This window comes from Macaca nemestrina, chromosome 18, assembly GCF_043159975.1.
Source record: "Macaca nemestrina isolate mMacNem1 chromosome 18, mMacNem.hap1, whole genome shotgun sequence".
In the NCBI taxonomy this organism is placed as follows: domain Eukaryota; kingdom Metazoa; phylum Chordata; class Mammalia; order Primates; family Cercopithecidae; genus Macaca; species Macaca nemestrina.
The window spans coordinates 9,894,228-9,960,970 of NC_092142.1; the positions used below are offsets into that span (position 1 = coordinate 9,894,228).

Here is a 66,743-nt window from a genome sequence, read left to right on the forward strand (position 1 = left end):
GACCTAGAGATATTTGTTACCTTTCCTGACCCAGGAGTAGCCTCTCTGCTGTCCTGACCTGTGTTTGTAGAGAAAATTGGGCAAAGCCTAGGGTAACTGCCTCTACTTTCTAGCTGTCTAGCTCACCTACTTTCTATTTCTGCTTCCTGAGAGAAGTCAGTGAAGATGGTGACAAAGGTGAGTGAAAACATAGAGAAGTTTCTCTGAGGAAATCCAGGATTCACTGGGGGTCTTTTGAAACTATCCCGTTACTAACCCATTTCTTCCTCTTATCTCAAAATGGAGGGAAAGATATAAACCGCATTAATTGGTATGGACCTGGTTGCATTTGAGGTGGGAAGAGATCATTTTTCATGTGTAGCTCTTGGGTAAAAACCTGGCTTGGAATTCCTGCCAACTTGGAGCTATATGGGCAAAATTACTGAGAAACAAAAGGGGATGGTCCATAATTAATCATTGTGTAAGGGCTGGAAAGGTTAACTTTGCCTGATATTCTTTAATTCTATTCCCACATTTTGATGCACCAATGACTTCTTTAACAAGTGTTAATTCAATTTTATGTGCCAGGCATTATACTTAGGGCTTTGTGAGTGTAATCCCAATTAATCTGAATGCCAGATGAAGTAGGTACCCTCATTAACTTCATTTTGCAGGTGAGGAGACTGAACCTTACCCAAGGTCACCCAGACACTAAGGTGCAGAGCCGAGACTTGATCCCAGTTCTGACTAACTCCAGTGACTAAGCTCTTAACTGGCTGTCTAAGGGCTGATTTTGGCCCTTAAATGTGTTTGCTGACCTCTACAGTGTTTTTATAAAGTTGGTCAGGTGCAGTGGCTCATGCCTGTAATCCTCTCACTTTGGGAGCGAGGTGGGAGGGTCACTTGAGCCCAGGATGTCCTTGAGCCACTGCACCTGGCCAACTTTTTAAAACACTGTAGAGGTCAACATAGCAAGACCCTGTCTCTATAATAAATAAATAAATAAACAATCCAATAATTATTTATTAGGTGAGCATGGTGGTGCACGTCTGTGGTCTCAGTTATTTGGGAGGTTGAGGTAGGAGGATCGCTCTAGTTGGGGAAGTTGAGGCTGTGGTGAACTGTGATCTCACCACTGCACTTCAGCCCAACAGACAGAGTGAGACCCTGTCTCAAAAAAAAAAAAAAAAAAAAAAAAAAAAAAGGAAAGAAAAGAAAACAAAAATTATTTGCCAATAGTTGAAAAAGTGAAGATTTACAGAAATCTCATCTTCTAACTCACCCTGTAAAATAAGACTATCTGGTAACACTGCACACCTATCTGGCAACAATCAGTTGGCACTGAGAAGTAGCTGCTCTTTTCAGATAGTGCTGTCACTTATCCAGGTAACCTGCTTGGCCAATGTAGGTACCTGAGATTTTGGTCTTTGGTTAAAACCACCCTAGCATGTGAGTGGGGTGCGAGAAGAAAGAACAATACTTGCATGTGTTATGAACATTATTTCCTTTCAATCCTCTACCCTTGGGCAACATGACCCAATCAGTGTCCTTGAACTTGACCAACTCCTCCTTGAGCCAGAAGGATGGGAGACTTCACTGCCCATCACTGTGGCTTGAAATGCATAGCAGTGGCAGGAACCAGAACCTCATTAGAAGCCAGCATAAACGCTCAGGCATTCTCTTCAAAGCTATTATTAGTTTTTTAAGAGCCCGTAGATTCAGAATTCCTACAGGTATTGTTAAACCAGATGTCAGTTCCAGGTCAACCCCTCTGACTATTACAGTCATAATTCTGATACCCAGAGGGAGCAAAATCAGGTAAAAAGTCACCCCCTGCCCCTTGCAGAATCTGATTTAACAAGGCTTATTTATGTCTCAGCATACCACAGGTTACAATAGAATCATCTTTCCCATACATAAATAATGCATAAATTTGTGTTTAGTCATTGTGCCTGCTTTTCAGTCCTTGGAAAAGAAGAAGGACAAAGGATTCAGCCTTACACAGAGAATTAGAGGATACTATCTCTACCCTTCTTGCAATAAACATAGGAACTGGCTGACTCTTACAGAGAAGGCCCAGGGGAATGTTTTTACATAGTGTCACAGGTTCAATCTGCTTGAAAGTAACAGGTCACAAACTCTCTGCTGAATAATGATGATGATGATGATGATGATGATGATGATGATGATGATGATAAGTTAGCACTTTTATTTAGAGCACCCATTATGTACTATGTTGGTTTTCATCATCCTAATCTTTGTAACAGCTCCTTTCAGTTGGTCTTATTATTTACATTTTGCAGGTGAGGAAACAGACTTTCAGAGGATACACGTTCGAGGTCACAAGCTAGAAAAAGTCATAGCTGGCATCTCAATGTAGTTTTATTGGCTTCCAAAGCCTTTTACCCTGCCACATATGTAACTTCTTTAGCAATTTAAATTAAGCCATTTGGGTTGCCCAAGAGTACAATTTGGAAGAGACTCATCTACCCCATTTCCTAATTATCCAATGAAAATCTATGTGTCTAGGAGACTTCAAGCATTCATCATTGTAAAGGCTTGAACAACTTCAAGAAGCACAAGTTTAAGAATTCATTTAGAATGAACATGGTGTATTAAGGAGCTAGGGAGTGATATTGGGCCACTTCCATCTTCCCAAGATCATCCCTGACAACTCACAAGCCCCTCTCCTCAATGTTCCTTTAATAAGGCAAAGCACAGAGAACATATTCTGCAAATTGCTAAATGGTTAGTGGCTGCTTTGTACTAAGCAATGTTAACCTTTCATTCAGAGGAACTCAATTAGCAAGAGTCAACTAGTGGTTAATAATAATAATACAATAGAACGATCACTGAATGAAAGGCTTTTATTTTTATTCACAGCAATCATTTGTTAAACATGAAGAGACTTTTCCTTATGTTTAATTGAAGAGGGAAGGGACGCTCTGAAGATCTCTCTGAGGCTTTAATGACGCGATGATAAGGAAGAGGCATGGGGGAAGGTATCTTCTGAAATCTTTTCTTTGAGGTTTAGGATGGAAACATATGCTAAGTAAATCCTCCTTTCTCTCTTTTTTCTTCTCCTTGTGTATTTCTCCATCAGCAAACCTCATGAACTCTCCCCAGGTTTGGGGCCTGACCACACATTAAGGCTCTTGGCTCCTAAACACTCAAAGAACATCAGAGATCTGAGTAGCAAGATCTATAGAGAGGGGACAAAAGACCACAGGGCTTCTAGCAGTCCCAAACGAGTCAGAAACTGAGTTCAGAGTGGGCAGAGAGGTGCAGACCTCACGCATGTGATGTGCCTTCTGACCTCAGACCTTGTGGAGGAAAAGAACTCTTGTTTCCTGACCACTTACTCTATTCTGTGCACTGTGCTGGGACACTTACACTTTAGACACTTACTTGATTTGACTTACCACATGACCCCATCCGGCAAGGTGTTATCCTCTACAATTTACAGATAAGAAAACTAAGATTTATTTGTCCCCAATGCCATACTAATAAGTGAAGCTCAATTAAAATTTAGGTCTTTTTTCTATGAGTCAGTTCTCTTGATCTCTTCAAAGCATACCTTTGACTAGGGGCTATGCCCTGTTCTAAGAAAAAATTCTGATTCTCTACAGAGGCATGAAGAAGGAAGAAAAGGATGCAGGAAAGAATTTAAGGGGCAAGGTGGATGTGATAAAGGAACGAGAAGATCCTGAGAAAAGATGAAAAAGAGAACAGTGACTGATCCACGTCATGAAGCATCAGTTTCTAAACTTTGCTACACGCAGGCTTAATGCTAAGCATCATTCAATACATTTCCTCATTTTGTCCTTGTGACACATGAGAAAATGGAAACTCAAGAAACTTAAATGGCCCAGATCACACAGCTAACTAAGTGGCAGAGGTGGGAAGTGGACCCAGATATTCCATCTCCAAAGCCCAGAACCTTCTCATTGCATCATGTATTCTTCTCTGAGAGAAAGAAATCTGGTTCTTCCATTTGAGGTCTTTCCAGCGGAGTTCCAGGAATAGTCACTTCAAGACTCAGGAACAATCCACATCTTTATTCATTCATGAAACACTTAACATGACAGCCCCAGATGTTGGCAAGGACACGCAGAACTTTTCTGCATTATTGGTAAGGATGCAAAATGGTGCAAACACTTTGGAAACATTTCAGGTCATTTCTTATAAAACGAAACACACACTGCCATATGATCCAGTCATTCCATTCCTAGGTATTTCTCCAAAAGAAACAAAAACATATGCTTAAGAAAAGACTTGTACAGAAATATTCACAGCAGTTTTATCTATAATTTTCATAAATTAGAACCTAGGTGTCTGTCCATACGATAATGTATAAGTAAACTGTGGTACATCCATACAATGCAATGCTACTTAGCAGTGAAAAGAATAAACTGTTGATTCATGGAAAAAGCATGAAAGTGTTTCAAAAACATTCTGCAAAATAAGCCTTACGTAAAAAAGTATACAGTGCATAATTCTATTTTCATGAAGTTCAAGAATGGACAAAATGAACCTAGAGTATAAAAATTCAGAGTAGCGTCTTGTTGGAAATTGCTTGAGCAAGAGCCTGAGAGAACATTCTGGAGAGTACTAATGTTTTGTATATTGATAGGTGTTTGAGTCACACAGGTGAATGCCTTTGTCAAAACCCAGTGTATTAGTTTGCTAAGGTTGCCATAACAAAATGTTCCAGACTGGGTGGCTTAAACAATGTGAATTTATTTTCATAAAATTCTGGGGGCTAAAAGTCAGTGATCAAGATATGGACAGGGTTGGTTCCTTCTTAGGACTCTGAAGGCAGGATCTGTTCCAGTTCTCTCTCCTTGGCTTGCAGGGGGAGGTCTTTTCCCTGTGTTTCCTTGCTCTGTGTGTGTATGTCCTAACCACTTCTTCTTTTAAGGGCACCAGTCATACTGGATTAACGTTCTTCCTAATAAACTCATTTAACCTGAATGACCTTTTTAAAGACCCTATATCAAAATACAGTCACATTCTGCAGTACTGGGGTTAAGACTTCAGCATATAAATTTTAGTGGGGATGCAATTCAATTCACAATATCCAGTAAATGGGCTCTTAAGATTTATACATTAAGCTGTAGGTAAATTTGCATCAACAGAAAAAAGTGCAAAACAATATTGAACAGAAGTTAATGATATGCACACTGAAATACCTAGGGGAAAGTGTATTGATGTTTGCAGTTTACTTTAAAATGCTTTGGAAAATGAAGTGGATTAATAGATGGGTGTGTGTATATATATATATATATATAATTTTATTATATATGTATAAAATAAAGCAAATATAATAACATTTAAATGGTAGAATGTAGGTGGTGAGTATATGAACTTTCCCTGAAAAATTCTTTCAACTTTGCTATGTTTCAAATCTTTTATAATAAAATGTTGGCAAAAATACTAATAGAGCATCTATGGTGTGCCAGGCGTGGAGCCAGGTGATAGGGTTTGAATGGTGAAGAAGTCAGACAAGGCCCCCACGTTCATGAAGCTTGCATTTTGTAATACTTAATTAGCAGCTGTGGTTTCCCAGGATGCATCCAGTGGGCACATTCATTTATGAGTTAATCAGACCTAACCTGACCTCTGTCCCTACCACGCAATTCACATTTAGCTGCTCAATGAACATGGGCCCATTGGCTTTCTGCCTCCACTCAGACGATAAATTCTATAGCAGCCCCTAGTTGTGCAAAGACAAATCACCCCAGGTCCAAGTGGTAAACCACAGAAATAACAGCAATTTATATATACCCCAGGAGTCCCTGGTGACAACTCCTACACTATTTATGATGTGTAGTGACGAAAGTTAAAAGCAAGGATGGCAATGGCAGCTTTATTTTATTACCATCTGCACACCACAAAAGAAACCCAAATGGAAATGCTTATTGGAAAGCCACTTAGGAAATCCTCATGACACAAAATTTATCATGAAAAAAAAAAAAAAAAAAAAAAAGGCAATTCACACAGAGCTGCAGTAATATTTTTAATACTGGCTGAATGCTTCCGAATTGGAACAAAGAGAGACTTTTCAATCTTCTCAAATAACTTCTAAGTTTATGGTCAAAGGACTCCAGTCACAATAATAGCAAATAAACAATTCCTTTGCAGTGTTTATATTTAGAGAGTTTGGGACACGTGGATTGACACAGAAAATAATCTTTGCACATTACCCATGAGTTTTTCTATGGTGTCATAGCCTATAGGTTTGAATTTTGGTTTTCAAGAGGCAAACATAGGCAAGTTACTTTGCCTCTTTAAATCTCAGTTTCTTTATCTGTAAAATGGAGATAAAGTACTCATTCAGAAAGTCGTAAAAGTTTGAAACAAATTGGAAAATATTTAATACCTCCTTAGATTCTAGTCTCAATTTTATTTTTATTATTTATTTATTGAGACGGAGTCTTGCTTTGTTGCCCAGGCTGGAGTGCATTGGTGTGATCTCAGCTCACTCCGAATCCTGGATTCAAGCAATTCTCCTGCCTCAGCCTCCCGAGTAGCTGGGATTACAGGCACCCACTACCATACCTGGCTAATTTTTTTTTTTTTTAATTTAAATTTTTAGTAGAGACAGGGTTTCACCATGTTGGCCAGGCTGGTCTTGAACTCCTGTCCTCAAGCAATCCACCCACCTCGGCCTCCTAAAGTGCTGGGATTACAGATGTGAGCCACCGCACCCGGCCAAGTCTCAATTTTAGTATTTAGTCTGGTTCATAGTTAGCGTTCAGAAAATGATACTGATGATGATGTTGATGATAACGGCAACGTTACTGGATGATATTGGAGAATGGAGAAGGGCAGAAGGGCATGCAGTGGACAAATGTTGCCAAAAGCAAACCAGGAGGAAGATATTTTGTCTCTCAAAGAACTAAAGGGCATGAAATCAACTAAGATACTTTGGACATGGGAACTGTTCAAAGACTTGAGTTTAGGTTGAGGAGAACCATCAGAAGGAGATAATCTAATAGCCAGGGTGAAATGGTTTCTCCTTAATCAATTGTCAGTCTGGCTTATCCGTTGAGTGTCCCTATCAAATAGTAATGCCTGCCATGAGTCAGACCACAGGCACAGCAATATATACGTTGTGACTCTATGGATTCTAGTGAAGGGATCCCAGGCTTTTCATACCTATGATACTCCCAAAGTTTAATATTATTCAGATGAGTCTGTCTCATTAGTTTTGAGAATAAGAACCATCTGTTTCTGTTTTATCTCTCGTTCCTCTAGCATATTGGTAATTATTTGGTGTTCAGTGGATTTTTTATATATATACATGCAGTATCCATCCTACTTACAGAAGTGAATATTTGTTAAATCAAACTTAAAATATCTTTCTGCTACTGATTAATTAGTATATAACATTATACTCTGTTTGGAGTGCTGTATGTTAAAAACATCACTGGAAAACTTTTGTCCCTATGCAACTCTCTTTTAAAAAGGTGCATGATGGAAAATAAATGACTTACACTTAAAAAACCTACTTTGAGCTTATCACTTGCTCTATAGATGTAGATTTTTGTAAAATCCTGGTTAAAGTTGTTCCAGGTATGACTTAATGACTGGGTTTGTGATTCTCCTTCCAAAACTGTTTATTTGCTTCTCAAAAAACCAGTCTTTGTTCTAGGCTAAGCCTGGTTCAAGATGGAAATTCTCCACTAGGAACTTATATGCAATAATGCTACAATCTGCCCCAACTTTTTCCCCTCAATTATTGTGGCAATTTATGTTGCAAGAAAAAAGGGAAATATTTAGGTTTCGTCTAGGGGACTTACCTTTGCCCCTTACCATTCTAAGATTTACAACATTACCAATGCTGAGGCAAGACCTTTCTAAACAACTCTAGCTATTGCCCAGTGAATGATGAGGTTTCCCAGTGTGACTAGTAGGAACAGGCACTGCTTCTGATCCTATGTGAGTCTCAGGCAGTGTTTCTTCTAATCCTTTTGGATGTTCTTTCCATGGGCGTGGGTAGTTTCCTCACATCCAGGTGCTGCCTCAGTGTTCTGCTCAATACACCAGGGGAGCCTCTGCAGGTCTCTCTCCTCTATATCCTGCAAACTCTGTTTACTTTGGATTTCCTGGCCTTACACCTCCATCTCCTTAACTCCAAGAGTCCATGGAGTTGAGGAAGCTCTTCCTGGCTTCCCTCTCCTTGGGCTGCTCCTGGAAATTCTGTCAAGGCAGTAAGAATCATAGGATTTAACTCATTTGTTTCTCACCTCATAGGGGTCACTGTCCTCCATTGTCTGCAGTCTATTGGCTTTAAAACCATTACTTTGGCCGGGCGCGGTGGCTCACGCCTGTAATCCCAATACTTTGGGAGGCAGAGGTGGGCAGATCATGAGGTCAAGAGTTCAAGACCACCCTGGACGACATAGTGAAACTCTGTCTGTACTAAAAATACAAAAAAATTAGCCAGGTGTGGTGGCGAGTGCCTGTAATCCCAGCTACTCGGGAGGCTGAGGCAGGAGAATCATTTGAACCTGGGAGGTGGAGGTTGCAGTGAGCCGAGATCGTGCCATTGCGCTTCAGCCTGGGCAACAGAGCAAGACTCCATCTCAAAAACAAAAACAAAACAAAACAACAACAACAACAACAACAACAAAACCATTCCTTCTTGTATCTTTTTGTGTCTTCATAGTTATTTCAGGTGCAAGGGCAAATCAGATCTGTTTCTCCAGCTTAACCAGAAGCAGACTCCAGATGTAGAGTATAGCATATGAATCTTTACTAAATGATAAATCCCGGCACATCAAGGGGTCAGTAAATATTTGTTGATTTGGTTCAGTTTTCAGTCTTATTTAAACAACCTACTTTGTGGATCTTTTCAGAAATGATCACAGAAGCAGAATCTGTCAACTTAAAAGCCAGAAGCGAGCATCAAGGTCAACTTGTCCTGCTCTCTGAGGATCACATAGGCAGAGACTGTGATGCCAGAACCTACCTTCTGTGACAAAAGTCTTTTTAAAAACACATAGAGGCATCTGGTTTAAAGCAGTTGCTTCTGCATTCTTACCTTTACTGTCTTCATCTCTTGGATGGGGGAAAAGGGATGTAGAAGCCTATAGTCTAAGCGGGGCGTTAAAAATACTAGGTTAAAATCCTAGCTTTGCTACTGAATAGCTGTGTGACCTTAGGCAACTTACTTAGCCTCTCTGAATCTCTGTAAAATAGAGGGAAAAAATCCTTCTCTGGAAGAGTGGTTAAATACTTGAAAGAGGCGATGTAACTGCCTTATGCCTAGACCATCATAGGTGCTTAACAAACAGTAGCTTATTTCTGGCATTATAATTAGATGAGGGGAAGGCCCCTCCTAGCACAGACCCTGGAGGATTCTATGACTCAGGGAGTGGGCAGATTGCATCCATGGTCCCTGCCCTCATTTGTAGCTACCTGAATGGCCTGTCTCAGCAATAAAAACAGCCAAGCGAGCACAGGCAGAGAAACATCATCTCCTCCTCCTCTGGAGGTCAGGAATCCAGGCGCAGCCCCAGCAGCAGGTAATGCCCTAAAGCCAGGTAAGGATGCTCTCTCATCACTAACCTTCATAGCCACATCCGCAAGCTGGGGAGCTTTAATAAGCTCAGTGGGAACACATCGCTCTGCCCCTGAGTCAGCTGTCCCAGGCCTGGGGGTGCGGGCGGGGGTGGGGGGTGGTGTTGGTGGCCTTGTTGGAACTTTCCTCTGACTTCAGGGAAGTGAGCCCTTTTAGCAATGTCTTTTGCTCAGGACAAGGCCAGATAGGTACAACCATGAGAGGCACGGCAGCTACGACTTACCGAGTTTTTACTTTGTGCATTTCCACCTCCAGCTGCCGCACTCGTTACTTTAGTAAGCACTGTAGATCCAATTCATCCGTGGCTACTCTGGGATGAGCCAAATTATGTTATTCTCTCACTTTAAAATCCTCTAAAAACTATCCTTTACACTTGGAATGAAACACAAAGTTCTTACCATGTCCTAAAATTCCTACATGATCTGACCCTGCTTTAAGCTGATTTTCTCTCCCCTTTTTCCTGCTTTCTGTGTTTCAGCAACACTGTCCTTCTCTTTCTTGAACACATATATCCTTTCCTGCTCTAGGACCTCTGTACTTGCTGTTTCCCTGATGCTTCCTGACCCTTCCTGGGATATTCTTTTATGTGATTTTTGTATGTTTGTCTTGATCTCATCCTTCAGGTCTTGTTCAAGTGTTAATTGCTTCAAAAGACCTCCCCTGACCATTAAAGCCACTGGTTGATTTGACAGATGCTGTCTTCTTAGCACCATTATTATTTTCATTTTTATAAATGACAAAATTGAGGCTTGGAAAAGTGACATAACCTGCCTAAGGACCCACAGCTAGTAAGTGGTAGAGTTGCAGTGGAATAGAAGGGCAGGTAACTGAGCTGTTGTTTTACATGAGGCTTGCTTACTTATCAAGGGACTCTTCTTTTGGGGAGTCATTTTAGGTTCAAATTGATTCATATTGCATCTCTTTCTCTGAGGCATACTCAGACCATGTTTGAGTAGGGGTGTAAGCAAACTTCCCCAACCAGAATGCTAGCCTTCCTCTTTTCCTGTGGGCCAGCACCTCTATCATTTATCTTATTACAACTGGAAACAGCTTATGCTGTGGAGAGACCAAAATTGCCAACACTAAACTTGTCTACTTTCCAAAGCAGTTTGTGAAATAAAATGGATAACATTTTTTCCCCCTCAGGCCAATTCAGTATAGTGGTAAGAATAGGTCTCAACACCAGGCGCAAACAATATTTCTCTGTCGGTGTGGGATCTACAGTTGTAGAACCCCCATTCATCTACACCCTTGCCCAAGCCCAAGCACTTCTTATCCACTTCTTTCCCTTTCTTGCTGCTGAGATATGTCCCTGGTTGAGACCATCAATGCCAGATGTTTCAGGACAAAGTAGCCGTGAAACGCTTTTTCTCTTTTTACTGAATTCCCTGGGGGCTCCTGGGCTTTTTCCATGGGAGGCCAGAGAAAGAGCATTGGATTGGAATCAGATAAAATCAGTTTCAAAGCTCAGAGCTCCTACTCATCAGGTAAAGGACTTTGGGTATATTAATTGTCCATTTATGAGCCTCAGCTTTCTCATATGTAAATTACTGGCCTTACTGAGTAGTTAAGAAAATTAAAAAAGATAATACATTTGAGATTGCTTGGTATACATCATACTGAACGGGAGTGTAGAATGATCATCAAAGGCACACAGGTTCCATTTTTACTAGTTAAGTTGGTTGACCAGGGAAAAGGTACTTATTTTCTTAGCATGCTGGTTAAGCTCATCGGCAAAATCAGGATAGTAACAGAATCTTTAACACTAAATTTTTATATAAATTACATAAATTAGTTTATGGAGAGTTCTCTTTAGCCATGGTTGGAATACAGTAAGTGTTCAACCAATATTATTATTACAATTGATATTGACTTTCTTCAAAAATGTCAGCAAATGGAACTTTTGGTTATTGTGCACTCTTTCCATCTTTCTAGGATTTTAAGCTCTGTCCACCTTGCTGGAGTGGAAGGAGATTTGAGTGATGGAGACTCATTTCTCTTCAGCAACCCTGGACCACTTCTCTTAGGAGCTCTCTTCTGTTAGGATGAGTATAGGCCCTAAAGTGGCCTGCCCCACAGACCCTCTGGACATGTCCTGACATAATCAGATACCAGAAGCAGCATTTAGTAGGAGCTTTTGACCCACAATGCTACTGCTCAAAGTAACTTGGAATGAGAGGAAGTGGGTTCTTTATGAAGAGGATCGTCTTTCTCCCAAATCAAAATGCCAGAAATCATACCACTTCCAGCCTTGACAAAGCAGCTGGCTTTGGGTTAGCCTCTTTGCTTTAAAAAAGTATAAAACTAAACAAAAATTTACGATTTATGCTGCTAGTCACTGGATAGTAAGCAGCCCAAGATTGTGATCCTGGAGTGTGGGAAACTCATGACGTAAGACACACCAGTGTGGTATTGGCTGGGACAATCTTCGGGTCATGGTGCAGAGAGTTGGAGCCTGGGTAGGAAGTAGCAGTGCTACTGATCTGATGAGACAGAGATCAGAGATCAGGACTGCTGAAGTGGTTGGAAGCTATAAGGCAGGGCACTGGAAAGGAGGGAGCTGAACAGAGATCTCAGGAAGTCTCTGTAGGGATTCTCAGGGATTCCTTGGCTGAGGGATGCACATGTGCAAAGCAAAATTATGCAAGACTTACCAGTGAGTCGCTGCCATGGGCTGAGAGAAGAGAATACTGCAGGTTAATGAGTACTAGGAGATGTGAGAGTGTGGCCCACCCACAGTTGAGAAATCTTGTTAACATGTTGGTTGTCCAGATGAGAAACCAGAAAAAATGCTCCTACCATGTGGGAACATATCATAGAGTAAGGTCTTCTCTAGATCTTCTCTAACAAAGCTTAAAATCAAGCCCTGCCAAAATCTGCAGAGACATCAACATTCGGAGTTTGAGGGGCTTAGGAAAAACCTTGGGGATTCTATAGATCTACTTTAACAAAGCATAATGCCAAGGCTACACATGTTAAAGATGATTACTCCATAACCGATCTTCCTTAGAGAATAAAAATCAACATTTTTTAGAGTAAAAGAACCCAAACTCTGAGGAAATTGAGACAGAAGGGAACATCTTCTATTTGATAAGGAGCACCTATAAAAGACATACCGTTAACATACTGTTTAGTGAATGCTTTTGCCCCCAACCCCCACAATATTAGGAACAAAGCAAGAATATCTTACCACTATTAAATTTTTTGCTAGATGGGGGAAATAGTGCAGCAAGGCATGAAAAGTAAGAACAAAGGTATGGAAATGTGAAAGGCATAGTAAAATTTTTCTCTATTTTCAGATGACATGATTGTCTACATAGAAAATTCTACATAAAATTCTAGAATTAATACATGAAATTAGCAAAGTCAAAAAATTCAAGGTCAATATAAAAATCACTTGTATTTAAATTTGTTGATCATAAGGAACTAAAAAATAAAATTTAAAATATCATTTAGAAGATCAAAAATAAAATATTTAGGAATAAATTTAATGAAAGATATGCAAAAGTTTAATATTAAAACCAATAAACATTGCTAAGAGAAATTGAAAAGGAGAAAGAGGGGAGATTGAGAGAGATACCATGTTCATGGATTGGCATATTCAATATGATTGTGGTAGGTAGACCTCTCATATGGCTCCCGATGATCAGCATCTCCTGGTATTTATACCTTGTGTAATCCTCTCCCTTTAGTATGAGTTGAGTCTAGTGAGTTGCCTCTAATGAACAGAATATGGCAAAGATGATAGAATGATTCTTCTGAGATTAAGTTCTAGAAGACTGACTTCTATCTTCTTCTAACTCCCTCTTGCTTACTTTGATTAGGCCAGCTGCCATGCTGTAAGCTTCCTTATGGAAGGATCCATATAGCAAGGATTTGAGGGTAGCCTCCAGCTAACAATCAATAAGGGTGAGACTGTCAGTTCAACAATCTGTGAGGAACCAAATTCTGCCAATAACCACTGAGTGAGCTTGGAAATGGATCCAGTCAAACCCTCAGATGACCACAGTCTTGGCCCTGTTTACATCTTTGAGTGAGACCCTGAGCTGGAAGACCTAGCTAAGTCATGCCCATGTTACTGACCCATAGATAATGTTTTGACACTAAATGTTGTTATTATGAATTTGGAGAATTTTTTTTAATGTAGCAGTAGATAACTAATAACATTGTTATTGTATTGTTCTCTCCAAATTTACCTATAGTCATCATAATCCCAATCAAAACCCAAGCAGGCTTTGTAGAGTACAAAAGATCTAGAATAACCAAAACCATTTGAAAAAGAAGAGAGAAATTAGAGAAACTGCACTACTCAATTTCAAAGCTACAGTATCAAGACAGTGTAGTATCGGTGTAAAGACAGAGTCTAGAAATAACCCACACATATGATCAACTCATTTTAGACAAAGATACTAACATAACTCACTTGGAGAAATGGGGTGTTTTTTCAACAAATGGTGATAGAAAAAGAAGATATTTAGAGAGGAAAATGTGAGCCTCAGTCTCTGCTTTACACTATACACAAAATTTCATTTACAATGTATCACAGACCTAAATATAAATGCTTAAATCTATAAGAAGAAAACATAGGAGAAAAATCTTATGATTAGGACTTATGACTTAAGACTTATGACTTATGTCTTATGACTTAAGACTTACAACATAAGACTTATGTCTTATGACTTAAGATGTCCAAAATTAAAAAGAATGACTATGTCAAGTGTTGCTGAGGATATGAAATGAGAGGAACTTTCTAATGGGAGTGTAAAATGGTACAACCACTTTGGAAAACAGTATGTCAGTTAAAACGTTAAATACACACTCAGAAGACTCAGCAATTCTGCTCTTGGCTATTTATCCAAGGTGAAATAAAAATGTACATTCACAAACAGACTTGTACCTGAATGTTCACTGAAGCTTTATTTCTAATAGTCAAAAACTGGAAAAAAATCCAAATGTCTATCAACAAGTGAGTGAAAAACAATTTTGGAATAGTACTGTACAGTTACAATGAACATCCTACTGTTACATGCAAGAACCATGTTTGGATCTCAAAAACAGCCTGGGTTAAAGAAGTCTTACATTGAAGAGTAAATACTGTATGATTTCACTTTAAGAAGTTCTCGAATCAGCAAAAATTATCTATGGCAATAGAAATACCATCAATACTTGCCTAGGGTGGAGAGTTGAGGATTTATTTCAAAGGGGCACATGGTAACTTCTGGGGTGATGGAAAATTTCAGTGTCTTTTTTCTTTTCTTTTCTTCCTTTTTTTTTTTTTGAGACAGAGTCTCACTCTGTCACCGAGGCTGGAGTGCAGTGGTGCGATCTTGTTTCACTGCAGCCCACACCTCCAGGGTTCAAGAGATTCTCCTGCCTCAGCCTCCTGAGTAGCTGGGATTACAGGTACACACCACCGTGCCTGGCTAATTTTTGTATTTGTAGTTGGCCAGGCTGGTCTTGAATGCCTGACCTCAAGTGATCCGCCCGCCTCTGCCTTCCAAAGTGCTGGGATTAGAGGTGTGAGTCTTGACACCTGACCCATTTTCAGTATCTCGATCAGGGTGGTGGTGACTGTTGGAGAAATACCATAGAATTCAAAACAAAATCCCCTCTCAACTCAGAAAGGTAGAAGAGAAGACAGACAATTTCATTACTGAATAAGCATTAATCCAGAATGTGATGTACATCACAGGCAATCTGCCACACAATTGCAAAGATAGAAAGAAATCTCACCCTTTTATACAGTCAAGCAGATACAACACACTACCTGCAGATTCTCAAGATAAACAATAAATAGTCCTCAAGTCAGAGAATTTGACAGCAACATTTGTCATACATAGTTCACCCTAGATTCACTTAGTAATTGGGATGGCCATCTGTGCTTGCTAATTGGCTTTATCCTAAGGAAAAATAGACTTCTCACATCTTTATGACAGGAGGCAGTTTTGTAACTTGCAGTGAGGTGCCCACTCCAGCTTGGATTAGACTCCTATTCTCCCACAGGAATTGGGAGACAGAGGCGCCATCTTTCTTGATGATTACATTTCTAAGAGAGGGTACCCGGGTCCCTGAGAAAGCTGTTTCTGGTTCCTAAAGCTGGCAAGAGGCTTAGTTCACTTTTAAAAAGATTTACATACATTTTAAAGAGACAGAGAAAGAGCCTACAATTAGAGGTTTCCTAAAGTAAATGCTCTAAGAAAAGGGAAGGAGAAGTCTCTTTCCTTATTTTTGAACAGGGAAAGTTAGGCCTCTTATTTTTAATTTGTCTTTGCCACTACATGATATAAGTGTATATCTTTGTCCAAATTATTAAACTGTACACTGAAAATGTGTGCATCTTAGTGTACGACAATATACCTAAATAAAGGTGATTTAAAATATGTCGTGAGTCCTCTGGAACACTTCTGCAGACAAAAAATAACAAGTGTTGGTGAGGATATGGAGAAAAGGGAATCCTTGCACACTATTGGTGGGAATGTAAATTAGCACAGCCATTATGGAAAACAGTATAGAGGTTCCTCAAAAAGTTAAAAATAGAACTACCGTGTGAGCCAACAATCCTACTACTGCATACATATCCAAAGGAAGTAAAATCACCATGTCAAAGAGACATCTGCACACCCATGTTTATTAGAGTACTATTCACAATAGCCAAGATACGGAACTCACCTAACCTCACAATAGCCAAGATATGGAACTCACCTAACCTCACAATAGCCAAGATACGGAACTCACCTAACCTCACAATAGCCAAGATATGGAACTCACCTAACCTCACAATAGCCAAGAAACGGAACTCACCTAACCTCACAATAGCCAAGATATGGAACTCACCTAACCTCACAATAGCCAAGATACGGAACTCACCTAACCTCACAATAGCCAAGATATGGAAGTGTCCATCAAAGGATGAATGGAGAAAGAAAATGCAGTATATATACCCAGCAGAAAAACTGTTCAGCCACAAAAAGGAATAAAATTCTACCATTTGTGACAGCATGGATGAACCTGGAGGACATTATATGAAGTGAAATAAACCAGGCATTGAAAGACAAATACTGCATGATCTCACCTATATGTGAAATCTAAAAAAGTTGATCTCACAGAAATATGGAGTGTAGTGGTAGAGGGGTGGGGAGAATGGGGGACGTTGGTCAAAGGATACATAATTACAATTAAGAGGAATAAATTTCAAGAGATCTATTGTGCAGTAAGGTGACTGTAGTTAATGATGTTATGCCGTATTCTTGAAAAATGTAGAGTGGGTATTATGTGCTCTTCCCACAAACATAATAAGCACGTGAAGAAATGCATTCGCTAACTATTGGGTTGGTGCAAAAGTAATTGTGTTTTTTGCCATTACTTTCAATGGCAAGATGTATATATACTTTAAGACAGCATGTTATACATAATAAAACATACAATGTTATCTATCAATTAAAAAAAATAGGCTGGGCATGGTGGCTCACATCTGTAATCCCAACACTTTGGGAGGCCAGGTGGGGAGATCCCCTGAGGTCAGGAGTTCGAGACCAGCCTGGCCAACATGGTGAAACCCTGTCTCTACTAAACGTACAAAAATTAGCCGGGTGTGGTGGCGGGTGCCTGTAATCCCAGCTACTCAGGAGGCTGAGGTGGGAGAATCGCTTGAACCCGGGAGGCGGAATTTGCAGTGAGCCAAAATCATTCTATTGTACTCCAGCCTGGGCAACAAGAGTGAAACTCCATCTCAAAAAAAAAAAAAAAAAAAAAAAGAACAGGGGAGAGAAAAGCAGGGAAGCGGCCTTTTGGCAATGGTCAAACTGTAATTTCAGGAAGTAAACTTGGGCTCTCATGCTGTGGTTTCTGTGGGAAACAGCTCTGCCAGTCTCCCATTAGGAAAAGAAATTATCCCTACGTAATGTTAAATGTGTGTCAAATGACCATGTCACTCTCACAGACAAGAAACCCAAAGCTCAGAGAGTTTTAGGGATTTGTCTGCGTTCTCATGGCAGGGAAGTGGACTGAGTCCACATGCAATTCCTGATCTGTCTGAACTTCCCTCTTTTTACTATACTCTACAGTTTCTTTTGAAGCTGTATTTTAAAATTACTTTTTCTTTTAAGAGTCAAAGTGGGCCAGGAGTGGTGGCTCACACCTGTAATCCCAACACTTTTCGGAGGCCAAGGCGGGTGGATCACCTGAGGTTGGGAGCTGGAGACCATCCTGACCAACATGGAGAAACCTAAAAACCTCTACTAAAAATACAAAATTAGCCGGGCATGGTGGCGCATGCCTGTAATCCCAGCTACTCAGGAGGCTGAGGCAGGAGAATTACTTGAACCCGGGAGGCGGAGGTTGCGGTGAGCCAAGATCACGCCACTGCACTCCAGGCTGGGCAACAAGAGTGAAACTCCATCTCAAAAAAAAAAAAAAAAAGAAAAAAAAAAGAGAGTCAAACTGATGAAGGTCTTGATCCTCTGGGAAACATGTATGTGGAAAACATCTCGACAGTGATGGTCTCGTCACGACAATCTCTGAAAGGTGGGCTGGAACAGTATCAGAATTCCCACTTAAACCCCAGCTGATGGCTTTGGAAAAGTCACTTCATTCACCCAGTCTACAAATTCCTTATCTGTAAAATGAGACTGCCGGTATCTATTTCAAGATTTGGAAATAGTAAATGGAAACGCAGGTCAATTATTAGGCACAGAGCAGGCTTTGCATAGGTAAAAGTTATTGCTGGTTATCATTAACTCTACAGTCATTAGCAGAATCTCTTAACCAATGTGCTGGGCTCAGGGAACCCCAGGACCATGAGTCAATGGGGAGAACAACCAAGGACACCTGGGTCTCACTAGCCGGTTCTGAATTGTAAGATGTCTCAGTTCTTATTTTCCCTTGGTTACCAGATGGCGACCCCTAAGATGAGGCATCTATACAAATCGATTGTGATGCTCTTGTGTTACTTTTGTAAGACTCTGATCATTTCTGGCCCTGTAGACACCGCCACAATCTGTCTAACTGAACTCTTTAGAAAAAGGGTGATTTGTACCCGTCTTTACCATCTGGATCAGAGGCATCCAGGAGTTAACCTGGCATTGTCTCAGGAGAAGCAGGGATGATTTATAAAGACAGAGACGACATAACCATCTCCATGACCCAACATGTCTCACACCTCTGTTCATTTGTCAAACAAATTAATCTGGATATGTCATTTAAACACAACAGCTACACTCACTCAAAGAGCTGAGGCTGGGCAAGATGGAAGATGTGTCCATTCTCCAAGCTGGGAGAGGAAAGCTTTGCCAAGCCTCATTCCATCCTAGCTTTTTTTCAGCCCTTGATTGCTTGATGATAAAAGATGCTCATTTTCTTGTAACCCCTTAAAATTTGGAAGGATAGGGTGGTGATGCCCCTTCTTAAAAAAATCATGGATGATAGTAAAAATAAGAAAAATCCTCTGCGCTTCCTTTTAATTACCCATTGATTCATGCTAAGTCTGTCTCAGATGGGTCAAAGAGAATCCTTGCACTATGGTATGGTTGAAAACTGAATATGACTTGTCAATATTTTATTTGGTCTATGTAGTGGGGGTTTTAATTTTGCCCTTGTTCATTTTTTCTTACTTAAAAAATAGAGAAAAGTACCAAAAATAATCAACTCCATATATATATATGTTTCTTTTTTTTTTTTTTCAAGACAGGGTCTGGCTCTGTCACCTAGGATGGAGTGCAGTGGTATAGTCTCAGTTCATTGCAACCTCCGCCGCCTGGGCTCAAGCAATTTTTCCACCTCAGCCTCCCTAGTTGCTGGAACTACAGGTGCACGCTACTCTACGCAGCTGTTATTGTTTGTTTGTTCTGGCAGAGACAGGGTTTTACCATGCTGTCCAGGCTGATCTCAAACTCCTGGGCTAAAGTGATTCACCAGTCTCAATCTCCAAAGTGCTGGGATTAAAGACATGAGCCACTATGCTCAGCCTCGACTCCTACTGTTTTCATGATACTGATATTTTTTTAAATGGAGTGTAAATGTTTATTTACCAGTATTTTAAAAGGTGAGTTTTTTTGCATAAAAATATGGATTTCTGGATTGAAAAATTGGAAAAGCCTGAGAAAACTGGGTTTGCATGTGGTAACATTTACCTGGAAATGACTTAACCGTTCCCCATTCAATAGAGTAGAAGCCTTCCAGTTTGCCACAGTCCCCAGCATTCCCTTTTGCTTCTTTTATTATTTTTGTTTTGAGACGGAGTCTCACTCTGTCGCCCAGGCTGGAGTGCAATGGTGCCATCTTGGCTCACAGCAACCTCGGCCTCCCTGGTTTAAGTGATTCTTCCACGTCAGCCTCCCGAGTACCTGGGATTACAGGCACCGGCCATCATGCCCGGCTATTACTATTATTATTTTTGTTTGTATTTTTTGTAGAGACAGGGTTTCACCATGTTGGCCAGGCTGGTCTCGAACTCCTGACTTCAGGTGATCCGCCGGCCTTGGCCTCCGAAAGTGCTGGGATTACAAGTGTGAGACACTGCTCCTGGCCTCCCTTTTGCTTCTTACAGACAGCTTGGTTATCTATTTGACCCTTGTAGATGGGTGGGTTTCTGATTTTTTTTTTTTTACTGTGGTTTTCTTTCCCGTTTTCTTCCTCCCTGATGGTTCCCTTGGTTTCTTAATTTCCCTGCTCTTTCTAGTACCCCACTTCTTCTTCCTCTCAACTTTTGGCCAGAATGTCAGTTTTTAAGTCCCTGACCTGGCTCAGCTTTGAGGTAGTAGGAGCCAGATCCTTCAGGTGTTGTGCTAGGAAGGAAAGGATGCAGGAGCGTATTTTTTAAGTTAAGCTTGAAGAAACAACTTTCAGACAAAGCTTTCTCTTTGGCCGTCTTTTAGCATAATTTCAGTTTATCATAACTTTAAATAAGTATGGCTTTTCTTCATCTTTCCCAGCCTGACTCTCTTATGTCAGAACAGCAGGGGGCACAACATTATTTCCTGGGAATAGAATGAGGTGGAGACAATCCCCATCAGGCCACTTCAGAAAACATGAAAAATATTACAAAGCAGAAAAAATAATTTTTAAACTGAGAGTTAGCCACTCTAGTATATTTCCTCCAGTGTTTTAAAATTTATTTTATCTGCATAGTTAAGACTGAAACAATATAATTTTGCATTTTCATTATTTTGCTTGTCATTATTGAATAAGTATTTTCTTATGACATTAAAAATGCTCATAAACATAACTTTAATGACTGCACAAGTCCATCATAGTAACGTACCCTCATTTGTTTAACCAGTGCCATACTAGGAGACAGTTGGGCTGTTTCCTGTTCCCTGTGTTGTAAATAACATTGTACATGAAACATTGTGTTTCAGAGTATTTCCATGTGATATTTTCTAAAAGGAGGATTTCTGCATTGAAGAGTTGGACATTTTTAATGTTCTTGATATATTTGCCAAGTTGAAACTCACATTTTGGTATTTGTGGATAGTATCTCTATTGCACAGATATTGTGAAATGTTGATGCAATGCACCCAAAGGACTGGGTGACCCAAAGTGATGGGGAGGGAGGGTGAGCATTGGGATGATGGATGAGAGATGTTTTGAGCCTTCTTGAGTGGAAAGTTGACATGGTTTGGCTGTGTCCCCACCCAAATCTCATTCTGAATTATAGTTCCCATAATCCCATGTGTCATGGGACTGACCAGTGAGAAGTAATTGAACCATGAGGATGGTTACTTTCATGCTGTTCTTGTGACAGTGAGGGAGTTCTCGTGAGATCTGATGGTTTTATAAAGGGCTTTCCCCACTTTTTGCTGGGCACTTCTCCTTGCTGCCGCCATGTGAAGAAGGACGTGTTTGCTTCCCCTTCCACCATGACTGTAAGTTTCCAGAGGCCTCCTCTGCCATGCTGAGTGGTGAGTCAAACTTCCTTCCTTTATAATTTACCCAGTCTCAGGTATGTCTTTATTAGCAGTGTGAGAACGGACTAATACGAAAGTACACCCAGATTCTGAGGTTTCCCACAGCAGTGTATTTTAATCCCAGTTGAACGATTTTTCTGAAATTGGCTTCTCAGTTTCCACCACCACAGAGGTTTAGCCAAACCAGGCATGTCAGCTCACTTTTACAGTCATTCTGTTTTTCTACCTGAATCATCTTTTTAAAATTTTTTCTTTTTCTGGCTGGGCGCGTTGGCTCAAGCCTATAATCCCAGCACTTTGGGAGGCCAAGGCGGGTGGATCACGAGGTCAGGAGATCGAGACCATCTTGGCTAACACAGTGAAACCCCATCTCTACTAAAAATATAAAAAATTATCTGGGCGTGGTGGTGGGTGCCTGTAGTCCCAGCTACTCGGAAGGCTGAGGCAGCAGAATGGTGTGAACCTGGGAGGCGGAGCTTGCAGCGAGCCGAGATGGCACTGCACTCCAGCCTGGGCAACAGAACAAGACCCTGTCTCCAAAAAAAAATTTTTTTTTCTCCTCTCTCTCTTTTTTTTTAAATATAGATGGAGTCTCACTATATTGCCCAGGCTGGTCTTGAACTCCGGCGCTTAAGTGATCCTCCTGCCTTGGCCTTCCAAAATGATGGGATTACAGGTGTGGGCCAACATGCCCAGCCTTTAATTATATTTTTATCAATAAATAATAATTGCATATTGATGGAGTACAGTGTGATGCTTTGACACGTGTGTATATTGTAGATGAGGAAATTTGGCTAATTGACATATCTATTGCCTCACATACTTACCATTTCTTTGTGGTGAAAACATTTGAAATTCACTCTTATAGCAATTTTGGAATAAACAACACACTGCTATTAACTAGAGGCACCTTGCTGTGCAATAGATCTCCAGAATTTATTCCTCCTGTCTAACTGAAATGGTTTACCCTTTACCCAGGTTTCTTTTCTCACTCCAGCGCTCCTGCTAGCACATTCTTATGCATAATGTAGGGAGATGACGAATAAACAAATATTTAGATTATATAATCTCTTTGTTTTTTTGAAATGATGTCTCACTCTGTCACCCAGGCGGGAGTGCAGTGGTGCGACCTCAGCTCACTGCAGCCTCCTCTTCCTGGGTTCAAGCGATTCTCCTGCCTCAGCCTCCAGAGTAGCTGGGACTGCAGGCATGTAACCACAATGCCTGGCTAATTTTTGCATTTTTCAGTAGAGACAGGATTTTACCATGTTGGCCAGGCTGGTCTCGAATTGCTGACCTCAAGTGATCTGCCCACCTTGACCTTTCAAAGTGCTGGAATTACAGGTGTGAAGCACCACGCCCGACCTAGATTATATAATGATGACGGCTGATGATGTTATGGAAGAAAAATCAAAGTGTGAGGATGAAGAAGACCGAGGGTAGTGTTTCATTAGAGTACTTATGGGAGGCTTCTCAGAGGAGGTGGCATTTGAACACAGACTTGAGTGAAGCGAGGAAGCAAACCTTGTGGACATTTGCTGCAGTGTGTTCCGGGCTGAGGCATAGCAGCACAGAGGTGCTGAGACAGGAGTGGGGTTGGTGGGTTCCAGAAATGTCCGGGAGGCAAGATGGCTGGAGTGGAGTGAGTAATTCAAGGCAATGTCGGAAAAGTGGACAGGACCCAGATCAGTTAGGGCCATGTTAGGGTTCACTTAGGGTTGGACGTGGTGAGGACTTAATCTACATGTGGGGAGGGAAAGGCAGGGGGCTCTGAGCAGTGGGGGGATGTGATTCGAATTTTCTTTTATTAGCAGCATGTTAGCCGCTGAATGGATGGGGAGAAAGGGGGCGGGGAGCAGAGCAGAAACACAGAGCCCAGAAGGAGGTTGTCACAGTGGTCCAGGTAAAAGATGACAATGGCTTATATTACACTATTATGGTGGCAACAGTAAGAAATGATTAGGTTGAGTTATGTGGTTGTTGTTTTGTGCGAATATGTTTGAGTGCATGAGTGTATATATGTGTGCATATATGTGTGTGAGAGAGAGTTTTATGGCATGATTTGCTGCTGCTGCTGCTGCTTCTGCTGCTAGTGAGGGTGTGTGTATGTGTGAAAGAGAGAGAGAAATGTGGCTCAACTCGGAATTATGTCATAGGAAAAAGTAGGAATGTAGCAACGGTTCAGCCAGGGCTAGGTCAGTCTAGGTAGATTTGATGTTAATGAATCCAGACAAATGAAAAAAGTCATCAAACAGCATCTTCCCCAAAATGCAATATAAATTCACCAAATGGATAAGCTGATGCTACTTCTGTTTCTACTCAACACGAGGACAATTACAGCTAAACACCTTGGAGAAAGTTATCCAGTCTACAAGTTTGCTAATTCCATTTCTAAAATAGCTCTAAAGTCTTTGCCTGCTCACGGCGGGGATAATTAAAACTAATGAAGTGAATTCAGGGGTGCGCATCAGAGCCTGAGCAGAGAGAATCTGATGGTGATTACAGACAGGCTGCTGCTTCTTTGAAGGTAATCGTTGAGCGATCCTTCTTCATTTGTATTCATGAAGATAAGGAGCCATTTTCGGGAGGCTGGTAAACATTTCAGAGGAACCATCCACATGTCACATTTTACAATTTAGAATTCTTCATTACAATTTGGGAGTTCTAGGGTTTTACTTACTGTTTACAAATGACTAAGCATGAGACATTATATGTCTTCTATTCTTATTCTGAATAATAAATTTAAGAGGTGAAAAGCTAGAGATAGGAGGGACAGAAAGGAGGGTAGAAAGAACACACTCGTTGATGTATTTATAGTATATAAATATTTATTGAGTACCTATTATGTACGAGACCCTGTTGGGTTCCAGATTGTGTTCAAGATACGGAAGATACATAAACAAAATAGACAAGGGCTCTCTTCCCACGACACTTACAGTTTAGTTGGGAGAAGCAAAAACAGAAAAAATATTGGTTGTTGATAATTCTTGCTACGCAAGAATAAAAACAGAAGAAGAGTCAGAGGGAGACTGAGTGGTCAAGTTGTCTCAAAGTTTGTGATTTTTAAGTTGAGATCCAATGATTAGAAGGAAACCGATACCTAAAAATCAAAAAGAGAATATTTGAGGCTAAGTACTTGATGGTGAAAAGGAACAGAAGGAGACCACATGGGCTGATGCAGAGTGCATAAGATCTGTTTTCAAAAGCTCACTTTGATATTGCATGGAGTGCACTGTGGAGGGGCAAGAGGGAGACAGGAAGACCCCTAAGGAGGCTCCAGCAGTTGTCCAGTTGAGACAGGGTGATGCCTTGGGCCAGGAGAGCGGTGGAGGAGGTGGAGAGCTGTGAATAGAGTCAGTCACTGGTTTGACTGGGATTGCTGAGTTTTGCTAATGAGGAAAAGAGGAATCAAGATAGCTTGAGAGCTTTTGGTTAACTGGTTGAGAGATGATGGTGCCGTGTACCAGGATGGAGAGGAGCTGGGGGAGAAGCAGCATGGGAGGGGTGGTTAGATTTCCTGAGTCTGGGTTTGGATGTCTTAACACTGAGATGCCATTTAGATATTGAAGTGGAGAAATGGAATGAATTTAATTAGAAGTTGAATCAGACATTCAAGTGGAGAAGCTGAAACACAGATTCATGATGACACAGAGGAATAGAGACTAAGGGAGCAGAGAGGAAGAAGAGTAACAGAGCAGAGATGCTATGGTCTCTTCTTGCAGCCCTGGGAACTCTTCTTGTCTTCACGTCATAGGACCCAGGATAGAGGCTCAAGCTGTCCCCTCAAATTCTCTGTCCTTATGATTCTCAAAAATGTGAGTTTCTTCCTACTGAACTCTAGTTCAAACCCTGGCTGTGGCATCATACAGACCTCAGTTCAAATGGCAGGATTGCCACTTACTGAACGTAAAATCTTGGACAACTCATACAATGTATCTGAGCCTTCTTTTCTTGATCTTTAAAATTAGAATAATACGACTGGCCTTGTGGATTAAAGAGATAGTAACAGCGAGCCTTTGTGGAGCATTTATTGCATTATACATCTTATTTCGTTTTCTCCTGAATACAGTCTTAAGAGGTAAGGAGTATGATTGTTCCCATTCTACAGATGAAAAAATTGAGGCTCAGAGAGGCTACATGACTGGTTCAAAACACCACATCTACAAGCCAGAAGCGAGATAGTGACTTCTCCAAGTTTACATCACTCCTAAGTGCCCACGATGGTATTCAAACTGGGGCAGTTTGGCTTCAGAGCCTGGACTCCATTCCTTCTTTTTTACCATAGAACTTGACACATAGTAAGTGCCCCAGAAAACAAGAGCTGCTTGCCTTTCATTGCTTTTGTTCTTATTACCACGTCATATTTTAATACCTATTTACCAGTTTGCTTCCACACTAGGCTCTCAAATTCCTCAAGGGGAGGGACTGTGACTTAGCCACAGCTGTGTCACCCTTGCCTGGCATGAAATGTGGTACTCAGCAGGTGTGCAGTAGATGTTGCTTAAGTAGAAAGCACAATTGCAGGACAGGTAGCCAGAATTCCTTTATCTGCAATGCTTCCAATGAATTCCTTTATTGTAATCCTTCCAATAAAGTATACTTCCTCTGTGTTTGAAAGAAGATACTCTCTTTTCCCAAATGGAAGAAGCTTTACCAGTCCACAGGAGATGAGGTAGATGATGGAAGAAATATCTCAGCAAGTTCTTTCACCCTTGAGCTTCACCCTCAGCAAAGAGAGTGTCTCATCAAAACAGGAATTAAAGCAATAAGTTGTATCTGGCATCAGCCAAGTGCCCACACAAAGGCTAAACATAGCATAAGGGAAAGAAAAGACTCCATGAGGCAGAACAGGAAACTTCTTCTAATTCATTCTGTTTCCAGCATGTGAGACAGTCAGTGTGTCGTGGGCAAGACAATTAAATTGAAATATGGCCCAGCTAAACACAAGCGCTGTTCACATGGGAAGGTCAAGAAATCCAACGGCAAACTTTTTGGGGAGGTAGGCGGAATGAGGTCCTTAAGGCGAGTTCTAATTATCTAGGCTGTGTCAATTTCAGAGCTGGGGGCTGGCCTAAAAAACCCCCAAGTCCCCAGGCTCCAGTGAGATGGTTATTTAATAATAAGAGAAATAAATCAGGTGGGGTTTATTATAGCTTTGCAGTCAGTCTGTGCCTCTGAGACTGCACATCATTTCATATGAAAATGATGAAGTGTGTCAGTCTGCACCCTATGTCATGGAATGTGAATGTCCATGAGGATTGTGCTGGTTGTGGTGGTCTCAGGGAAGAAGTATGGTGATGCTATGGCAGTCCCCCTTTTCCACATCTCCTGAGTTCCCTCGAGCACTGCAGCAAGGAGGTTACTCTTGATACTTAGGGATGTGGAAGCACAGAGCTGCTGGAGATACGGTGTAAAACTTGGAAGGCTCACCTGGGTGCGGTGGCTCATTCCCGTAATCACAGCACTTTGGGAGGCTGAGGTGGGTGGATCAGTTGAGGTCAGGAGTTGGAGACCAGTCTGGTCAACATGGTGAAACCCTGTCTCTACTAAAAATACAAAAATTAGCTGGATGTGGTGGGAGGGCACTTGTCATCCTAGCTACTTGGGAGGCCAAGGCATGAGAATAGCTTGAACCGGGAGGCAGAGGTTGCAGTGAGCTAACATTGTGCCACTGCACTTAACCTGCGTGACAGAGTGAGACTCTGTCTGGAAAACAAACAAACTTGGAAGACTCACCACATTCTGAAAGCATCATCTGTTGGTATAAATCTCCTAACTCGTGAGTGAGCATCTCACCTCTCCTCCATCTACTGACCCCCTGCAGGGATTGGCTTTGGGAGGGAGAGAGAGAGTGGGAACACTCTCACATGATCTCGGAGTGGATCCCAAGTCCATTGACCCAGATTCTAAATTTCCCCCATTCCTGCCCCGTTCCTCTCTCTACTTCACCCCATCAACACCACTGACTTAAAAACTATTTTGTGCTGTTGTAGCACTACAGAATTTCCATGGAATTTAAAATCTGGTTCAAGTTCTCACCCAGCACAGGAATCTTCCTGCTGTAACACCCCCTTGAAGGGGGGTATTGTTCTTCTTCTTGACTACTTCTGAAACAGGATTCCCAACCAGAGATGATTTTGCCCCTCAGGAGACACGTGGTGATATCTGGAGACATTTTTGTTTGTCATGGCCCAGGGAGAGTTGCTACTGGCATCTGGTAGGTTGAGACCAGGGATGCTGCTAAATACCCCACAATGCACAGGGTGACCCCTCACAGCAAGGAATTATCTAGCCCCAAGTGTCGATATACTAAAGTTGAGAAGTGCTGCGTTAGAGGTAGTAAATTCATTACCTATTCCCAGCACAGCAAGCCATCCTTTATTTTCAGACAATTCTAGTCAGTATAAGAAAGGCAGATGTTTAAGACACAGGTGTCTTTGGTACAAACTTATATGGAGAAAGTTGAGATTACAAAATTCTGGGTATTGCCAATGAGACTGAAGAAATTCCTACTAGTGACACCAAAAAGGTTGAAACAAGGTTACCTAAAGTTATTTCCAATGCAAGTATCCAGATTTCACTGAATGTCTCCAACCACAGTGGGTCCCAAGAGTTGGAAGTCAATATCTAAAATCAGAAATGCAGTGGGCATTATAATTTTAAAAAGGTACACATAGAGAAATGCAACCCTCCTTGAAAATGCACAGTGAAAGAAACTGAAAATGAAATGACACATATGTCATGGAAAACCAGGATTTTCGAAGTGAGGACTAATGAATAAGAGATAGCAAATGGAAATGAGTTATGAGTTGTACAGTAGCTACAATTACTGCTTTATTAGGTGCCGGCGGTCCCTGGTATTCTTTCATTCTATCTTTCGATGCTGTCTTTATTGTTGTGTTTAGGTGAGTGTAAAAATGTATAGTAGCTGGATGAAATTTCCTTCTCTATTCTTGGTGAACTGGCAGTCTTTACTAAGACAGAATAAAGAGACTAAGGTTTCATTAGTAGAACAGTGACAACTACATTATACTCAGAGAAGAAGTCAGTATTAACAAGAAAAGGGTGTGTTCTAAAAAATACTATTGTGCAAGTTACATTTTTTTTTTAAAAAGTAAGGGTTGGTTGGCTATAGATCAATGGCCTCTAAACTCTTTCGGTTGTGCACTGAATTAGAATTCTTCAAACACTTCCATACAATATATATGTTTACTTATTTATAGGTTGCAAACACTTACTATTGTGTTCATATATTGTGTATCTTATAAAACACATATTAAAATAGACATTAAAAAGGTAATGATAACAGATGTTTTCTTTATGCACCCCAGTAAACTGTTCTGCCCAACCTCAGCCACCAGTATGAGTGCTCACCTCTCAGGAAAAGCAGTTAACATGTGTGCACCTGCTATATGCCGGCACTGTCCTCACACTTTTTGCATGTTAGCTCATCTAACCCTCATAACAGCCCAAACAGGGAGGAACAATTGCAATTCCCACTTCACAGATATTCACAAATGGAGGCACAGAGAGGTTCAGTAACTTTCCTAGTAACTGATACAGCTGATCGGTGAAAGATCAGGAATTCAAAACTAGTAAGACTGGCTCAAGAATGCCTGTCTTAACCACCGCACTCTGCCATCTCTCACCTGAGGAACGTGAAGAGCTTGAAGCTTTTTCTTATAACAGAAGAAGGAATCAGAGATGATGTTCAGGAGCCAAGGGCTGTAAGGAGTTCCTTCATTGATAGAGCAAGACCCTGGCAGAGAAATAGAAAATACCAAGGGTATGAGGGTAAGGAGAGGAGAAAGAGGCAAGAGGCTGGAGAAAAGACTCCCAGGGACAACTCCCAGAGGTGGACCCTGATTAGGCTGAAATGCATTTTGACGGTAATTATTTGCAACACCTGCTGCACTTCATGAGTGGTCAAGATTCTGTGCTAGGTTTTCTTTCTGGTAAAGAAAGACCCATCTTTTGGATGCCAGGCAAGTTGGAGGCATTACCATGATACAGCCCTTCATGAGTTTGTTCTTAACCTTGATCCCCTGACCTTTTTCCCATTTTTCTCCCAAAGTTTAGTGTCCTCTACCACATGCTTACTGCAATGGAGAGCTCCAGAAGCTAAACTTCCAATATAGAGGTGGGAACACTCTTATTTTTTATATGAACTCATACTTTCTATACAAGCCTTTACAGATCCTTTCAGCATCTGAGCAATCATAGAGCTAGAATTATAGCAGATGAAATCTTAGGGACCCCATGGTGCAATCTATTCCTCCTAGATTAGGACTAGAGAGGGCAAGAGCCTTGAATGAGGTCCTGTGCTGCATGCATTAGTCCTAGATCTCTGGTCTTCCTGGCTCTTTGCATGCTGGCAGGTCAGATTTGAAAAATATTTTTTAGCTTGCGGATTTACAAGGGTAAACTCAGTTCAGTGCCAGTCGGAAGACAAATTTTTGTTTTCTCTTAAACTATTGAGAAGTATGATTATACTAAAGGTCCCTGCTATGGGCTGGGTATTGTCGCCCCAAAGTTCATATGTTGAAGCCCTAACCCACAGCACCACAGAACGTGACTGTTTGGAGATAGGGTCTTTAAAGAGATGATTAAGTTAATATCATGGCTGTTAGGGTGGGCTCTAATCCAATGTGACCAGCGTCCTTATAAGAAGAGGAAATCTGGACACAGAGATACACCAGGGTTGTGTGTGCACAGAGGAAAGATCATGTGAGGATACAGCAAGAAGATGGCCATCCACAAGCCAAGGAGAGAGGCCTCCTAATGAAACCAACACTGGTGGCACCTTGATCTTGGACTTTCAGCCTCCAAAACTGTTGGAAAATAATTTTCAGTTGTTTAAGTCACCCACTCTGAGGTATTTTGTCATGGCAGCCCTAGTAAACTAATATGGTCCTCTTCACTCCTTATAGTAATGATACTAGTAGCTAATATCTATCTTCAAATACGTTTATCACTTAATCTCCATAAATTGTGTGACGTCAATGAAAGAATTAGCTTCATTTTACACATTAAAAAGCTGAAACTAATAGAAGTTATGATAGAGCTGGGCCTGTTGATGTTCCAAAGCCATGCTCTTATTACTGGGGTTGTTAGAGTAATAATGGGATCAGAATAGTCAGGAATTCTCAGGAAGGGGAATGATGCCACTGTGTCACTTCCTGCTTCACAGGAAGTAGGACAGAGCATTGGAGGGAAGCCAGATTTAATGTCAGAAGTCTGGACCGTCAATCTCATCCCTTCCCCACTGCCTCCTTTTAAATTTTAGTCAATTCAATAAATATTTTCAACTCCTCCTCTGTACCAGGCACCAAGCTACAGACTGGAGTTCTGGCAACGAACACTGCAGACATGGCTGCCCTTAGCCGCATGGAGCTTAGGGTCTGGGAGCATTGTCAGTTTCTGAATCCTCCAAGCCCTAAACTATGTTCTCTCTTCAAATTAGAGAAAAGAAATGAGACAGCAGGCCTGCTTCTTTGAGTGTTTTTTCTTTTTTGTTTCCGTTTTCTGACAACCATACTTCACGTCTGACAGAGGAAATGATTCTTTTTGACAGTGATAAATTTATGAGTTTTGACTGTTTGTGAAGTTCCCTAATTAATTCTTTATAGACTTCTATTGGCAACTGCATTTGTGTTTTGAGTTAAAAATGGGAGTTCAGATGAATTACAGTTGAACATTCTGCTCCCTTTGAAGAGCTCATACTCCACGTTCTACGCTGTTAATCTCTCTGCTTACCGAGCGGCACCGTTTGTCTTGCAGTGACGCACGGCGGGTGGTTACCATGGCATAGGAAAACATTGCCAGCGATGGCCCTGTCGTCACGGAACCCCTGGGCCATCTCCCGAGCAACTTGGTAAGGGCTCCTAAGCCGCCCATACTTCCTTGGCACCACAAGCGTAGCTTTTTATTTTGTGTGTGGGCAGCTTGACATCTGCACCTGACCAAGAGATTGATGTGGCTAAACAAATTTAGGAAAGGAGCAACAGTGGATCTCTGTTCAGAGAGGGAGGAGGAGACAGAAGGAGGGAGGGAAGAAAGGAGAGAGGGAGAGAGCCAGAAAACAGAGAAAGAGAAAGGAAGAGAATGCACCTGAAATAGACACAAGGATAAACAGGGATCAAGGAGACAAGAGAAACAGATAATCAGAACAGTGAATATTTGTTAAATGCATGCTGTTTGCCAGGTATTACGGTGGGGGCTCTGGCTGCATTATTTTATTTCTTCTTTGTGATAACCCTATGCAGCAGAAACATTGTTATTTGTCTTACTTTCAAAGTGTAAAAACAAGCTCAGAAAGACTAAATAAATTACCCAAGTTCACACGGTTCTTCAAGTATGGAGCCAGTCTGCAAATTCAGGCAGATGAATTTAGAGGATACACTTTAAATTACTATGGTTGAGAGACAGAGTGGGTAAGAGAATTATAAAGAAAGAGGTTGAGAGAATTGGCACACACATACACACAGAGAGAAAGGCAGAGAGAGAAAGAGATAAAGACAGCGATTTAAAGAAAGAGACAGTGTGAGACATGGGAGAGTCTGAGAAAAATACAAAGAATTTAAAGAAGTGTGTAGAAAGAGTCTGAGATAGTTGACATGCACACAGAGAAAAACAGAGAGGCAGAGACAGACAGACGGAGAGAGAAGACTTGCAAAAACAACAGAAAAAACAACCCTTCCTTTATGTAAGACTAAAATATCTGAGAAAATAACAGCATGGATTCTGTGATTTTCATGTGCAAGCCATTTTTGTTTTATTTAGTTTACATTATCATTCACACTGTGGAAACGCTGGAATGGAAGAAATAATTTGCAGTGGGATACAGCCAGTCTTTGGAGACACAGGTCTCTGAATTCAGAGCTCTGACTCCAGAGCATGTGTGTTTTTCCTGAACTGTGGAGATGGCAGCATGAAAATTTTCAGGGGTGTGTGATAGGTGAAGGAGGGAAGCAGAAATGGAAGGGTTGAGGTCATCTGAATTTCTTTTACCCTCATAGAGGCCAACCAGAGTTGCACATTTTTCTTGGTCCTTCCTGGTAACTGAGCTCAGGGCAGCATTGACTGCCTGGGAGCCAAGGCTGTTAGCTGTATTACACATGGCATCCCATTAACTCCTTACAACAGGCTATATTTTGGGGGTATAATCCTTATTATGTAGATAAAGGAATAGGGCACAGAGAGATTAACTACCTATTTCAAGTTCACACAGTCTGCAGTTTATAGAACTAGAACTAGAATCCTAGCAACCTGCATTAAGAGCCCTTGACTCTAGGTCTACGTTGAAGGCAAAATGCTCAGAGTACATAGACCCTGGAGGAGCAGCGGTATTTCCAGGTATCCTTTACCGCAATCCTTATTTGCAAGGAGACCCTGGCGGGCATGTGTGTCTATTATATGAGTAGGTCAAACCTCCATGAGTTTTAGTAAGGAAAACAAATCTAAATTAGCTTGGACACAAACACTAGGGGACTTCTAATTCCTTACCAGGTGCAACCAAGCAAGGATGATGCCATCATGAGTTTTATCCACCATCATCTTTGGTGCCAAATGCAACAGATTAGGCATTGCCAGACAGTTTCTAGTCCAGTCCTGCAACACTGAATCTATAATGCTAGAGCTCAGAGAAGGGCAAGAATCCATCTTCTGTGTGTACTTGACATTGATTTGAGCTGTGATCAATCAAAAGACCCTTATCACACAGATCAACATGGAATTTGGAAACACAACAACAAGAATATTGGTAACAATAACAACAACAACAACTACAACAATGAGTGGGTCCCAAGAGCATAGCACTAAGCTTAATTAACAGATAAGAACCTACTAGGGAGGAGAGGTGACGGAGAAGTAAAATGCTTGGGCTGTGAAGTAGCACAGACCTATTTTTTAGCTTAGTGAACTCTGACAGTTATAAGCTATGTAACCTTAAGAAAATGATCAAACTTCTCTGAAATACAATTGCACTTCAAATCTTGTACTTTTACTGTTACATGAAACACAGAAGCTAATTGAAACACAGTTCTTACTCTTGAGTAAAACAGGTGATTATCTACTTAACTATAGATAATTGATGAGATAATTATAGATAACTATAGATACAGATAATTGATGAGAACTATATCAGAGCTATCCCCAAAGGTTAAAAAAACTGATCAGGGATAGAGATGTCAGGAAGAGGTTCTAGATGGGGCAAGACTTGAGCTGTAATCATGATCACTGTCATCATCGTGACTGTTGACAATATTGCTATAGGACCAACAGATGCATATGTTCACTGTATTTTAACCAACCAATACAGTGACACAGCAGGGTTTACAGCAGAGAAAGGCACTGAGTGAGGAAATTGGAGGAGACTCTGAAATCCATCTCCCCAAGGAGTTCTGGGCTAGGGTTTTTAAAGGGGATCATGGAGGGAAAGGGGCTGGAAATTTGGGTCATTGGTTGGTTGGGGTAAGGAGGATGAAATCATCAGGACTTGGAAACTGCATTTCTTGATGAGTCAGTTTCTCATGGGGGCCTCCAGACTGGATGATGTCAGTAGTTTCACTGATATGCAGGACCTAAAAGAATATCTCAATTGAAAAACTGAATATTTTATAATGTTCAAGTTATTATCTCTAGAGCAGTTAAGGGGAACTATAATCTTATAAGAGGGTCTGCATGATTCTAAAACAATAGACACCAAACAGCTATGAGGGAGCAAGCTGACCTAATGATAAAAGCTGCATGTGCTGCAAACTTGGTTTATTTTTGCTTTTCTCCCTTTCTTCTTTACTGATAGACTTTTATGCAGTATATAGGGACAATTTCAACATTAACTATCATCTTTTGAATATTAATGATGGGCCAGGATGCCACTATAGGATCTGTGCATTCTACATTTATTTCTCAGAGTCACCCTGAATTATTTATCTCAGGTTACACAAGAGGAGCCTAAAGCTAGCTTCAAGATGTATCTGACACACGGCTGGTACTTGCTTAAGGTCACAGAGCTAGGAAAGAGCTGAGATTCAGGCTCATATCCACCTGACTGCAAGTTCAGGTAGACCTCAGAAAAGATACTTATTTATGGCTTTACTCTCTAGCTGAATTTCTAAAATGTTGTTTGTAAGTCTTTTCCCTTTAAAATTGAATTACATTTTATTAGGGGCTTCTGTTATAATTTCAGGGATAATTCATCGTCATCACTGATCTCTTCTATTGCCCCCAGCTTTTCTAACCTCAGTCACTCTGCCAAGTAGCTAATGGTAATATAAACACATGCTTAAGTGCACCCAGGGATGTTGTTGCTAGACTTCCCTTTGGTAGAGTGACAATTTCTATTGTTCTGGGAGTACAGCTCCCTGAATTTTCAGAAAAGCATGTCTATCTATTAAAGCTGCATTTAATTGACATCAACACGTTGCTGCTGCTCCGCTGAATAATATTTTCCTGATTCTGATGGAGACGCCCCTCTGCATTAGTTACTAAGAATCTTTTGCTTTTCAATAACAAAGCTCATTTTGACTCAGCTTGGGCAAGAAATAATTTTTTGGAAGGATACTGTTGGAAGGATATTGTGTTTTAGAGAATCCCAGGAAATGCTGAACAACCAGTTCTAAAAATTGGGGCGGGCTCAGAGAGGGTCAGGGGAAATGGGCTATTCCAGGGGCCTATGTGAAAGGAGTTTATGGCTCATTCATCTTGAATTCTACAACAAAATTCCTAAAGGTGAGTTAGGTGCGTTTCTTCTCTGTATCCACCAACAATTGGTACTTAGTCATGTGCTGAAGCCTGACTTACACCAGTTTGCAAAACCAATTACTAAATTTTCAGAAATTTTGTGAATTAGTTGTTATCCATTGATAACTTCAAACTGACCACAGTGGGAATATGTACACCAAAGGCATTGGAAAATGTTACAAATTCGTGCTTTACTTTTTTCTTTCTCAGAGAGGTGGTTTACCAGTACACTCCCACTATAGAATATACACGCTTTAACCATCCAAAGTCATGTTTAAGAATATGAACTTCAAATCAGACTGTGGGTTTGATGTCTGGTTCCACTAGTTCCTTGCTCCGTGATCTTACAAGTTCCCTAGACTGTCTGAGCCTCAGCTTCCTCACCTGTGAGATACAGATACTCGGTCTAAAAACAAATAGGGTTTGTTGTGAAGATTCATTGACATTCACTGACTTCATCCACGGTGTTTGCCCAATAGAAAGTACTCTATACAGGTTAGCTATTTTCTTTTCTTTTCTTTTCTTTTTCTTTTTTTTTTTTTGTGGTATTTATTTATTTATTTATTTATTTATTTATTTATTTATTTTAGTATTTTTTTTTTTCAGTAGGTTTTTGGGAAGCAGGTAGTGTTTGGTTACATGTATAAGTTCTTTAGTAGTGGTTGCTGAGACTGTGGTGCACCCATCACCCGAACAGTATATACTGCACCCAATGTGTAGTCTTTGATCTCTCATTCCCCGCAGGTTAGCTATTTTTCATACTGCTTAGTAATTGTTCATCTATTTGTTTACTATTTTCTGGAGCCTCAGTATCCTGCCCAGTTCTTGGCACTAGTAAACACTAATGTTTTGATTAAGTAAGGAAGGAAAAAAGAGAGAAAGGAAGGAGAGTGGAACCATGGAAATACACTCGTTTTCACTCACTGATATGTCCCCAGCATCCAGAACGGTGTCTGACATATGGCTGGTACTCAGTGAATTTTTTTTTTTCATGAATTAATAGGTACATAAACCCTAAATTCTCTCTTGGACCACTTTGTTATATTCTTCTCTCCAGTGTCAAACTAACATCTTCCTCTCAGGTGAATTTCATTCCATATTCATGTTTCCACTCTTTAAATGACAGTGATCAGGTCATCTCTGGCCTTTACATGATGATTAAAAAAATATTTTATGTAAGATGCTGTATCTCTCCATGTTTTTATTTCTCTGGGATGAGACTTACAAAGGGTCAATGCAGAGAGTGTGTGGTGGTTAATTTTGTGTGTCAATTCACTGTGCTAAGGGATGCCTACATAGCTGGTAAAACACTATTTCTGGGTATGTCCCAGAGGGTGTTTCTGCAAGAGGTTAGCATTTGAATCAGTAAACTGAGGAAAGAACACTTGCCCTGAATGATGTGATGAGCACCATTCAGTCCACTGACGGTCCAGATAGAGCAAAAAGGCAGAGGAGGGGTGAGTTCTCTCTCTTCTTGAGCTGGGACATCCATCTTCTCCCACTCTTGGACATCAGAGCTCCTGGTTCTTGGGCCTTCAGACTCAGACTCACACCAGCAGCCCCCTCCTGGTTCTTGGGCCTTCAGACTTGGACTGAATTTTCTAGCTTGCAGATGGACGATCGTGGGACTTCTTGGCTTCCATAATTGTGTGAGACAATTCCCATAATAAATCTCCTTTTATATCTCTCGGTATTGTATTGGTTTTGTTTCTCTGGAGAGTCCTGGCTAATACAGGGGGAAAGGAAGAGTCTTTTAGGGTCAGAGTTAGTGACGGTCTCCTCATGGCCTCATAGACCTGGGCTTCCAATCTTTTATGTTAGTTAGTCTTTATTTATTTATTTTTAATTCTTATTTCAAGTCCAGGAGTACATGTGCAGGTTTGTTACATAGGTAAACTTGTGTCATGGGTTTTTTCTTGTACAGATTATTTCATCACCCAGGTATTAAGCCTAGTACCCCTTAGTTCTTCTTCCTGATCCTCTCCCTCCTCCTCCTCTTCCCTCTTTGGCAGGTTCTGGTGTGGGTTGTTCCCCTTTATGTGTCCATTCATTCTCATCATTCACTTCCCACTTAGAAGTGAGAACATGTGGTATTTGGTTTTCTGTTCCTGCATTAGTTTGCTAAGGATAATGGCCTCTAGCTCCACGGGCTTCCAATCCCACATCTCTGGATACATAGCTCTTATATTTTCCCTTATGCATCATTTTCCCCAAAGCCCTCTCATGGGGCCAAGATGAACCAGCCTAGAAAGGTTTCTAATCCTAGCCACTGTCAGTGCCTGGAACCAGACCTACAACCACTCCATCCTCTGTATCCCAGCAAGAAGAGCTAAGGAGTGGTTCTTGACAAAGCTTTATAGGGGAGATTTCACATAAATTAATTGATTAGAAACCAGAAAAGATGAGAGTAGGATAATAAATATGAGGCTCATGGGATGTAGGGTTGCCAGCTCTCAGACTTTGATATGCCAGTACCTTTCCTTTCTATAGAGTTGTCCTCCAAGGGTTCCCTAGAAACTTTGAAAAGGCTGAGACAAAGCAGTTTCGCGATACCCTTGAGAGCTTTAATATCCTCATTGAGTCTCTGCAGAGAGCCTCGTGATAGCTTAGATAATGTCTTAAAGAACATTTTGAGTCAGGCTTACATGGATTTAGAAGCCACTTCCCTATACAAGCACAACATGGGGAGGATTTGGGGTCATTCTCAGCAGAGTTATATTTTCTTTATGTCATCCATGGTAGACAGAACCATTCCTAATGGTTTCTATTCTTCTGGGGCCAGGAGAAGCATCTGGTTTTGAAGATCCCATTTTTAAAAAGTCTTTTACAAACCAGGAAACAAATTAGGTCCTTATCAGGGCCATAAACTACTACAGACAGAAAGAATAGTGAAGATGATTAGAGACATTCTAAAGTCATTAGAATGGAACAAAAGGAAAGTCTGTCTCCAGACCCCTGTATCTTCAAATGAATCCTTTTATTTAAAAGATTAATCCCTAATTAGAAAATCAGGTGATTTTCTAATCCCTAGTGGAGTGTACTCACCACGTGTCTCCAGTTGGGCTAGAAACATCCACTCTTATTGTTTTGTGTGTCTAGTTACAGGAACCCTATGAAGTTAATATTACTGTCTCCATCTTACAGATGAGGAAATTGAGGCACAGAGAGTTTAAGTAACTTTTCAAGGACATAGAGCACACATATGGCAGAATTTGAACCCAGGCTTGTATCTGACTCTAAATTCCATGTTCTTACCCCTCTTCCTGGTTGCTTTTATGTAATCTATACATCATCCATGTCTTGGAGAATTCTTTGATGAAGACCTAGTGGCAGAATCTATAAAAAAAATTAAGCATCATTTGCATTCAGAATATTAAACTCCAGTGAATCCTCTTGGTGCTTGATTTTTTTTTTTTTGAAGTGAAAGGGATTGCTGGGGAAAATTGAGAAACAAAGATCTGTGGCCATTGTACAAAACTAAGCCAGTCTGATGACCTTATGGGAAATGGTGGTGTTTTGGCATTAAGCCCTAGGTTTTCTAGAAACGTCTTCCAGGGAACCCATCTTCACTTTCCAGAATGCAACCTGGGTCACAAAAGCTGCTCAGATGTGTTTCTGCCCAGCATTAGAGATGGCAAAACGGTCGAGCATGTTTGCTTGAGTGTTGACAGAGCTTTTGGGGGTGCACCACGGTGGAAGAAAAGCTGCCTGACAGGGACAAGGTGGAATCATTCATTTTTGCCTTCTGGGTGGGGAACTGAGTTGCAGAGAAAGAGTGGGAAAAGCCTTAGTTTGCTTAGGAGCAGAACGAGCACACAGTTAATGCTCATTACATTAACTAAGCGTAGAACTTCTATACTAATTACATAAGAGCTACACATCTTTCACATAGCCCACTGAGATGGATCCCCGATGCTGCCTGTGCTGGCCTGGAGCTACAGTGGCTAATTGAAGCACATCTTGCAGTGTGTCTCTGGAGGGGAAATCGTCTGCAAATCCTACATCGGTCCAGACTCTCCATCCTGCTGCTAATATTTATGCCTGAGTTGTTTGCTAGAAACAATCAGCCTAAAGAGGGAGGATGTTTTTTTTTTTTCCAAAAAAGAACTCATGGGCAATTAGTGAGGCTATAAAGTTAATGTCAGCCTGAACTAATTTTCTGGACATCGTATCTAGAGTTTACTGTATCAGGTTATGTAAGGGCATCTGTAGAATTCAAATCCAAACGTGGGTTTTTGTCTGCATGTCCATCAAACTTTAGGGATGGAAAGTGAAGCAGTCTCTGCCTTAGCTAGTTCATCTGTTGCTTTTGCTGACTTATGATTTCCTGGGATTTACTTATTTACTGATACACTGCCTTGTTCCAAAATGGACTGGAAGCCACTCTGATGCACTGGAAACTGCTTGTACCAGCCTTCAAGAACCAATTGTTACATCATTAGGAACTTTGTGAGTCAGTTTTAAAATCATCCCTAATTTCAAATCGGCTAGAGTGAGAGTATTTACACTGTGGGAATTGGCAAACACTACACATTACGGCTTTTACCTTTTCCTTGGAGAGGTGGTTCACCAGTGCAGCCCAACTGGAGAATCCTGCATTAACTATCCAGAGTTATCCTTAAGAATATGAGCTGTGAAGTCAGACTCTTGTGATTTGATATCTAGCTTTGGGGACAGCCGAAAAATGGGCTTTGGGGTTTACATCTGGTGCTGTCATTTAGTAATCACAGGACCTTAGGCCAAGCCTTGCTAAGGTTCAGTTTCTTCAGCTGCTAAGTGGGCACAGAGACTTCATAGGGCTATCCTGAGGTAGGAATAAAGTAAGTGCCCAGAGCTGCTTTTTGGTGTCAGGTTCAGCTCCTGGGTCTCGAAGAATTCCCAAAGAGCACCGAGATCTTAAAAGATGGCTGCTGTGTTGAGAAGGATTTACAGATAATTCCAAAGGGTGTCAGGAACAGAGTTATCATTGATTAGCAATGTCTGCCATAAATATGGGTGTATTAGCTTGTTCTCATGCTGCTAATAAAGACATACACAAAACTGGGTAATTTATAATGGAAAGAGGTTTAATGGTTTCACAATTTCACATGACTGGGGAGACCTCACAATCATGGGGGAAGACAAAGGAGAAGCAAAGGTGCCTGTCTTCCATGGTGGCAGGCAAAGAGCTTGGTCAGGGGAACTCCCCTTTATAAAACCATCAGATCTCGTGAGACTTATTCACTACCATGAGAACAGTATGGTGGAAACCATCCCCATGATTCAATTATCTCCACCTGGTCCGGCCCTTGATTCACAGGGATGATTACAATTCAAGGTGAAATTTGGGTGGGGACATGGCCAAACCATATATCAGTGGGTGTGGAATGTGTGAGAAGGAATGGTCTGGGACATGGACAGAGACATGGGAATAATAACTAACATTTAGCAAGCTCTTTTGATGTGCCAGACACTCTTCTAAATGATTTACAACATATAATATTAACTTGGTTAATTTTCCTAAGAATCCAATTAGCCAGTGGTTCCAAGTCCAGGGTGATTTCTCCTTCCCTCCACCCCAGATATTTGGCAATTTCTGGAGGCTTTTTTGGTTGACATGACTGGGGGTGGGTGGATAAGTGCTATTGACACCCAGTGAATAGGCACCAGGGATACTGCTAAACAAATTACAATGCACATGACAGCTCCCCAAAAACAAATAATTATCTGGCTCCAAGTGTCAATAGTGCCAAGAATGATCAAGTCTGTAATAAAGTATAAAATACTATTATCTCCATTATATTGATGGGGCAACTGAGGAACAGAGAAGCTGAAGCACTTTCTCTAGGTTATTCAGGCAGCAAATTACTGGTACTGGATTCAGACTCATAGTGCATTCTCTTATCTACTTCACAGCTTCTTGTACTAAGTAAGATGTCAGGGAGGAGGTAGAGGAAGAACAGGAATTCAGAGCAATATCTGGCAAATAAACCAGTTACAGCTACAGTGAGTTATTTCATCTTATTTCATTTTGCTTTGCTTGTACTGAAAGTGAGCCTCCCCTCCTTTCCCTTCTCTAGGCTGGATGCTGTGACCCCTGCTGTGAGAGTTCAATCCTCTCTCAAATTTCGTCTGGCATAACGGTCCTCCTTCCAGCTGCTCCCTGCTCTCTGCCCTCACTCACTGCTGGCAGGTTGGGCCCGCCAGTGCGATTTGCTCTGACATGCTGCTGTTGCTTACTTTGTCTGGGAAAGGGAAGCTGAAAGTTGCTACAGCTTCATGGATTCGAAATATTCTTGCTTTTCCTAATGAGGAAGGCAGGGCTGATGCCAGCTCTGGTGCCACTTGAAAAACTACAGTGCTCAGGATTAGCTCCTACTGGCCCCCAATGCTCCTCAATGGTAGTGTGGCTGGCTGTCAAGTGCCGAGTGAGTGAGGCAGCTGGCACCTTCAGAAACAGTGAGTGGGAGTCAGCCATTTCTCAGGGATGCTGTGAAACTCAGAGCCCTTGCTCTGGCCTGGGCTGCTGGGTGAGCAGGGATTTATGAACAGTTTGCTGTTTTCATTATGAATAGATGAGGATGAGGAAGAATGGTGTAAAAATTAAGCAGTGGAATCAGACTGCTTTGGAAGCTGTGTGGTAGTTACCAAGGTGCCACGCCTCTCTGAGCCTCACATCTCACCTGTAAAATGGAGAAAGTTGTGAAGATTACAACTTATTAGATATAGGCATGAACCTAGACGTTGCCAAGACCTGAGAGGGCAAATAGTTTCCTTTATTATGAATGAAACCAATTTCATTCTATTCCTAATAGCTGCTATGCTGGGGAGGATTCAGAGATAAGGCCCAGGTTCATCAGGAGAGTACCTAACTGATTAGTAATATCTGTCATGGATGTAGGCATGGGGAGGGGAGGTATGTGCATGATTGATTAGTGATGTCTGTCATGAATGTAGGCATGAGAAGGGGTGACCTGTTGTCTGATTAGTGGTGTCTGTCACAGATGTAAGAATGGGGAGGGGAGACATGTACCTGATTGATTAGCGATGTCTGTCATGGTTGTAGGCATGGGAAGGAGAGGCAGGGGCAACCTGGTGTTTCCTCCCTAGGCTTGGCTGCATAGTAAATAGTCAATGCAAACTGTATTTTTATCGCTGGTTATTTAAGTCACTGTAAAGTCAAAGTAAGAAATATATCTTTGTTTGAGGGAGGCTAGAAATAAGTGAAGAAAGAAAAGTGGCTGATTTCTTTTAAATTGGTGGTTCCTAGTGCTCAAATGACTGTGCTGTTGAGGGGCTTCAACATGTTTTGACAGCACGTGATTGGAAGCCACATGATTGGCTACAATTATCTCCATTGCTGATGCTTGTTCTTGCTGTGCAGATTGGAATAAATGCAGATGCTGCAAATTGATGGTGGCCTGGTGTCTTCCAGAGTTGAGATAAAGGCTGGCTGAGGAATCAGTGAGGCCAGGAAGAGGGCTCAGCTGAGCAACTGATCAAAGTGAGCTTCTTCTGTCAACAATTGATTTATGGGGAAGAGAGTTAAGATTAAGAGGAAAAAGTGAAAAATGCCTATAGATAGTGAATCTGAATTGGTTTTGTCTGCATTCCAGGCATCCCTCCTGAGGAAGGAGCTTCCTGTGTTTTCTCTGGGGACTCACCTGTTTTCCACTCCAGGTATGGGCCCCTGACTCAGGCAGGACTGGCTACAGAGATAGGTTAAAGGTGGTCACATGATTAAAGTCAATCAGAATTAGGTCCTGGAATTTTTCTGAAACTACTTGAAAAATAGTTATTTTCTTTTCATCAGCTTTGCTAAGCTGGAGCTATATCAGTGCAAAGTTGCTGAAGGCCATTTCTGTTAGTATGAGGGAGAGGCCGCCTGAAAATGAAGCTGAAATAGAGCCAAGTGCAGATGGGAGATGGCAGGAAGCAGATTCCTGAGAACATAATTTGAGCATCTAGATCCAGCCATGCCTGCAGCTAATAACACCTGGGCTTTTGTGCATTTTTGTCTTGAGTAATTTAGGATGAATTTTTTGGTCGCTGAAAAAGGAGAGTGCTAATGAGTAGGTAATACCATATTCGTGGTCGAAACAGTATTTTCTCAAAGTCAAATAAACTTTCTTACATTTGCTGGGAGAAAGAAGGTGAAAATTCATGACAAATAAACAAGACTGAGGATAGTTCTAGCATATTAACCATGAGAGTGATAACTTCTGTAAACTGGGTATCGTTACTAAATAGGCTGGGGTCAGGAGACTTTTGGGGCAGGGGGTTATCACTGGTTTTAACAATAACCCCACAGTGTGCTTTCTGCTTTACAACTGAAGAAATCAAGAATTACAGAATAAATTTCTTAGCAGTCCAATTTCAGAGAAAAAGGAAAGTATATAAATAAAGAATTAATGTGTCATGCCCAAGATATGACAGCTGGTTAGGTTATAGGGCTTGGATCTCAGTCCAGGTCTGTCTGATGCTAAGACCCATGCTGTAATTACACATTGTCTGGCTCCTTGGCAAACATGCTAAGATGGAAGAGGAAGAGCAGAATCTGGGGCTTACTATGAGCCAGGCACACTACTGGATGCCACACATGCATTATCTCTTGAGCAAAGTTACACTCAGGTCACAGAGACTGAGGAAACAAAAGATTAAGAAAAGAAAAATTTCACACCTATAATCTCAGCACTTTAAGAGGCCGAGGTGGGTGGATCACAAGGTCAAGAGTTTGAGACCAGCCTGGCTAGACTAGTGAAACTTCATCTGTACTAAAAAATACAAAAATTAGCCACGGGTGGTGGTGGACGCCTGTAGTCCCAGCTACTCGGGAGGCTGAGGCAGGAGAATTGCTTGAACCCAGAAGGCGGAGGTTGCAGTGAGCCAAGATCAAGCTACTGCACTCCAGCCTGGGCAAAAGAGAGGGACTCTGTCTCCAAAACAAAAAAAAAAAAAAAAAAAAGAAAAGGAAAGAAAAATTAGCACACAGAAAGCAGCAAAGCTTCTCACCCTGATGCATACAGCTCCTTTTGCAACTTATATTAAAATTATTGATCAAATGCATATTATCAGCTGCTGGAATATACAGTGATAATGGCTATCTCTACTTCACTACTTAATCTTGAGCCACCAAAGGGAGCTCCAAGGAAATCGATGGAGATATTATCGCATGTTGTCACTCAAGCCATTCCTGTAGAGACTGAGGGGGAGGTGGGACAGGTAGTCACATTTCAAGCACATTTCGACATCAGTGGAGCAACTACCAACGTGCCAGAACTGCTGATAATCTCCTGAGGTGCAGGCTGGCTGGAAAAACTCTGTTCTGTACTCCAGAAAAAGTCTGTCTCAGCAGTCACTCAACGTATCTCCTTGACGATTAACATGCCACTCATTAGTGTGCTGTTTGTCCTGGGCTTGAATGAAAGCCAGCATTTCTTCCTTGAGACCTTCATTAAGTACAAAGTACTAGTCTTAAACTGCATGCAGGGACATTTTCACCTTTAACATCATCAATATTTAAAAATGTTTAACAATGAGAACATATCTGGCTCAATCTCTTCAATTTCTATTTCTCACCTCTCTGTAGATTTAATACAGAAGAGATGGCTGCTGCACTGATGATGACGGTAACTAACTATTAAGCACTCACACTGCACTTCTAACCTTGCTAGGTCGTCTATATACATTATTGCCTCATCTCTCAGGACCTTTGTTTATTTATACATGTCCCTTGGCCTGGGCCTCCCTTGTCACTCCACTTCCTTCTAATTTCCCTTCCTCTGCATTTTCAGTGACTTTGTTTCTATTCCTTCAAATTCCAGCCTGTTCTTCCCAGGTGAGCTCTTCTATTACACCCTTTCTTAGTTCCTGGTTTTTCTCTTACAGACAGCCATTATCACCAGACATTCTAGCAGTATATCACTTTGTAATTACACAATTGCAATTATGTTCATATTTTTATAATTGCTCATATGGTTACTTGACTAATGTCTAACCCTTCTCTTTAGCAGGTAAATTTCATGAGAATAAACATTGTATTATCTTTGTTTACTATTTTATTTCTAGGGCTTATCAAAGAGGCTGACACCTAGTAAGTTCTCTGTAAATATTTTACAACAGCCCTATGAAATAATCAGATAGCCAAATATTAGAGATATGGAAAGTGAAGCCCACAAAGAGTTAAATATTCTGCCAGGACCTGAATCTAGGCTCTTTCACACAAGCTCTGCCTTAACTGTTATGCTATTCTGATGCCTTCTAGAAGTTGGTTTTCTCATTTAGCAGGGTTCAAAGAGATAAATGAGGATTGATGTTCCTGGAGAACTATTTAAATGCATCTGAAAGTGTAACGCTCTTTCTCAGGTCTAATGATCATTATAGTATTAGAAGATTTTTCCTTTTATAATTCAAAGTCTGAACTCCTTAGATTAGTAACAAGACACTTCATAATTTAGTCCAGATTTCTCAAACTGACAGTTCACCAGAATCAACTGGAGAGATTTAAAAAAATACAAAAGAAATGATGTCTGAGTCTTACCACTAAAATATTCTGATTTAATTCATCTTGGGTGGAAACAGGGCATTTTAATTTTTCTTAACGCTCCCCAGGTTATTCTAGTCTTCAGCAACCTCACGAGCCTCCTCTCCTGGCCTGCCTGACTCTACATTCACTTTTCCATCTTCCTTTCAACCTCTCTCCCTCCTATGAGTAGTTTTCTTTTCTTTTTTTTTCTTTTCTTTTCGAGACAGAGTCTTGCTCTGTCACCCAGGCTGGAGTACGATGGCACAATCTCAGCTCATCGCAACCTCCTCCTCCCAAATTCAAGAGATTCTCCTGCCTCAGCCTCCTGGGTAGCTGGGATTACACGCGCCCACCACTGCAGCTGGCTAATTTTTGTATTTTTAGTTCAGACGGGGTTTCACCATGTTGGCCAGGCTGGTCTTGAACTCCTGACCTTGTGATCTGCCCACCTTGGCCTCCCAAAGTGCTGGGATTACAGGCGTAAGCCACCGTGCCCTGCCTCCTACTAGTAGTTTCCTAAGAAGCTGTGTTCACTTTTTCTCCCTCCATGGCTGTTAGTTTTCTCTCACAGTGTCCCCATGGACTCTCTGTGCCTATTTTCTTCATGGCACTCATCACACTGCATTTTTTTTAAATTTAAATTTGGAGAAGAGGAGACTTTACTTATTATAAAGAGTTGCAGCCTGCAGAGTGGCCATTCTGACCGGCTGAGAAACATAGCCTCTAGCCAGAAGCCAGAAACAAATGCTTCGAGGAAGGAGCAAAGGGAACAGGAATTGATGCCCATTGGGATGGCCAAATATACATATTCAATAAGCTACAGAAGGAGGCGTGCATATTTATGAAAGGAGAAATGTACACCTGTGCAATCGAGCTTCTTGCTTCTCCATGTTCAAAAAATGGCGGCAATCTGAAGATGGAGTTTTGGCCCTCTGATGTCAAAAGGTGAAACAGAATCCATGGAAACCCTTATTGTGCATCCTCTGTAGACTGGCCAGGAAGTGTTACACACTTTTAAACAACCAGATCTCGTGAGAACCCATTCATTCTCACAAGAACAGCAAGGGGGATGCCCATCTCCATGATTCAATCACCTCTCACCAGGCCCCTCCTCCAACACATGGGGATTACAATTTGACATGAGATTTGGGTGGAGACACAGAGCCAAACCATAACAGAGTATGAGTGTGTCTGACCTTCCCATCCTGTCATGGCTGAGAACTCAGTTTTCAGATGGGGTCTCCTTGTCCAAGAGATGATACATTCAGTCAGTTGAGGAGCTTAGAATTTTATTTTTAGTTTGTATTCTCCCCCTTTTGTCCCAAATCTGCCAGAGGCAGCATCAATGACCAAACTTTTATTTTCTTCCCTATCTTTGTGGGGTGGTGTGGCTGCTTGCCCTGGGTCCATCTTGTCCTTCAGTGAGACTCCTATGGCCAAGGGAATTAGAGCCAAAAGACTTATGGTCAATTAAACTTTCTAGGACAGACAGGAATGGAGGTGGGCAGAAACCCATCAACTGTTAAAACCTTTTAAGCAACATAAGAGCAAAAAAACAAAGCCAAAAAGCCAGATGACAGAATTGACATATCTATAAGTTCTGTGTGTTGAGCTACTGTAATCTTGGTTTTAGTAACAGAGTTGTAGTAATTAGCTGTATGAAACATAAGCATTTTGCTAAAAGCTTTTAAGCTAAGGAATGTAGAGGTTTTTGTCGTGCCACGATGCCTTTTACAGTCTCTTTAGTAATTTGTCCTAAAGTGGTCAAATTTTTAAAAATCATATCTCGATTTGCATAAACCTCTAACTGGGAACAACTATACAAGAAGACTCTGTCACCAGATAGCTTTTGACATCCTCTTGGTAATTCTCTTTTAAGTTTATGGGAAGTTTGTAGTTGGCATGAATGAAAATGGGCCACATAATGCCCCAGGAGGCAAAGTACCTGAGTCTATCAGCTCTTTAGGCATTTGTGTGCCTGTCGTTGATTTGGAGGGTCTGAAGTAATTCTGTCCTTCAAAACCAGCCCTTACAATGTCATGTGCCCACCTCTTCTGCAATAGCCCCTGGTCCTAGAGAGAGGCACGTTGTATTTTAACCCAACACTTCTTTATTTGAATTTAATGCTCTTGGTGTTGCTCAAGTGGACTGTGATCTACTTGAGGTCATGGTCTGGGTTTTATCCAATGCTCTACCCAAAAATGTCTACTGTATAACAAATGTTTGACACATGATAAGAAAAAGGAGTGGGTGATTTAATAAATCAATAAAATGTAAGGATGATTTTACACATTTTATATTTCTTACCATTTTTCCATTTGAAGTATTTTCCAGGAGTCAAGAAATATCTACATGTCCACTGAGATAAAATATTTTAGTAAAGCAGCTCTGTCTAATCATTCAGTCAAACATGAGCCTCAATGCTAAGATCATCATCAGTTTTTGGAAAGACTATTTTGGACTATATGAAATTTTAAGAAGTACCTAACCTGGAGACGTCATCAAGTCCAGTGATTCTCAAACCAGCTGCCTATTGGAGTCATCTGGCAATGAGACTGGTTACCATCTAACCAACTGCCATATACATTCACTGTAAGCCTACTATGTAGCATGGACTAAGACATTTATTTTATAAATTAACAGAGGAGTTTCTCATTGCATAAACCCAGAAGTTCACTGTGTTCTGAGCTCTGAATATAACCTCTCCTCCTTTTTCTTACTTATCACGCATCATTCCACAGACCCATCCTAAAAACTGCAATTGACTTTCTTTGCGAAAGCTGGGGGAAACCCCATCACTATAAAATACCATATTTTCTGTTTTTTTCCTAATTGAGTATCTCTCACCTCCTTACAGTAAGCCTATTCATTATGCCTTTTAATAAAGACCAAGAAAGAGAATAATAACTTTTTAAATTGACTTTTTCAATTGCCATTTGGCATGCATGTTTTGATGCTGTTGTTTTGAGGATAAGAAAAAGTTGATAGTGGAAATATATTATTGATTCCTGCCTGTTCTTCAGGCTCATGCACTATTGATTAAAGCCCTTCACAGCCTCAGCCTTTGCTCCTGCATCCCAAGACAGCAAATTTGTAGAGCTCCCAAGAACTAGAACTCTGGCATGGAGATTTTGATATTTGGTGAGCCAGGAAGACTGGAGAAGATTAGAAAGTTCTTATCAGTAAATATGAGAGGCCTCAGTTGGGAGATGGAAGGAGGGCAGATCGAGCGATGGTAAGGTCTTGGCTGCTAATGCAGTACACTTCAATTCAAAGATTGCTTTTTTTTTTTTTTTTCCCCCCTGCGTGCATTTCTGTATGTGGGTCTGGAGTGGTGGTGTGCATGCACACCTCAGCCCTCTCTGTTGCAAGTGGCAGAAACTCCACTCCAGCTGGCATAGGCAAAGCAATGGGGGCTTTCTTAGCTGAAGTGACTAGGGATAGGAGGAGTAGAGAAATTGACTTTAGGGACAACTGAATCTGGAAGTTTAAAGACACTTATCACTCTTCATTTTCTCCTTTCTTCTGTATTTTGATTTCACTTTCCATTTGAAATACATTTTCCAAAAACAGATAGACTTCTCCTAGTGGTCATTCTTTCACAAGACTTTTAGATTCAATCACTTCCTCTTCTTTCTTATAATTGTATCCCTCACTGAAATCCCCAGTACCTCATGACTTATTTATTACATGAACTTTTAAATTGGTGGCTTTGAGCCCAATTTCTTCCTCTTGCAAGATAACGTAGAAAGAACAATGCCAGGCTCAAGTTCTGGCATTGCTCACTAGTAGCTCTGAACTACTAAGAACCATTTAACCTCAGTGAGTTTTAGTTCTCCTCTCTGTCCACTTTTTATGGTTCAGATGAGGATCAAATGGGAGCACATGTGTTGTAGACAGTATGTGGTGATGAAAACAAGGTGACTTCCTCTCCCCTGCCAACAACTAGCCTGGATATTAGAAAAGAGTCAGTGAACCATGAAATTAATACACAATGGATCAGGGTTAAGATAGACAGAAAAATGAGCTCAAGTTCCTAGGCTGAGAAAGACTTAGCTGTAGTTGTTCATAGCTAAAGACAATGTGGTCTATAAAAAGAAGCACTGGTCAGGAAGAAACATGTGAAATAAAGAGTGTCGGAGAGGTTATAAATTGTAGCAATGCTAATTCAGGGTAGAGAGTGTCTTTGTCAATGGACTTTGAGTATTAGGGCCCTGTGGGAAGGCTCTTATGGTATGCAAAAGGATGCAGTCAATCAGAGCCTGATCCCATTACACATGGGGAATAATCCAATGGACCCATCCATGCTTGTTAATACTCAGTCCTGGTGAGGCTGGGATGCAAGGAGTCTCACTCTCGTGGGTAGCTGGTATGCAAGCACTGGTATATCTTTTCTGGAGGGACAATTTGCAGTGGGTATCAAGAGACTTGAAATGTTCATGCTTATGTCTCAATGATGCCACTGCTGGGAATATAGTCACAAATGGGCGATAAAGTTTTATGCAAGGAATATTAATCACAGGGTTGTGTATAATAGCAAAAGGTTGACCATAGGGGAATGAGTAAATTCATTATGGGGCCGTCATAACAACAAATAATATTAATTTGGAGGACACAAAATGGCATGAGGAAATACTCATAAGTTACATCATCTAAAGATACCTTGCATAATTTTTGTCTAAAAACCGAAGTAGCCATAACGTCAAGTGAGTAGGAGTAAGATATAGTACTTTGATATAATGTGATCCAGGATTTAATGGGTCATTTTCACTGTGGGTATTTAAATTGCTTGGTTCTGAAGGTGACCCTCACCCAGGGCCAGTGCAGTGTGTTTGTGGACGTGTGTATGTGTGAAAATGGAAGGAAACAATGACTTATAAAAGTGAGCCAGATGTTTCCCATTTTCTAGCCATATGATCTCAGGCAAATTCTCTAACAATACTGAGTCTCTGCTTTTTGTGTTTTAAATCTAAAATAGGGCTAGTAATACCTTCTCTTCAAAGTGTCTAAGAATGAAATGAAACTGTATATTTTTGAGTAACATCATCCTTACAGATGTGGGTTCTGGAGTCAGACTACTTGGGTTGAAATTCTAGCCCCACCACTTATTAGCTGTGGAGTCTTAGAGAGGTGGCATCACTTCTCTGTGGTGGATTGCTGCAGTAATGGCCTCAGTACATCCAGACTTCTCTCTGCCCACACTCCCGGAAAGTCCTTTTCTGCAGTGTCTATGGAATGAGTCATGTGACTTGCTTTGCCAATGGGACAATGGCAAATGTGATGCAGTGGAGACCGGAGAGGTGCTGTGCACTTGTCCCCTTGCTGCTTTGGGACAGTACTGTCATGTGAACAAGCTCAGGTGGGCTGACTGGGGGTGGAGAGAGACAGGTGTCTTGTCCTTGAGCCAACAGCCTTCCATCCCCCACACAGGTGAGTGCGGCCATTCCAGACCCTCCAACCATCAGCCTATCCGCAAGCTGAACACAGTAGCATGAGACAGCCTGACTGAGATCAGCTGAGCTGCCCCCAGATCAGAAAAACCCTCAATGGATTCACAGAATCATGAGTTCAAAAAATGCTTGATTCTTTAAAATTTCTTTTTAATTGACAAAAAGTAATTGTACATATTTATGGGGCATAATGTGGTATTTTGATATGTGTATACATTATGGAATACTTAAGCTAATTAATGTATCCACCACCTCACACTTGTCCTTTTTTTTTTTTTTTTGTGGTGAGAACATTTTAAATCTACTCTTTTCACAATGTTGAAATATACAATACATTATTATTAACTATAGTCACCATGTTGTGCAATGGATCTTTAAAATGTACTCCTCCTGTCTAACTGAAATTTGTACCCTTAGAGAGAGGAGCAGTGATTGCCAGAGGCTAGGAGGCTGGGGTGGAAAATGGGGAAATGCTTGATTTGTTTTGAGCCACTACAGTTTGGGGACGTTTGTAATTGGGAATAGGTAACTGATACACTGTCTATGCCCCATTTTTTTCTCATATAAAAAAATGGCCCCTAATCTATAAAATCACTGTGAGAATTAAATGAGTTAGTATGTGCACAGCACCTAGAAGAGGACTGACACATGGTGCATAAAATATTCTACCAGCCAGGCGTGGTGGCTCATACCTGTAATCCCAGCACTTTGGGAGGCCGAGGCAGGTGGATCACGAGGTCAGGAGATCAAGACCACCCTGGCTAACACGGTGAAACCCTGTCTCTACTAAAAATACAAAAAATTAGCTGGGCGTGGTGGCAGGCACCTGTAGTCCCAGCTACTCGGGAGGCTGAGGCAGGAGAATGGCGTGAACCTGGGAGGCGGAGGTTGCAGTGAGCCGAGATTGTGCCATTGCACTCCAGCCTGGACGACAGAGCAAGACTCCATCTCAAAAAAAAAAAAAATTCTATGATGGCATGAAGGGTGTAGTGTTTGGAGTGTTTAGTAGGCACTCAATGAGTATTAATTAGTTTCCTCTTCTCTTAGAATGTGCTCGCTGATGAATTGAATGGAAGTTCCAGTTAACGAGAAGGTGAAGGTTGCAGTGATCTGAGATTGCTCCATTGTACTAATATTAGCCTAAGCAACGAAAGTGAAATTCTGTCTCAAAAAAAAAAAAAAAAAAAAGTTCAAGTTAAATCCCAAGCTGATTTTCTTGGACTCTTTTTACTCTGCTAAAAGAAATCCATGGGATTTCCACCAACTATGTTTAACTCAGTCTGAAAGTGTCCCTCGTCTTCTAGTAAGACCCTTGAATCAAGCTGTGGAAAAGACTCTGGTGTGATCAGTGCCCACCCATCTCTTTCTGATCCCACCCTCAGAGACAGCTGAGTGATCTGTGTAACAATCACTTTGAACATCTGGGTAGGAGGACTCTGAGATGCACGAGGGCACGTGTTTGTCTTTTTCTAAAAGCTAGGTTGTTCTGGGAGGGCACTGACAATGAGCAAGAAAGATTTTTTTCAACAACAGAAGATAAGGCAAGATACCTGTCTCAAGTTTAGGGTAGCTGATAGGCAAGATGCACAGTTCTCTTTGTCTGAGCATGTCTTGGTGTAGGCAGAGGGAAAAATGACCACTGAGAAGTCCTGACAGATGCAAAACTACTTGGCCAGCACACAAGGGAAAATTTACAACATCTTCTGTTTATTTGGTAGCTGTAAAATCCCCATTTCTGTGATTTAGAGTCATTGTTTTGCCAAGAGGTTCTTTTCTCCAGTGAGGTGTGATTAAGTCTCCCAAGGAAAAAAAATTGTTCATAAACTTGGCCCACAAAGCGCGGTGTGAGGAAGAGGACAAAAGCCACTGTCCTCCCTCATGAAAGATGGTCTCTGGTCAAATTCAGCTGGACAGCTGGGAGGGTAAAGAGCCTGGAGGTGAAGAGCATTTTCTTTGAAGTCTGCCAAATCTATATTGGAGGGCTGGCTCTGCCCTTCACTAGCTTTGTGACCTTGGGCGAGTTATTTAACAATTCTAAGCCTTAGTCTCCACCTTTGTAGACTGGGGAAGGCAGTCATTTCAATCAACCTGGATTTTGGGAAGATGAAATAAGATTAAAAAAACCCGAAAAGTGTTTAGCATAGCTCCTAACAAAGAGTTAGTGCTCAGTAAATGACATCTAATGCTATTGCTATTATATCAAACAACTATTGCTTGTCCATGGTATACCAGCCCTGTGCTAGACACTGAGGGATGAAAAACAGAAATAAGGGGCAACATTTGTCTTATGAGGTTGGCAAACTTTCTATAAAGGGTCAGAGAGCAAATATTGTAGGCTTTGTGTACCCAAAGGTTTCTGTTACGACTACTTCAATCTGCCGTTGCAGGAGAAAAGCAGCCTTAAACAACAAAGAAATGAGCATGGCTGTATTTCAGTAAAACTTGATTTACAAAAACAGGTGGTAGGCTAGATTTGTCCTATTGGCTGTAGTTTGTGCCAACCCCTGTCCTAGAGAATTGCACAGTTGGGAGTGTGTCTAGCTATACCTCACGGAAAATCTTACTACATGAAGCCTTGATAGGCAGATACTGGTGTTGGTTCAGTGGACCAAAGATGCCGACCAGCTTTTTCTGGTTCTCTATGTTATTTATTTCATGCTTGTCAACCTAATCATGTCCATGTTAAAGACAGGAAGAAGGAGAGAAGGGGTAGGGCCAATGGAGGAATACTGTTTTGTTAAGAGAGAAAAGACTTTCCTGAGACCTCCTTGCAGATTTCTGCTTATGCCTCAGTAGCTAAGCTGTGTTATATGGTCACTCCTAGCTGCAATGGAAGCTGCGGGGGAGGACATTTGTCATCTGTGTCGTTTATAGTGTAAGTGAGCAGAAAAGAAGGGGACGAGAATGAGCACTAGGTCAGAAAACCATAGCATCTGTCACACCACTAAATAATGTTACACCATTGAAAGAGACACACATGGAGAATTACAATACAGAGTACTAAATAATTTCATAAACACACACAAATGTAATAGGGACTGAAAAGGGGAAATTTAATTCCCTGTTAGAGTTCAGAATATCATTACAATGCATTCATTATTAAGGCTATTTGAGCACGGAAATGCAGATGTCTAAATACAGACTAATGCACTTGACAAGCGAAATGAATCATAGAAAGATTTGAGAATTATCATGGTGGATCAGTTCCTGCTCAAAAATATCCACTCCCTGCCTCCCACTTTCATGCTTACTGGACCAATGGGACCAATGCTGACTTTGGGCATGTGTCTTGCTGACATCATGATAGGCTATGTGCACCTTTCTGCTTGTTGACTTTGGGCTCAGCATGTGACTTGGCCAATGAGATTGTAGCAGGAATGATGCAAGCAGAGAAACTTGAAATGCATTTGGAAGAGGAGCTTCCTTTCAGTCGCTGCTGGACCCTTCCACTTGGGCTCCAGAATGGACACACCTGGAGCAGATCTGGGCCAAACCTACAGTAAGCAGCCAAGCCCAGCTGGTCCCAGGCTGGAATACAAGCTGCTCAGCTGAGCTTAGCAAACTTCCATCCAACCTAACAGAAACCTGAGTGAGAATAAATGATTGTTATTTTAAATTACTGAGTTCAGGATAGCTTGTTACACAGCAATAACTAACTGATACAAATGTATACTGTAAAAGTGCATATGTTCAAAATCCACAAATTCAGAGCCTATGTTGACAGGATAGGTTATTCATTTTTAAATAAAATATGATAAATTTCAACACAATGTAGTATGTTTAAAGATATAAGTGAAGACAAAATATGCAGCTAGGATAAGGCAGAGGATTATCGATTCTATGAAGGAAGCAAGGAAGAACTAGCAGAGAGATAGATAAGGCTTCTTGGAGGAGAGGAGCAACTGAATTACCATTTTAAAGTTCAGTAGAAGATCACCGACAGAGAGAAATGAGGAGAGAGTGGGAACAGAAGGATTAATGCTATGTACAGTTTCAAGGTGAAAAGGGGCACACTAAATGTGGGGAATCATTAGCAATTCAGTATTACCAGAAGGTTAGTGGTGACAGACAATGTGTCTAAAATCTCTTGAGAGGGTCTACTATGCAAGGCCAAGGCACTTTTCTTTTGCTTAACCGTAAGGACAATGGAGAGCAATGGAGATCACTGGCATATTTTAATATATTCAAATTAGTAATAATTCTATTAGTAACAGAAGCATTTGTTGAGTGCTTACTAGGTGCTAGGCACTGGGTTGTGTACATATATCCTTCACAACACTGAAAGACAGGTGTTATTATTATTCCCATTTAACAGATGAGGAAACTGAGGCCTAGAGAGGTTAAACAGCTTGTCCAAAGTCACAGAGTAAATGCCAGAGTGGGGATTTGACCAAAACTGCTCAACTCTGGATTCTTCCTCCCCAAGCACTGCTGTCCCTGATTCTCTATATAGCAGATTGAGGAGGTGGCCAAGTCACTCAAGAAATTATTCAGCGGCCGGGCGCGGTGGCTCACGCCTGTAATCCCAGCACTTTGGGAGGCCGAGGCGGGCGGATCACGAGATCAGGAGATCGAGACCATCCTGGCTAACACGGTGAAACCCCGTCTCTATTAAAAATACAAAAAAAAGTTAGCCGGGCGTGGTGGTGGGCGCCTGTAGTCCCAGCTGCTCGGGAGGCTGAGGCAGGAGAATGGCGTGAACCCGGGAGGCGGAGCTTGCAGTGAGCTGAGATCCGGCCACTGCACTCCAGCCTGGGGGACAAAGCAAGACTCCGTCTCAAAAAAAAAAAAAAAAAAAAAAAAAAGAAATTATTCAGCACACATATTGGAACATGTATTCCTAATGTTACAATTTCAACATGCTTTATAGATTCTTGTTACCTGGAAGTCACTGTGCTAGTCAATGAAGACTTCAAGTATGAAGAGGACTTGATCTTTGCCCTTAAGAAATTTGAGCAACAGAAAATCAATGCTTAGTGCCAACAGCTTTTCATCTGTTCATTAAAGTAGGTTCTACGTGGCAGTGGCTCCTGAGCTTGGCCTTGGATCAAAGTTTCTAAGTAAGGGAGTGAAAAAAAAATTTTTTTAATACAAAGCTTCCAGGTAGCACCCCAGATCAACTGGAAAAAGATCTCTAGGGTGGGGATCTTGGAAACCCCTCTCCCTTCCTCTCTCCTGTTCTTTCTCTCTCTTTCTGTGCACTTCCCAGGTGATTCCACAGTCTCTGTGAAGGTGATATTATCCCTATTGGTCCTTCTCAGACTCTCTAAGATATGGAGAGCTTTGGGCCAATGTCCTACTGTCACGGGTCATGCACAGCCAGTTGGCCACATCGTTTAGGGTGAGCGATGCCTAGAAGCTAATTATAATTCCAAAAGGTCTCCACTGAATTCTAAGAACTGCCCATCTGTACTCTCTTTCCTGGACTTTATTTCTTTGAAGACATCCACTTGCCTTAAGCCACTGTAAAATTTACATTGTAACCTTCAGTGTAATACTCTTCCCAGACTCATTTGTGGCATCTTCAGCCATTTCGAGTCAAAAGTGTTCACCAGAGAAGCGATAATGGCAGAAGTTACATTTATAGTGAAATGAACAAACAGACTGAGCTGTACTCAAATTGAGGTTTGCCAAAGCTTGTTGGCCAAAGGAGAACCAGCTCTCTCTGGAAGGGAGTGAGAGATAGTCACTCTGCCATTCTCTGGTTGAACATAGAGAGAAGAAAAAAATCACATGTGCACACTTTCTGTTCAGGACCATAGTGGGTGTGAAAATATATTCTTTTTTTAATACTGAAATATTTCTGGCATAAGAAGTTTTGTAATCAATCAGTATTGTCTAAGATAGTTCTAAATGAGGCAAGTCAGTCCATAAAAATAAATTGCATTTTCTTAAAAATGATCTTAGCTCCCCTGTCAGTTTAGATAAAACTCTGCTCAAAAAGTTGAAGTTGAGAAAATTTTCGTATTATTTTACCAGCTTTGTGATTGTAGATACTGTAGTGGGCTTCTGGGGTTCCCCTGCTCCTCTTCCAAATATATCCATGACCTAATTCCTTGAACCTGGAACCCGTGAATAGGACTTTATTTGAAAAAAAGTGTCTTTGCAGATGTCATGCAATTCAGGATTGTGAGAGGGAGTTTATTCTGCTTCCTAGACCATTTTGTGATGCTATAGTAGAATACTTGAGACTGGGTAATTTACAAGGAATAGAGGTTTATTTCTTACAGTTCTTGGACTTCTCTAAGTCCAGGGTTGAGAGGCCCACATCTGCTGAGGTTATTTTTGCTGTGTTATCCCATGGTAAAAAGAAGGAGAGCAAGAGACTATGAGAGACAGAGAAAGAAGGAGAGAGAGAGAGAAAGAGAGAGAGAGAGAGTAAAGAGAACTGAACTCATCCTTTATTAGGAACCCACTTTCTTGATAATAACTAACTCACTCCTGTGATAATTGCATTAATTCATCCATGAGGACAGAGCCCTCATAAACTTATCGTCTCTTAAACGTCCTCTTTCTCCACACTGTGGCATTGGGGGTTGAGTTTCCAACACATGAACTTTGGGGGACATGTTCAAACCATAGTATCCTGAATTTTCTGGGTGTTTCCTAAATCTAATAATCGGTGTCCTTATAAGAGTGAGGCAGAGGGAGATTAGACAGACAGAAAGAGACCATGTGACCACGCAGGCAGAGACTGGAGTGATGCAGCCACAAGCCAAGGAACTCTGACGGCTTCCAGAAGCCAGAAAAGGTAAAGAATGGATTCTTCCCTAGAGCCCCTGGAGAAAGTGTGGTCTTGCTGGCACCTTAATTCTGGTTTCCAGAACTAGGAAATGTCCTGTTGTTTTAAGCCACCCAGGTTGTGGTAATGTGTTACTGTTGTCACAAAAAACAAATAGAGGAACTAAAGGTTTTCTCTCAAGTATAGACCAGAAAGGGCTAATTTTAGACAAATAAAGGATGTTTGGGAAAACTTGGCAGGGAGTGGGGACCCACCTGTGGGGGTGATCATTACTTATTGGCTAGGGTTCTGAGCCTCAATGGGTGGGGTGTGCCCCCACGTGGAGTGCAGGCTCAGTAGCTCTTCTGGGCTCCCCCTTTTTTATAGCCATCAATTTTGGAGCCTGGGGAGCATTTTTGCTGCTTTCTCAAATAGGAATGCAAGTAAGGCAATCTGATTTTGCCTTGATATTTACATCCACAGTTAGGCCTGATTTCCGCTGATGCAATGAAAAACCTCTGAAGGAACTCACATCTGTATCCATGGGAGAACAGTTTTAGCTCAGGTCCAAGTGTGTGGGCCTGTACTCAGTAAAGTTTAACACAACTTTGCTGAATGTCTATTCTATTCCAGTCCCTGTACTGAGCCCTGGGGCTACCAAGGTGAGTAAGACACTGTTTCCCAACCTCAAGAACTCACCATCCAGTGACTGAGATAATAATTCAGTGCAATACGTTTCATTTTAAGCAATTTTGTACATATATGGTATATAGGAAATTGCACTTGTGATTGTGCATGTGTGTCTGTGTGTGCAGATGTGTGTGTGTACTTCTTAATGTGGCAGTACATATCTGCTTGTAAGTGTATGAATGTGTGCCCACTTGGTGTGCAGATGTATGTTTGCTTTTGTCCACACAAGTGTGTCTATATCTATGTACAATTTGCATGTGCATTTTCAAGGATGAATGTTTTATTTATCTTTAAGGAAGGTTTTGCAGTCCACACAAAAGTGACTGCATTTCTTTTTTTTTTTTTTTTCCATAGCCAAATTTGGTCCTAACAAGGGCTTAGCACAGTAAGTTCTAACCAGTCCATTTTCAGTTAATATTTCATGCATAGGATGTTTCATGAAGTAACTGAATGGGCTAATGGGCCGTTCACTGGATAAGCCTCCCAGATACTCCCTTTTGTCCCATTCCCCAGAATTCCTTCACCTCCTAGTGTTGTCTGTAAGGGTGAAGACACTCCATTTTGCCCCATGCTCTTTGCTGTGCCCCAGATAGGCTCAAACATTTTTCCCTTTTGGGGATTTTGCAGGTAGGAATTGATGAGCATCTTACCACTGAATCCAGAAGTCATGTCCTTTAAGGAACCGACTCTGAGCCTGTGAGTTTTATTGTGGGTTGGGGGTGGAGTGGACCTTGAAGCATTCAAGGTCATCCAAGGTCATTCAATTAAGGCCCCTAAGGTCACTGGGGGGAAAAGCCTGGTGAGGGAAGAGAAAGTAGTAGGGGCAGCTGCACCTTGCTGAGAAATAACACCACACAGAAGTCTGTGTTCTAATCTCAGCTCTGCTTCGCATTACTGTGTGACCTGGAGCTGATCACAGCCCTCGGAGTCTTAAAGGGGTTGGACAAGGCCAACTAAACGTTAGAAACACCTGAAAGTGCTGGTTAAAAAGAAAAATGCAGGCCGGGCGCGGTGGCTCACGCCTGTAATCCCAGCACTTTGGGAGGCCGAGGCGGGCGGATCACAAGGTCAGGAGATCGAGACCACGGTGAAACCCCGTCTCTACTAAAAATACAAAAAATTAGCCGGGCGCGGTTGTGGGCGCCTGTAGTCCCAGCTACTCGGGAGGCTGAGGCAGGAGAATGGCGTGAACCCGGGAGGTGGAGCTTGCAGTGAGCCGAGATCGCGCCACTGCACTCCAGCCTGGGCGACAGAGCGAGACTCCGTCTCAAAAAAAAAAAAGAAAAATGCATGAGCTCCACTCCAGATTTACTATATCAGGATTTCCAGGGTCAGGGTCCAAGAATCTGCATGTTTCATATGCTTTCAACATGATTTTTTTCCCCTGCTCTGGACTTTAGAAACCAATGGGCAAGTCAGCTTATGAAGAACTTTTCAGATATTCAGACTATTATTCTGGGAGAGAAAATATTGGCAGAGAACAGATGGGATTTTCTCAAGGAAAAGAAAATCCTACATCTTGCAAGAAATAGAAAAAAATAAATAAACTGTTTGAAGAAGAAGCACACCAGGCTGGCAGGAGAGAGCCTGCGGCTGGGTGTCTGACCCGGAATGTTAAAGCCAGCCTGGCTGGACTCCAGGACGAAGGACACTCTGCCAGCCTCTCCACATCGATTCATCTCCCCAGTCCCAAGATCAGGGGAGCATTCTGTTCCTTGAAGCATTTTGTGACTATAAGTCAGAAGTGCTGCAGTTTTAATAAAGAGCTGTATTGTCCTGATCTTGTGCAATATACTGAACTATCATTATCCAACTGTTGGCTTGCAGACTGGTTTGTGTGGGTGAGCCCGTCCATCCACATCACTAAAAGATAGTAGTAGTAACAACAATGACATTTATTGAGCATTTATCATATGCCAGATGCTAGGTCTAGCCTTTTATAGGAATTAACCCTCTTAATCCTTGCAACAATTATTTGAGATAGATGTGACTGTTATCCCCATTTCAAGGATAAGAAAGCTAAGGCCCAGAGAGGTTAAGCAACCTGATCAAGGTGACACAGCATAGGGCCCCTGCTAGACGGTAAGAGCCTGTGTGCAAACTGAAACTGGTATTCCCTTTTGAATTAGAACAAGATGCCCTTTCTGGCAGGTACAGCTATACCAGTGTACAGCTTGGCAAGTGGTTTTCATAGTTACACAAGGAAGCAGCAGCCCCTTCCTCCAGACTGGCTTGCATAGCTTAGCAAACGCAAAGCAATCTGTATTTCAGCTCCAACTCATCTCCCTAAATCGTGGGAGGGAAATGTATGCAGTGCACAACCTGCAAAACCATACCAAGTAGCCCTACTATCACTACTAGGTGATGTGGCTGGGATTTTATCCTGAGCTGTCTGACTCCAGAACCTACACTTCTGCCCATAACACATTTCATTTCTTGGCAATATGTAAAAATCATATATGCTTTTCTTTCTTTTTATAAAAGAAAGATGTATGAGAGCCCACTAAGGGATCAGATGGGACTACTCATGGCTCAGTGCCGGGTGATGGGTCACTCAGGAGTACACTGCGGGCTGCTAGAGAATTTTGATTATTGTCATTTAAAATTATTTTTTTCTCCATCACACATTTTCAAAGTCCACAATGGACTGTTGGTTTAAAATTGGATAGAAAGGAATCCTGAAGTGGAACTACACATCACAGAGAAGCATGATAATTGTTTAAATGAGGCTCAGGATAGTCCCTGCCCATTTCCATAGGCAGTATCCTTCTGATCAGAATTCTTATTCAGCACATCTGCCATTCCAAAATGAAAGTTAAAAAGAGAAATTTTGTTAAGACCTCTTGAAACTCAACAGTAAAGAAACAAAAACTCCAATTAAAAAATAGGCAAAAGACATGCAGAGATATTTCACCTAAGCGGATATACAGATGGCATATAGGCAGATGAAAAAATGTTTAACATCATAAGAGAGTAGGAAAATGCAAATTAAAACCATAATGACATTTCACTACACACCTGTCAGAATGGCTAAAATAAAAAATAGTGATAACATCAAATGCTGGTGAGGATGCAGAGAAACTGGATCGCTCATATGTTGCTGATGGGAATGCAAAATGGATGGGAAAATAGTTTGGCAGTTTCTTGCAAATGAAACATGCTCACCATAGAGCGCTGCCAGTGTCAGATAAGCAATTCTTTCATAGAAATAAGAACTTAGGTGTGTAGAAAAGCCTGTCCACCAGTGTTCCTAGAGGCTTTATTTACGATAGTCCCAAACCAGAAACAACCCAAGTGTTCGTCAATGAATGAATAAGTGGCTAACGGACTGTGGTACATCCATAGCTGGAATATTACTCCACAATAAAAAGGAAGGAACTATGGAAATACTTGACAAATTAAATGGATCACTGGAGGATAATGTTGAGTGAAAAAAGCCAGTCTCAAAAGGTTCCATATTGTATGGCTCCATTTATATTATGTTATTGAAATAAAATTATAGAGGTGGAAAACAGATTGGGGATTGGCAGGGGGCGGGAGTCACAGGCAGCTATAAAGGGAGAACACTACGGAGCCTTGTGGTGAAGAAGCAATGCTGGGTTTTGATTGTGGTCATCATTAAGCAAATCTACACATGTGATGAAATTACACAGAAACATAGGCACACATGTAAATGAGTGCATATAAAACAGGAGAGATGTGTATAGGCTCTGTGGATTGCATCAATGTCAGTTTCCTGGCTAAGAATTGTGCTAAGGTTATGCAAGATGCTTGTGGGAGAAATTTGGTAAAGGGTATCTGGATATCTATTATCTATCTATCTATCTATCGATCAATCATCTATCTATCTGTTTTTCTATTTTTTTTTTTTTGAGATGGAGTCTTGCTCTGTTGCCCAGGATGGAGGGCAGTGGCATGATCTCGGCTCACTGCAACCTCTGCCTCCCAGGTTCAAGCAATTCCCTGCCTCAGCCTCCTGAGTAGCTGGGATTACAGGTGCCCGCCACCATGCCTGGCTCATTTTTGTATTTTTAGTAGAGATGGGGTTTCACCATCTTGGCCAGGTTGGTCTTGAACTCCTGACCTTGTGATCCACTGGCCTCAGCCTCCCAAAGTGCTGGGATTACAGGCGTGAGCCACTGCATCTATCTATCTATCTATCTATCTATCTATCTATCTATCTATCTATCTATCTATCATCTATCTATCTAACTGTTTATCTGTTAACATCTATCTGTATTTGGTTATTTCCCATTAACCTAGAATTATGTCAAAATACAAAAATTTAAAAACAATTATTTTTAAATAAATGTTTATATATTATTAGGCTAGAAGGAATTTGTAATGCAATATACAAATTATGCAAATGCTGTAATAATAATAAATAATGTTCGGAAGTAAGAAAAAGGGAAATTGTAATCACAATTTAATCTGATTTAGTTTTCCTTATGCTAAGAACAAATATGGTCCACACCCAAATGTGGGAAGAGGGATCCAAGTCCTTGACTTGTGTCTCGTTGTTTAGAAATGACACCTGTGCTGGAGAAATCCTCACACATATGCGTAAGAAAAGATGTATGAAGATGCTAGTAGCTACACAGTTCACAATAGTGAAAAATAGGGAGCAAAACTAAATGTCCATCAACCTTTTATGGTGTTCCACTTTGTGGACTACTAGGTAGCAGTTAGAAAGGAGAAAGAAGATGTTTATATATGTGTGTAAGCTTATATATGAGCTTATGTGTGAGCATGTGGAAGATCTCCTTGAGTGGAATAGAAGCGTTATATTTTTGAGTAAACAACAGTAATTTACAAAATAATACATTCTTCTTTGCCACTGTATAATGAAAGAAAAAAACCCGAATACATTCTACATGTAATAAATATGCATATATAATTGTATATTTGCATATAACAGCATTATATATACATAGTTTTTGTATAAGAAAAAGAGAAAAAACACACAAATATGTATATGTTTTTGTAGATGAAGAGGAAAATGATGTAGAAGGATGTACTCCAAACTGACAGTAGATGTGCAATGATTTGGTTAACCGTTTGCCAAGTACTGAGCTACCCACCTTACCAACTATGTTATTCAGTCCTTAGAACAACCCAGGTGGTAAGCACTGCTACTGTAAAATTCCATTTTCTAATATGGCATCATAAGTTGGGAAGCAGCTACTGTAAAATTCCATTTTCCAATATGGCATCGTAAGTTGGGAAGTAGCTTCTGTAAAATTCCATTTTCCAATATGGCATCGTAAGTTGGGAAGTAGCTTCTGTAAAATTCCATTTTCCAATATGGCGCCATAAGTTGGGAAGCAGCTTGCCCAAGGCCACAGGTCTGAGCTGGGAGTTTACTCCATCTGTCTGATTTCCAAGCTAGTGCAAGGATCTGTCCATGCTGACCTTGGATTCTTCTGTTGAATCCACCAGGAATAATCAGTCCAGGCATCTGAGAGAAAATGACTCATTGCTGGAGACCATGGCTAACAGTAAAGCAGAGCTGAAAGAATGGCCCCGAGGGAGGAGCTAAGTGGGAGTCCAGCCCTGCAAGCCTCCAAGGCCTTCCTTTCACTATGAACTTAGCTCAAGGCTATCGTACATCAGGCCACTGTCTGCTCTGTGAAAGCAAATGACAGCACAGAGCTATCACTGTCTAGTTTCCCTGCTGTGGCTGTGACACTGATGATAATCCCTTAGGGGGAGAGGGAACCCCATTCATCTCCTCTCTGAAGCATGGCTCTCCCGATGGAAGGGAAGTGTCTGGGGATGGGAAGAAGGCAGTTTGGAGGGAGGCAAAAAGGGAGAGGTCTCTGCTGAATGCTGCAGTGGAAGTGGCTCCCACTCCTGACCTGGGAATTAGGTGAGAACGTGAGCGTGGGAGAGGAAAGGAGACTAACACTGGCTGGGTGCCCCTCCCATATTGGGAGCACAGACTCAGCCATTATTTTTCTCTACGGTTGAGGAGCCAGAACATCAAAGAGCTTAGGTGATTTTGATTTTTAAATTAAAAAAAAAACAACAACCTTGCACTTTTCCTTTTTATCTCATTGTCACTGTCTCCTCACATGGAAGCCTTCCCAGATATCTCTGCACCGGGACATCTTTCTCTGTGATAGGCTTTCTAAGCATTGCAGACTTTCCCTTTGTTGTACTTTCCCCACCTGGAATGATAATTGAATAATTAGCAATGCAGTTTGTGATTTGATCTCTTTTTCCCTCTCTGGAATGTGAGTTTCTCGAAGGCAGAGGCCAAGTTTGTGCTAATTAGCAAGTCTGTATTATCCAATACACTGCAGATAGCAGGTGCCCAAAAAACATGGATACATGCATCGCATATTAAAAATAAAACAAAGTTTTCACAGTATTACAACTATAATGAATATAACAGAATATTTAGTGATTCAGGATCTTGCTGCATTTATTCACTTAACTACTTTTTATCTTATTTATCTCCTAAGATATACAGGGCTCTTGGGAATACGGCATGACAAAGCACACATCATTCTTCAAAGATAAAGTCTTCAAAGATAAAGCTCTCTGTCCAGGGTGGAAAGGCCTCACAATGGAGCTTTGTGAGTCAAAACCTTATACAAATGTTGTACAAGATGTTGGTCGCAGTGACTCGTGCCTGTAATCCCAGCACTTTGGGAGGCTGAGGCGGGCAGATTGCCTGAGCTCAGGAGTTCGAGACCAGCCTGGCGAACAGGGCGAAACCCCGTCTCTACTGAAAATACAAAAAACTAGATGGGCATGCTGGTTGGTGCATAGTGCATACAGCTGTAGTCCCAGCTACTGAGGCAGGAGAATCGCTTGAACCCTGGAGGCGGAGGTTGCAGTGAGCTGAGAGATCGCACCATTGCACTCCAGCCTTGGACAACAGAGGGAGACTCCACCTCAAAAAAAAAAAAAAAAAAATGTCGTACAAAGTAGGTCTATTGGTCCCTGAAGCTGGCACCGGGATCAGCATCCATTTGTAGCCATTCTAAAGGCTTCCAGGGAAGCCAAGTGTATATTCTACCACTCTCTCGATACCTAATTATTCAGGATATTTCACTAGCACCTCAAAGTCCCCTTCAAGGGATCCTATCTGGCACCATGAAAAAATCCTCAAGTTGAACTCAGAAAAGAATTGGGTTTCTGTCCAGCCTCCCCATCATAGAGCTACGTGACCTTGGGGAAGTCACTCAGAACCTCTAGGCCTTACTTTCTTCATTAGCAAGGAGTTGATTCCCACTTCACAGAGTTATTGTGATGATTAACTAAGATGATACCCATTATGCACTGTATGGTGAGCCCATGAGACCTGCTCTGTAGAACTGGGGTTGCCTTCTCCTCTTTTCTCGTTGTGTTCTCCCATTAAGGGCCTTTGTGCACTTTCGGGCCTCAGGGAGAACTTTGGGCATTCTGTTGCCTCCAAGGCAGATAAGTAAACTCAACTCTAACGAAGTTTCTGGGATTTCTAATAGAGTTCATTCCTTGATCAGCACTCACTTTGGAGAAACAGACAAACCCACTACATTAATCTGGCTGTTATTCTACTTTCTCCACCCCAAGGAGGCCACTTTTTCCTTAAAGAATCGCTTTGCCACTTGAATACTTGAATGCCTAAAAATGGTGTTTGCCTCTCTCCCTCCCCCTCCCTCCCTCCCTCCCTCCCTCCCTCCCTCCCTTCCTTCCTTCCTCTCCTCTCTTTTATTGTCTCTCTCTGAGCTCATTCCTTATATTCTCTTTCCATTATCTTCATCAAAATCATCATTACCATTGTCATCATCATCATTTGCCTTTCCATTAGATATATTTTTCAGGGAGTTACATGACCTGACTTAATACTCTTTACAAAAGGCTCATCCAAATGAACCTGCTGGTGCATTTTAAATTTCCTCCCTTTGTATTCCTAAGTGTTTATAAGAAGAAAACAAATTACCACTAAGAACAAAAAGAAAAGAATTGAAGAATATGCCTTTTCCAGACTCATGGACAGAAAAGCCTACTTGGCCTCTCCCCTGGGATGTCTGACAGGCATCTCAAGACCAGAGGGCCCCAAACTAGACCACTGTATACCTGCTCTCCTGTATCCTTTCCATCTTTGATGGTAAGCTGTCATTCTAGTTGCTTCATTCTCGATTTCACTGTTTCTTTCTACCCATATCCAGTC

At 41.4% G+C, this 66,743-nt stretch overlaps 1 long non-coding RNA gene across 1 annotated transcript; it reads left to right on the plus strand.

Annotated features, from left to right (window-relative positions):
• The first annotated feature begins 30,653 nt into the window (after positions 1–30,653).
• LOC105467789 (uncharacterized) lies at positions 30,654–60,408 on the plus strand. The gene is made up of 4 exons (XR_011616303.1): positions 30,654–31,345; positions 48,043–48,310; positions 59,207–59,275; positions 59,980–60,408. It is a non-coding gene; the product is annotated as an uncharacterized lncRNA (long non-coding RNA).
• Positions 60,409–66,743: the final 6,335 nt, after the last annotated feature.